Source organism: Chiloscyllium plagiosum, chromosome 24 (genome assembly GCF_004010195.1).
Source record: "Chiloscyllium plagiosum isolate BGI_BamShark_2017 chromosome 24, ASM401019v2, whole genome shotgun sequence".
Taxonomy (NCBI): domain Eukaryota; kingdom Metazoa; phylum Chordata; class Chondrichthyes; order Orectolobiformes; family Hemiscylliidae; genus Chiloscyllium; species Chiloscyllium plagiosum.
This window is the reverse complement of record NC_057733.1, coordinates 39,608,463-39,680,551: the sequence shown is the minus strand read 5'-3', so window position 1 is coordinate 39,680,551 and position 72,089 is coordinate 39,608,463. Positions and strand designations below refer to the sequence as shown.

Genomic DNA, 72,089 nt, shown 5'->3' with positions numbered 1-72,089 from the left:
TGGAGAGGGCAGTTTGGGAAAGACAGGGAACCCGGAGAGTAAAGGGCTCACCAGAATTAAAATTTGACTGAAGACACTGTACTGCCAATGAGACTCCTTCAAACAATTTTTTGCTGGAAATACCCAGTAGGTCAGACAACATTTGTGAAGGGATAAACAGTTAAAATGGTCAACATTCAATCAGAAATCAAAAGAAGAGCGGATGCTGTAAATCAGAAGCAAAAACAGAAGTTGCTGAGAAAGCTCAGCAGGTCTGGCAGAATCTGTGAAGAGATTGGATAAACTTGGTTTGTTTTCACTTGAACATTGGAGATTGATAGACGTCTGATAGACGTTTACAGAATTATGAGAGGCATGGATAGAATGGATGGTCAGAGTATTTTTCCTGGGTTGAAAAATCTTTCAACCTAGGTACATGTGACAATAATAAATCAAAACAACTCAAACATTTATAGCACTTGGTACTGTAAATAAACCTGTGAAATGGCATGCAACCCACCATAATAGTAAAAGGTTGTGGAATCAGTCATGTAATACTATTCCAGTAATGGTAGATCTCACACTATATCAGCAGAGTGAAACAGTAAGCAATAATTCCAGACAATGATTTTCTTTTCAAATATTTGAAGGGCAGGAGCTGATTGATCTTTTTGATAGTTTCTTTTGACACTTTTGACAGTTGCTTTTAACAGGGCTGTGGACATCTCATGGGTTTGCCAGTTAATGAGCTTGTGCAATAAAGCACACATTCATGTCTCGTCTTAATCATTGTAAAGGGCACCATATTTCTCCCAATGGTCAGCTGACATATCCCATAAGTGTCCCTGGAGTATATCCAAAGAATACCTTAAGTATCCAAAAGGGTATTCTGGCTATTCAAACAACGTTGTAAAATTCAGTTCTGCTCCTACCAGCTCTAATCTCTATAAATCAGGTTTCAGACACTGTGACAACAGGTCACGAGTGAAGGCAGCTACTAATTAATAAGGGCAGCTACCTTGTGTGTGGAAAACACACACACAAATGAAAATGGTAGGTGCTATGTACAGGTTATGACTCCTCATTTCTAGCCTTGTCCATCATTTTCACAACAATGAAAAGGCTTTCTGTTATTGCAAACATACAAGTCATGATAATTTGAGGCAAATTCAGTTGATAATAAGGCCAACATATAAACGAAGAAAATAGGAGCAGGCCATTCGGCCTACTGAGCCTCTCTGCCATTTAATATAATCATGGCTGATTATCCAACTCAGCAGCCTGTTCCCATTTTCCCCATATGCCTTTAGCTATAACCACTATATCTAACTTCTTTTTGAAGACATTTAACGTTCTGGCATCAAATGCTTTATGTGGTAGAGAATTCCACAAGCTCCCCATTCTCTGGATGAAATCATTTCTACTCACCTCGTGATCTACCTTATATCCCTACACTGTGATGCCTGGTTCTGGACTCCCGAGTCATCAGGAATATCCTTCCTGCATCTACCCTGTCTAGCCCTGCAAACATTCTATTGATTTCGAAGAGGTTGCGTCCACCTCTCATTCTTCTAAACTCTGGTGTATAGGCAGAGCTGATCTAATCTCTCCACAAGTATCCTGCTATCCCAGGAATACGTCTGGTAAACTTTGTTGCACTCCCTCTATAGCCAAAATATTTTTTTCAAATAAGGTGACTAAAACTGCACACAATACTCCAGGTGTAATTGCACCAAGGTCCTGTATAATTGCAGAAAGATATCCCGGCTCCTGTATTTGAATCCTCTCACTGTGAAAGCCAACATATCATTTGAATTCTTCATTGTCTGCTGCACCTGCATACTTACTTTCAGCGACTGATTTACAGGATTCCCAGATCTCATTGCACTTCCTATTTCCCAATCCAATGCCATTCATATAATAATCTGCCCTCCTGTTTTTGCTATCAAGTGAATAACCTCACATTTATCCACATTACATTTCATTTGTCATGCATTTGCCTACTTACTCAACCTGTCTAAATGACACTGAAACATCTCTGCAACCCCTTCATCAAACACCCTCCCAGCCAACTTTGTATGATCTGCAAACTTGGATGTTATACATTTACTTCCTTCATCCAAATCATATATATCTATATATTATGAGTAACTGGGGTCTGTGAACTGATCCCATTTTTATGCCATTTGTCACTAACTGCCACTCCAAAAAAGATCCTCCTCTTTGCTTTCTGTCTGTCAACCAGTTCTCTGTTTGTCAAGATTAGAGTGGTGCTGGAAAAGCACTGCAGGTCAGGCAGCATCCAGGAAGCAAGAAAATCGACATTTCAAGCAAATGCCCTCCTGATGAAGGGCCTTTGCCTGAAACGTTGATTTTCCTGCTCCTCACATGCTACCTGACCTGCTGTGCTTTTCCAGCACCACTCTAATCTTGACTTTAATCTCCAGCATCTGAAGTACTCACTTCCACTTCGTCCTCTATCTGTGTCAGGACATTATCCCCAATTCCTTGCACTTCAATCTTACACACTAATCTCTTATGTGGGACTTTATCGAAAGCCTTCTGAAAGTCTAAGTAAACCACATTCACAGGTTCCACTATAGCAACTCTACTGGTTACACCCTGATTTGTCAAGCATGATTTCCCTTTTGAAAATCCATGCTCACTCTGGCAAGAATATTAATTACAAAGTTGCAATCCTGAGGATCTGTAGAGTCACAGTACAATAGCAGTGGAGAGCAATATGGAAGGTACTGGCAAAGAGAAGACTTTCATGGTGCTGGAATATGACAATTGAATGGCAGATACACCCCACAGTTGAGTATCACCTGGTTAATCATATGCCAATCAACAATGTCACCTCAATTACCAGCTCCTTAAAGCATATCACATTGCTATAGGGTGAAGAGCTAGGGAAACTGGCAGTGGTGGCAAAAGTGAGGACTGTAGATGCTGGAAACCAGAGTTTAGATCAGAGTGGTGCTGGAAAAGCACAGCAGGTCAGGCAGCATCCGAGGAGCAGGAAAATTGATGTTTCGGGCAAAAGCCCTTCATCAGGAATAGAGGCAGGAAGCCTCCAAGGTGGAGAGATAAATGTGGGGGGAGGGGGGTGTGGTGGTTGCTGGGGAGAAGGCAGCAAATAGTACAATAGGTGAATGGGGGGGGATGGAGGTGGTAGGTCATGGGGAGGGTGGTCAATGGCCACAGTGGGGTGCATAGTGGCTCAGTGGTTAGCACTGCTGCCTCACAGCACCAGAGACCTAGGTTCGATTCCCACCTCAAGCAACTGTCTGTGTGGAGTTTGCACATTCTCCCTGTGTCAGTATGGGTTTCCTCCGGGTGTTCCGTTTTCCTCCCACAATCCAAAGATGTGCAGGTCAGGTGAATTGGCCATACTAAATTGCCCATAGTGACAGGGGTAAAATATAGGATAGGGGTATGGGTGGGCTACTCTTTAGAGGGTTGGTGTGGACTTGTTGGGCTGAAGGGTCTGTTTCCATACTGTAGGAAATCTAATCTAACAAGTGAATCTGACCCCAGCTATATTTTCTGGACAATACACAAAGAATCTACCTGTGGAACACCTCTGTCGCCCAAAATGCAAATAAGTTGCTTTCTTCCACAGTGAGCTTCTTCATTGATGAGGTAAGTACTCCAAGAAATAAGGGAGAAATTAAAACAGGCACAGAGCAAATAACGCATGAAATAAGGTATAGGCTGAAAGTTTAACAAATAATGGGACAAAGTGGCTGTGTAATGCAAGTGAATTAGTTGTATTTGGATGTAGTTAAACTTTTGATCAGAATGTGTCTCAAAACCCAGTGTTGTTCCCCTACAAAACGTGAAACCTCATGACACATCTGAAAGTAGCTCAATTTTCTCTGAACTACAAATGACTTGGGAATTCTCGTATATGGAAAATAACATATTAATGAGTTACAACCCACATACATATATTTTACCAGAGAACTGTACTCTTTGCCAGGAAAGTAAATTTAATTATTTTGGTCACTGAGCACACAAGGAAATTGCTTGCACAATTACAGTCTTTTTTTTAAAACTCACCTGTATATTTTCCAAGCTGCATTCTAATTGTGATAACGCCCATTATTCACATGACAAAGTGTGTATTATTCCATAAATTAAGAAGTACTGGCAATTTCAATGCTTGGAACTGCAGAATGGGTAACTCTCAGTATCGGTTCCACTTTTTAAACGATTTGTCAGGAATCTATATATAATGTATATAATTATAAAAGTCGTCACAGAGTTACAAGATGCATGCATTTTGATCTAAATAATACTCTATCTTTATTAAGAGAATTAAAGCTATAGAGAATTGAGCTGCTTTTATTTCTCCAGCGTTCCTTAAAAGTATTAAGGCACCAAAGCAAACCTTCAGTAGCTTACCACAAATCAGCTACAAAGGATTTGAGCTTGTGTAAATCTCCTTTGAGTGGTTGTTTAAAGTTACCAGAAACAAGTTTATTTTAAAAGCAAATTTATGTAAATTCAGAAGAAATTAAACCCTTAGGATTCAAATACTTTTGCCTTAAATAAGAACCGCAATATGGTTTAGACCAGCGTAGCAATAGTGATAAACGAGTAGAAGAGAAAATCAGAAGAGGAAAGAAAATTTGCTTCGGGGGCCATGATGGCTCATGTGTTTAAGGTTTATTTCACTAGAATATTACAATGTATTTGTATGGGTGACCATAAGAAATTTACATTATCCACTCAAGTTTCGTTTGTGGGATATGAATTTTACTTTAACTTTCACGACTTAAGCAGTGTACTTCATACTCTGTCTTTTATTTCATTTGCCACAATTAATTGCCCCATAATCTCCATTGCATTTGAGACACCACATTTCAATTAGAATTAACTGGAAAAGTAGATATGCACAGCTGATTTCAGTCAGCCCTAATCCTTGGGGAACAGATTTTTTTTTCCCCTGCAAAGTTTAAAACGTTTTCCGTCTTAAATGTTAATATGAAGCATTCACGGAGTCAGTGACAAACAGTACAAAAGCCTTTACTCTGTATTATGCCCCATCACCATTCACCTATAATTGTCTATAAACCTGTCACATCTCAAGTTGCACCTTTATTTTCAATGCTGTTCTATAAATGATATTGGTGTAAAATTACATCAATATTCACAAATCCCCAATCCATTCTATTTTTAAAGAGAGACAAACACACAATCATAGCTCAGTTTTTAAAATTCAGACATGCAGAAGCTTCTTATGAAAGATGAAATAACTAGTTATCTTTCTACCCTTTTGGGTTCCTCCACAGTACACAATTATCCAATTGACAGGGGACCTGCTCTCAGACCTCTGCTCCGATTGCTATAAGTTGAAGACTTGGAGTTGTGCAAGAATGGTCCATTTTGATTCTCTGATTTCTCTTTGCCTCTGGGAAATAGCCTGACCCCCACATGATTACTTGCCGACAACTTGGCTCAGATCCAAAGAGCACTGTGTGGGGAAATCAGCATCTCAAACATGTATCTGCTACTCCATTCTGCGGTACACCCGTTATGTCAATGAAGTACCACACAGTAACACATCATTTGCACTGTTGCTGTTCAGCACTTCCACATTATATCAAGGAAATGTCAATTAATTTCTTTGAAGTTAACAAGCACAGAATTAAATTAAAACACATTTCGTAGCAGTGAGTTTTTTTTAATGCAGTGGATTCAGGATTTCAAAATCTAAGATACTCCATTAAGCAGCTGATACAAAAGAGTAATGAGCAGGTAGAGGCTAATTCACGAATACTTTTACAGAGACGGTAATTGTTTCAGTAATTCAGCATGATTTGAACACAGACTCTTACTGCTGAAGTGCATTTTTTTTCCCAGACACTTAATTATCCACAAAGCACAATAGAAAATAATGCACAATATGATAGGCTGATACTCTTTTGCTTTAGGAATTGTTTGGCTGGCTTTGACAAAATCATATCAAAACTGCAAACATATTTTAAATACACTCCAACAATTCATTGGCTGTGAGTACATCAATACCCGCTGAAACGTGACAAGCGCATATTTGCTATGGTTTTATATAAATTCTAAACGTATAACCAAAGCAGAAAAAGATTATGCAACAGTTGACATTTCTCGTGTCCTCCTGCTGCTGTGCGTACATATCCTCCAAAGTTATAATGTCCTCATGTTCATTTTACTCTTGTTTCTTACTTTTCAGTTTAAATATTAAGAAGTTGCAGAAAAGGTGAACTCAGACAAAAAGGTCTTACGGCTCATATCCCGGGTTCAGGAGACAGCCTCAGACTAGTCATTTTGTTTTCGCAAAGCAATCTTACACCAAGAGTTGCATTTTGGTGATGAGTAATGCTGGTATTTAGCACTAAACTTGAGCCATCAAGAAGACCAAAGCGGCTAGCAAATGGTCACCTACCCGTATAGATTTCCCTGCCATGCTGAAGCCTGGCATCTTTCATAGAGCATCAGAAGTTTGAGGCGAAAGTTTTTGTAAGGATAATCATAGAAATGCATTCCAACAAAGAAAATGTGCACAGTTCATGTTAGGCAGAGGAAACTCTACTTACATGGACTTTACGACAGGGTCGTTTAGAGATTCTCAACCATGACAACACGGTCGGTAAATGTCAGGATGGTGAAAAAAATGTACAAAGTGATTCTGTAATGCTGGTTTTATTGATTTTCATCATGTTTAATATGAGTTAACATGCAACTTACAACAATAATGGTGGCATTATTTCCTCCACTAAATATGTTTACTATTATCTCAAAGTAAAATGAATAATACTGAAAGTGAAAATCTGATGAAGAATTTCAAATTTTATTCTGCCCCTGTAATGTGTAAAGCACAATGATCTGAGATACTCAAATACAAATAATCAAAATTTCCTCCATTCTGGACAGATCACAATGAATGGATTCATGGCAAAGACAGTTCTGATAATACATATTTGGTCACGTAAATCAGCATGGGGAAAGAAGCATAGGCACAATGGTCAATTTGTGACGGTGTAAAAATCAATACTTGTTAATTTTGACAGTATATTTCAGAACTTACACTTAGCATGTTTAAGGCTGCAATTTAATATGAAGAGATTATTGTGTGTATTTTCATTAGTCAATTTAAGCCATTGAGCGGGACACCATGCTGTCAACAAAGGGGAAAGTAACAGTTGTAATTTTACATTCATTCACAGAAAATCATTTAATTGTGTGTGTAATTACTATGGCTTTGAAGTAAAATTGTCTCATATGTTTCATCATGACTCAGCAATAACTCACTGGCCTGCCACAAAATGAAATTGCATGGTGAGTGAATATTTTATCTCTTTGAGTCATTGCCAAAAAGTTTATTTTCAAATCTTACTAAAACTTTTTCCAGAAATACAATACAATCATATATGATACCGTAAGTCATACAATGTGAATCCTGTAGGGTTTTTATTCTTTTTCCAGACTTGGACAACATATTTTAAATGGTACATTTCAAATCCTTTGATTCCAGTAGATGTTTTAACAGCATGTGACTCAACTATTTTGCAAAATCAAAGTGTTTCTCCTAAAATAAATGGATCTCTTTCAACCCAAAGATCCCTGTAAATCAAAGTAATTTTCAGATCTATTGAAAATGAAATAATTAGTACATTTTATGAATTTAAAAAATAATCTGGTCATGGTTTTGCAAAAAAAAAAGTACCCTTTCATTTAAAATATTTCATCCCAAGTGATCCTATTTTCAGCAAATACGTTTGGACTGCATAAAGCAAATACTCATTTGGGAATTATACTATATATCTTCATAATGGTTTTGAGGGGTCCAAAAGAGGGTTTGTCCTGTGTCAACAAAAACTATTCAGCTGGATTTCAAAAATATAAGCTCAATGATTTAATGGGGAAGAAAACGTCATCTTTTATCACTATGAAAACAAATATGCTTTATTTTATATTTCTTTCCGTATTTTCGTAGCTTTTCTTGTTCCCCATTCCGGCTCCACAATATATTCTCCTAAAATTTAACAACCTTTCAAAATATATATACAACAGAAATAATTACAGAGGTATCAAATTATTAGCAGCTTTGCACATTCTTTCAAAACTCCCTCAGATGTTATAGCCAGATTCAAAAAAGACATATAGATGTTTCTCAGCCTTCATCAACAGTAACTCAGCTCTAAAAGTAGCATTCTACATTCAAAAACCTAGATGCTTCATTTTGAATTTATGAAGACAGAGAACATCTTCAGGAGATAACACAGCACAATAAAACATTATGATTTCTATTTACTGCTGTACAGCTTGTGTGTGGCTCAGTGTCAAATTCTGTGGACAAATATGGTTAAAACAGATTACAACTATCACAAAAAACTAATACTTAGAAACAGAATATTTATGCTGAATGCCTTTAGTATTGTAAACTTTTGAGTAGCTGACATCTCTCAATTAAATAGTATATTTAGTCCTGTGAAAATGGCATCCTATATTATTCATTCATAGTAACACTGACGTTTATAGTGATCTTTTTGGTATTTTGTATGAGATACCACATTTTTAAAATATTAATCTAATTATAATGTAACTTCTAAAATTTCCAGTGGGAAATAATTTTGCCTACTGCAGTTGTATAAACATGCTTGACAATGCAATTACTTAATATCAGGACTTAGTCATCTCACAATAGGATATATTTAATAGTTGGCAAGAACAATTTAGTTATTAAATTTGGCTGATGCAACCTTGAAGGAATGAACAAAGAGAAAGTGCTCATCCATTTGTGCCTTTCTTCCACAGTACTGGCTGTTGTTTGTATTATAATTTTATTTGTATGGCTTTTAGAAACATTCTTACAATTAATATGCAACATTTAAGGTTTGTCGCCTGCATACTATATCTGTTCAATTTTATTTTAAGAAATTCTTAAAATCAAATGTCAACCTACTGTTTTCAAAATTAACTTTAAATCACTGCACTACTGTTGAAATTTGCAATGTATCCCATTAAGTCGTGAATAATTTGCTTAAAATAAGTTAATAAAGTAAACATAATGGCAGGTTTATGGCTGAAGTAACCGGTAACCATAAATTCCAAAGTTATGTACAGTCGTCTCCAACTGATTTACAAGCAGTACTGTCAGAAGGGAAAACAAGGTCAAAAAGAGAATGAGAGGTAACACAAATTTTACAGTAGGTAATCTTTGATAATAAGTAAGTTCAGCCAAAAAGGATGTTTTCTTCTCAAACAAAATTGAAATTCTGGAATTTAAAATGCTACAAGGCCTTTTTTTTTATTTCTGACTTGTAAATACAACTTCATCTGCATGGTACAACACAGCAAGAAGGAGATCACAGTTTGTGAGATCACAAATTGTGGAATATTGCAGTAGGGCCTCCTGGTTCCCACTCTCAGAAATTTTTGATCCTGCAAAGCTTTTAACAAACCAGCTTCCAATTACACAGTGCAGGTATACCATAGAAATGCAAATGAATCAAGAATGTAACATCAGATGCCAGGGTTATAGAGCTAAGTAAGGAGTCATATTAACTTTCATGCGGTAGCTGTCATATTCTTGACAAAATATATCACATTGTTATCAAGTTTCTTTCTCATCATTTTGGTTGACAGTAATGTGGCAACAAATTAAATGCTGACATTTAAGTGGAAATGCATGATGAGTAATCTTAACAAAATATTGCAGCAAACAAGATATTTGTTTAGCATAAACTACTATGAGTATTTTAGAGTATAAAACAATTTCCATTTTCCAGAATGTGCTGTTCAATTGCAGTGCATTTCTTTTTTTAAAAATACATCATTTCCTCTTACCATTGCTGTACTATGTAGATCATTCAGCAGACCACCACCCATTGCGAAGGTATAATATTCCTAATGGAGTTTCCTATGGGCACAGTAGAGACTACATAAACGTTAAGAGCAACATAGTTGATAAAAACTAAATTGTTCTTGTATAAAGTAGCTGTACTTTAGACAATGAAGCTGAATTTTCCATTCCTGGTGAATAACTCATTAAGTTGCCACTGTGTTAAACAGGGTAGAAGCCAGTACAACAGGTGTTTGCACAGGCTGAGAAGCCTGCCTATGCACGCAGGTGAATGCTGGAACACCACACAATGTGCCTGTACTGCTTTGAAAATTGTCTACATCTCCCTATATGAAGCTAATCCTGAAGCCAGAAGAAGATGTACACTATTAACAGAAGTCCAAGGACACCTTCTCTTAGGCTCCATTCATAACGGCAAAGCAGGCAAACAACATAGCAATTGTTCTCTCAAATGTCACCTTTCTTGGAGGTCGTTTTCCCTACAAAACCCTTGCTTTTTCATATAAAGCATCACACTACCTCAAATCTCTCTACTGAAACAATTTACATAAAATATTCTTGTCTGGCCGAAACAATTTGACTCTGTTCTAAGACATTCCAAAAACCTGTTCTTATCCGCTATCAGTAGATTCAGTAACAGACTGGTCACACAATGCCCATATTCAGCAAGATGCATGGAAGGGCCACTTTTTGACTGCCTTGTTATCTAGAGCATCTGAAGGAAACAAAGAAGTCAAAGACAAGTTCATACTGTCAGACTCTAGCCGAGTTTACATTATTAGAATAGCCCTCAATATATGTTTTAATGCTTTGATTCAGTTACATTGCTTCACAAAAAAATTCAATTTTCCATCTTAGTACAAATCTGGAGGATTCTGGTTATTTCTAATCATTTCTCCTTTAAGACTCTTTTGGTGACCTGAAGGCTGAAAACAATTATTCTTCAGGATTTAGTATGAAAGATGCAGAACACAAGACCCATGAGAGTAATGCTTAGAAGGTGGGAACTGTGTTCAGGACTGCAATAGGTGACCCAGGAATAAGTGTTATTTACATTGGTTGTAAATTTAAGGAACTTACAGATTGTCTTTCTGATTGAAAGTCAATGGCTGTTGCAGATTTAGATTTTAATAAGACATTTGGTAAAGCAAGGGATGTTATAAAAGTGAAGAAATCTAATGGACAGCCAAAAGCAGTCAAAAGCTGGGGCAGTTATAACTGGGAACAAAGAGATTACAGACCAATTAAATACATACTTTGGTTTTGGCTTTACAAAGGAGGACACAAATAACGTATCTAAAATTTTGGGGAACAACAGGATCCAGTGTGAAAGAGGAACTGAAGGAAATCAGTATTAATACACAAATACTGTTGTGGAAATTAATTGAATTAAAAGCCAATAAAATTATACAGCCTGATAATCTACATCACAGAGTACTTACAGAAGTGGCCCAAGAAATAGTGGATACATTGGCAGTCATCTTTAAGGATTGAATAGACTCAGGAACAGTTCCTATGGATTGAAGAGTAGATGATGTAACCCCACAATTTAAAAAAGGAGTTGAGAGAATGATATAACAGGGAATTATAGACCAGTTAACCTGGCACTCGTAGTAGGGAAAATACTAGGGTCCATTATAAAAGATTTAATAGCAGAGCACTTAGAAAACAATGATAGGATTGGATAGAGTCAGTATGGATTTAGAAAGAGAATATCAAACTTGACAAATCTACTAGAACTTTTCAAGGATGTAACTGGTAGAATTGATAAAGGGAGCCAATGGATGTGGTTTACTTGGACCTTCAGTAGGCTGTTGATAAGATCCCACATAAGAGATTAGCTTGAAAAATTAAAGCACATGGAATTAGGGTAGAATACTGACATGGACAGAATTTTGGCCTTCTTATCTAAAGGATGATGTTCTCGTTATGGACAGAATGCAACAAAGGTTTGCTAGAATGATTCCTGGGATGTTGGGACTGACATGTGAAGGATCAGTTAGGACTATATCCACTGGAGTTTAGGATGGAATCTCATTGAAACCTAGAAAATTCTGACAGGACTAGACAGAGTAAATGCATTAAGCATGGTCCTCTTGACCGAGGGATCCAGAATCAGTTTAAAGATATAGGGCAAATAATTTAGAACTAAAATGAGGAGAAATATGGTCACCGGAAGACCAGTAAGTCCGTAGAATTCTCTGCCAAAGAAAGCAGTTGAAGCATTTGTTTTTAAGAAGGAATTAGATACAGGTTTTAGAGCTAAATGGATCAAAAGATATAGGGAGATAATGGGAACAGGATGCTGAGTTGGATGATCAGCCATGATCATATTGAAAGGTGGAGCTGGTACAAAGGGCCAAATGGCCTACTTCTACTCCTACATTCTATGTTTCTCTGAATAGATGATGACCAGGAAATGAAGGTAGAGGGACAGGTGGTATTGAGGAAGTGGGGACCCTCTTTCCCACCTCTCCACTGCTGATTACACAAATCCTTCAGATCGCTTTCCAGCTCCCAACTGCCTTTGCAAGACAGAAAAGCACTGACAAGACCTCAGACCGCAAGTATAAATTTGCAAAAGTACGCATATTGTGAAATAGTTGAACGCCAGTGCATGTGGCAAGAACAATCTATCTTCTTTGCTGTGAAATCCACTGAATAATTCTTGCAACACCTCCCTTGTGCAGATAACGAGCTAAAAGCACAAGATAACACACGATGGTATTGGCAGATGTGACATTGTCCAACTTTCTCAACACTATGCATTAATTTTAAACTTCAAATTTATACCCATTATTACTGATTCTCAGACTGATATCAGTTTTAACTGTCTCAACAGTGTGTAAGCCAATGCATTTCACTCCCGCAGTTAGCAATGCATGGTCTGAATTTGGTCTCCAAAACAGGAACATTTAGTCACTGGCCTGTAGAGGAACTTTTTCCAAATTCTAAGAGAAAGGTTTGGTTTCCCAACAGGTTGATAAAGGGTGCTTCATCACAGACTGGCATGATGCAGCTACACATGCTATTTCTCGTGTATTCCTTAGTTAGGTAATGACAGAGACATCAACAGGGCAGGAGGAAGTAAGGTGAAAAAAAACTCCAAAGATGGTTAGTGAAACTATGCAATATTCTGTGAACTTTCCTGGAACTGCTTGTATGAGTGTTCTATAAAATACTTGCCAGGAAATTACCAACCTCTTCTTTTTGACAGGATGTTGCAAGAGGGGAAAGATTTTCCAGATGAACCAATACAATCAAACTAGCTTGCAATGTATCACTTCGTAAAGTAATGCATTAATCCTGCAGACAAAGTGAAACATTGATGGAGTAGGCAAACTTTAAAACTCTCATTTGAATGAAAACTTTATAAAAACATGCAAAGTTGGACGGCAATAGCAACGGATGAGAGATAAAGATAAATGGTCCCACTACACCTCTGTGTCTAAAGTGTTCCCTGCAATAGAAAATAGTGAACACGAAGCTAAGGTTAAAACAACTACAGAAGACTACATTGCAAATGGAAACCTAGAGATATTTCTTTGTGATTATTGTTCAGAACTGCAGTGCATTCTGCTTTAACATGACAGTTAAAAACCTGTCCCTCTGCAAACACTATAGAAAATCACGCTATGGAAAACTGCTCTCGAAAATCGCACTGTAGAAAATTGCTATACCTGTTCAGAAGAAAGTTTGCATTATCCAAACACAGTCCACAATTCATCAATCACATTATAGCCAATTTGCTTTGATGAAATGCACGTCATAGCAGAGCAGCCTGTATAATAAAACATCTAAGTGAAAAATTGTTAATATATGGACAGAATCATTATAATATACAAAAATTGGAAATAGATGCCAAAGTAGGCTATTCGGCCCTTCAAGCCTGATCATGGCTTATCATGTACTTTAAGTATCCCACTCCCACTTTCTCTCCATATCCCTTAATCCCTTTAGCTACAAGGGCCATGTCTAGCACCATCTTGAATACAGCTTCGTGTGGGAGAGAATTCCACAGGTTCACAACTCTCTGAGTGAAGAAATTCTTCCTCATCTCAGTCCTGAATGACTTACCCCTTATTCTTAGACTGTGACCCCTAGTTCAGGGCTTTCCCCTCATCGGAAAAATTCTCCTTGCATCTAGCCTTCCAGTCCCATCAGGATTTTATATGTTTCTACGAGATTCCCCCTCATTCTTCCAAATTCCAGTGAGTACAAGCCGAGTCAATCCAGTCTTTCCTCGTATGTCAGTCCTATCCCAGGAACCCGTTTGGTGAACCTTCACTGAACTCTCTGAGTTGGAATAATGTCATTCCTCACACTAGGAGACCAAAACTGCACACAATATTCAAGGTGTGGCCTCATCAAGGTCCTGTATAACTGTAGCAAGACATTCTTACTCCTATACTCAAATCCTCTCACTATGAAATTCAGAATGCCATGAGCTTTTTTTATGGACCAGGCCCAATGCCTCAAAAACATTCTTAAGCAGGTAGCCCAGACCATAACATTGCTATTTGTTTAGGTAAATGTGTATAGTGGATATTCCCAGAGTGGATTAGTTGCTTTGACTGCCAAGTTTTAAACAAACAATTTATTTACAAAATTACAGAATGAAACACAAAGAACAGAAAATAGAATACCAGATGACTTATCCAATGCAAAACCTGACAGACTATCCCGGCTTAATGATGCTGTTCTGAAAATACTAGCAACAGTCCAAATAAACACATCCTTTAGCACAAAAAATAAAAATGAAACAAACCAGGGCTCACAGGCTTGAAAAAGAGAGAGAATATCAAGCTGGACTTGCCCCAGCAGCCCTTCTTCACACACACTGCTGCTGAACTGAATCAAAAACTCCAACCTAAACGAAGGCTAGCTACACAGGGACATTCCCCTTTGATTATCCCTTTCTATTAAGACATGAAAGCCTTAGGCCGGAGGCATTATCTGTTAGGGGTAAACAAAAATGGCCCCAATAAACCTTTCAAACTGAGCCTAGTTGGAGCCTGACCAATTACTCCCTCTCTGAAAAAAAACTCAAGGGCATAGTAATCTTGTGGGAAGACCAACATTGTGACACTTTCCTCACTGCCTGCTGCACCTGTGTGCCAACCTTCAGTAATTGTTCCACCATGACACCCTGGTCTCATTGCACCTCACCTTTTCCTAAACTGCCACCATTCAGATAATAATCTGCCTTCCTGTTTTTGCCACCAAAGTGGATAATTTCACATTTATCCACATGATATTGCATTTGCCAAGTAATTGCCACTCAGCCAGCCTGTCCAAGTCACCATACAGCCTCTCAGCAACCTCTTCATAGCACACAGTGCCACCCAGCTTGTGTCGTATGCAAATTTGGATATATTGCATTCAATTCCTTCATCCAAATCATTGATATGTACTGTGAATAGTCAAGGTCCCAGCGCTGAACCCTGAGGTACCCCATTCGTCACTGCCTGCCACTCTGAAAAAGACCCATTTACTCTAACGTTCTGCTTCTTGGCTGCCAACCAGTTATCTATCCATGTCAATACATTATCTCCAATACCATGAGCTTTAATCTTGCTGACTAATCGCTTGTGTGGAACCTTGTCAAAAGCCTTTTGAAAGTCTGGTATACAACATCCACTGATCCACTCTCGTTAACTCTACTGGTCACTTGCTTTAAAAAATTCCCTTTTGTGAATCCACGCTGACTAGAGCCGATTCTGTCACCACTTTCCAAATGTTCAGTTATTACATCCTTAGTAATTGACTCCAGCATTTTCCCCACCAACAATGTCAGGTTAATTGGTCTAAATTCCTTATTTTTCTCTCTCCCTCTTTTTTTTTAAACATGGGGCTACATTCGCAACCTTTCAGTCCATTGTATATTTTAGAATATCATATCAACAAAGCCAAATAAAACAGGCACAATCCTTTTCATACTTACATTCCCACAGTACCTTTTTCATCCTTCCACCTTTAAAATTATCAACTCCCCAAATACTCTTTTACAGCATTCTCTGATTCTCTAATTGCAAGAAGATGCCACAGAATGACCTGCTAAACAACTGGCCTTCCCTTCCATTTCATTTCACTAGTGAACTGCAATGTCTCAGGAATATATTCTTCTCCTGAAAGTGCAGCCAAGCTTTGGATCTGCTTAAGCAAAGACAGTGTCCTGCAGATTGCAACCAACACTTAATCGACAACACTATGTACAGAGAATAATAGATAGCCATGAGTAATTACAAGACAGTAGCCTCATTGATGGGCACAGATTCACACAAACCATGACAACAAAGCTAAAGTGGTTCATAATTGTCATTTAAGCTTTGAAGTGAGGTTACAGTCTTAATATTATTTCATATATACCTAGTTTAAATTAATACCATTGGTTGTTTATTGATGTAGTATCAGGCAACTATGGTTCACAATTGATGCTTTTATTTTACAACAGTCCACTGGGAATACAATCAATACAGTTAAACCATTCTTCATAATAGCATCCTTAGCAAATTGTTCAATAAATTAAATATTCTCTTTTTTTTTGCTAATCCTCTTCCGGTGAAGTTATTATTGTGAACAAAAGGTTTGTTGAAGGCAAATTTTCTGCAGCCAATAGTCACAAGATTACAAAACATGTGGATATGAACAGGTAATACAAGGAGTAAACTTTACAAGCTCCAAGATTTTAGACTTACAAACCCATACACATGTAGACTTACAAACCCATACACTTCAAAAAAAAGTATATTCCATATTGCTGAAAATCGCTGTCAGAATGGCATGACCTGGCTTATATTAAACTGTTAAAGAATACCATTCACTGACATTTAAAGTCACAGAGTTGTAGAGATGTACAACACAGAAACTGACCCTTCGATCCAACTCGTCCATGCCGATCAGATATTCCAACCTATTCTAGTCCCGTTTGCCAGCAAATGGCCCAAATTGCTCCAAACCCTTCCTGTTCATATACCCATCCAGATGCCTTTTAAATGCTGTAATTGTACCAGCCTCCACCACTTCCTCTGGCAGCTTATTTCATACACGTACCATCCTCTGCATGATAAGTTGCCTCTTAGTCCCTTTTAAATCTGTCTCCTCTCACCCTAAACCTATCCCTTCTAGTTGGACTCCACTAACCCAGGAAAATACCTTATTATTTATCCTATTCATGCCCTTCATGATTTTATAAACTTCTGTATGGTCACCCCTCAGCCTCCGATACTCCAGGGCAAACAGCCCCAGCCTATTCAGCCTCTCCCGATAGCTCAAACCCTCAAATCCTGGCAACATCCTTGTAATTTTTTTCTGAAATCTTTCAAGTTTCACAACATCCTTCCTATAGCAGGGAAACCAGAATTGCACACAATATTCCAAAAGTGAAAGTCATACACAGAACATAAATAATATTGACAAAAGGTTGTTGGAATCTATCACACAGAGGGTGGCACACGTATGGAATGAGTTGCCAGAGGAAGTGGCGGAGGCTGGTACAATTGCAACATTTAAAACATATTTGGATGGGTATATGAATAGGAAGGGTTTGGAGGGATATGGGCCAGGTGCTGGCAGGTGGGACTAGATTGATTTGGGATATCTGGTCAGCATGGATGGGTTGGACCGAAGGATCTGTTTCCATACTGTACATATCTATGACTATATGTTTTATACCATAAATGTGGCATCTAAATTAGAAACATGAGCCTTCTTCAGATCACTAGTAAGAATTTCTGAATATTTGCATCTCATTTTACAGACAAGCGAAATTAAGGGATATATGACATTACAGGGCAAAATAAAACTGCTAAAATGACATTTGCTTCTGCCAGTCTTGATGTGATTTCAATGTTCACATTCCCAAAAGAATACCCAAAACATAGTTAAAGTTTTCTCCTGTTATCATAATGACATGAACAATGCAAGCAACAGCAGGTCAGTGGAATAGCTCAACATGTGATAAGAAAAGATTAATGTTTTCACTAGCCTCCTCTAATAAACACTAATTGCTCTTTTTCACTGTCTCACTGCCAACAAGTTACTGAATTAGGTTTACTGAACAAGGAACAAATGTTTCAATGTCACCTCAGGTGTTAATTTAAAGAATCTGCTGCATAAGTATGTCAGAGCTAATGAAGATGTCAGTGTTGTGATAAGCATAGTGCAAACTTTACTTGTACCCAAACAGTGTATGTCAACCATATGCCGTGCCCAAACTCTCTGATCAAGGTAGGCAAACAATGATACAAATAAACTATCTTGCTTCACACTGGCTAAACTCATTGCTGACACAAATGATGATAATTGAGCTTGCTAAAAGCCAATCACTAAAGCCTTGGCAGTTACTGTCAGAGTTCCTAAGGAAACATCCTCAGTTCATCTTCTTCCACTGTTTATCACTGGCCTTTCTTCCATGACAAGGTCAGAACTGGGGGCTGTTCAATCACAATTGCAGTGTTTAATCTTATTCATGATCCCTTTAATGCAGTCCACAACAATCCACAGCAGCATCAGAACAATTCCCAGGTTTGGGCTATCACTTGGTAGATGATATTCACATCATATAAATGGTAACCTGAGCAACTTAAATAGGAAAACGTGAGGACTGCAGAGATCAGAGTTGAGAGTGTGATGCTGGAAAAGTACAGCAGGTCAGGCAGCATCCGAGGAGCAAGTGAATCAATGTTTTGGGCATGAGCCCTTCATCAGGAATGAGGCTTATGGGCCAGGAGGCTGAGAGCAAAATGGGAAGGGGGTGGGGCTGGGGCGAAGGTTGCTGAGAATGCAATAGCTGGATGGAGGTGGGGAAAGGTGATAGATCGGAGAAGAGGGTGGAGCAGATAGATTGGAAAGATGATTGACAGGTCAAGAGAGCGGTGCTAAGTTGGAGTCTTGGGACTGGGATAAGATGGGGGGAGGATAGGTGAAAGTGGGGGAGAAGGTGATAGTCAGAGAGGAGGGTGGAGCGGATAGATGGGAAAAATGATGGACAGGTCAAGAGGGCAGTGCTGAGTTGGAGGCTTGGGACTGGGATAAATGGGGGAAGGTAGATGAAGGAGGCGGAGAAGGTAATAGGTTGGAGAGGAGGGTGGAATAGATGAAGGTGCGGAGTATACTTCTACTGTATCCATTGCACCCGATGTGGCCACCTCTACATTGGGGAGACAGGAAACCAACTTGTGAGTCATTTCAGAGAACATCTCTGGGATACCCGCACCAACCAACCCCACCGTCCCATGGCTGAACACTTCAACTCCCCCTCCCATTCCACCAAGGACATGCAAGTCCAGGGCCTCCTCCATCACCAAACCCCAACCACACGACGCCTGAAAGAAGAATGCTCCATCTTCTGCCTGGGGACCCTGCAACCACATGGGATTAATGTGGATTTTACCAGTTTCCTCATTTCCCCTCCCAACACCTTATCCCAGTCCCAAGCCTCTGATTTGGGACCGCCCTCTTAACCTGTTCATTGTCTTTCCCATCTATCCACTCCACCCTCCTCTCCAACCTATCACCTTTCCCCCCCACCTCCATCTACCTATTGCATTCTCAGCTACCTTGCCCCCAGACCCACCCGCCTTCCATTTGTCTCTCAGCTCCCCCGACCCACAAGCCTCGTTCCTGATGAAGGGATGCTGCTCGAATAATCGATTCTCCTGCTCCTCAGATGCTGTCTGACCTGCTATGCTTTTCCAGCACCACACTCTTAACTCTGAGCAACTTAAATAAAAGGCAACCCAGCCGTTTCTCCCTGACTTTGAATAGCATCACCATGTCATTATCATCAATAATTTAGAAATTGTTACTCAGTAGAAACTAGCATAAAACAGACAACAATTTCATGATGTCTGGTAATCATGAAGAACAAGACAAGTACAACCACAAGAAGTTCATTCCAACCAGCTCTGAGACTTTTGCTTGATTGGCAACTCTGTTGCAAGCTCAGCACACACAACTTCCATCACTAGCAGTACATATGGTCTATCGGACGCACTTCATCAACTCATCAATGTTCCGTAATCAAAGTCACCCTCCCATGACCTTCACTATGAAGAAGAAGGACAGCAATCAGCTAAATCATAAGCTCTAAGTTTTCCTCCAACCCTCGCTATTCTGAAGTGATGGCATTATTCCTTCATTGTCTTTCTTTGTTAATTAGACTAAGTTTGTCATGTGTATATCAATCTCTCCAACAGTCCTCCCAGAGATGTGCTTCCTGTGGAGAGGAACAGGTTGGCATGCTGTACATTTCATTGCCATCCAATCATCACTACCTTGATATCCTTGCAGCTAATGCAGAGACCAACCTTGAGGCCACTGCTCGCTAGACTAGTGGTCATGCATTACAACGAGTAATGCTTGATTGTTAATTGACAGTCCAGCCCATTTTATCTGCAAAGTCCAGATCCATCAACTGCTGGTGTTGCCATAAGGATACCAAAATCAGCACACACCATCATGTTCCTCAATGAAATCAATAGTCAAGTGGAAAAGGATTGGCGAGTGCACATAGCCTGACTATACCTCTGTGATGATGCTGAAGGTATCCGTTATACCTGGGTTTTCATGCAGCAACTGATGTTATGCCAGAAGGTTTAGAAGATGGAATGCTGTAGTCTCCTGTGATATACCAGAGTGACATTGAATAGATGTTACTGAACATCTTCTTGAAATCAATCAGGTTGATAACAAAGGGATCCTGAGTATAAAATTCTGCTGGCAGCATGATCTTCACAAAGGGTACTGTGTACGTACTGTGTACCTCCGCCTTCAATCTGTTAAGGTGTACCATGCTGAAGATATTACCACGTACTGACAGAATTGTTATGGCTCTCCAATTGTTGGAGCTACTGAAGATCCCTTTTGCTGGTAGCTTGGCAATTACTCAATTATTCCTTCTTGTCAATAGTTTTCTATAGTTGAGAGTATGTTGCTGGAAAAGCGCAGTAGGTCAGGCAGCATCCAAGGAGCAGAAAATTCGACGTTTTGGGCCGGACTGCTTCATCAGGAATGAAGCTGAGAGCCTCAGGGGTGGAGAGATAAATGGGAGGGGGATGGGGCTTGGGAGAAGGTAGCTGAGAGTGCAATAGGTGGATGAAGGTGGGGGTAAAGGTGGTAGGTAAGAGAGAAGGGTGGAGTGGATAGGTGTGAAGGACGATGGACAGGTGCGACAGTACATTAGGGTGGTGCTGAGGTGGAAGGTTGTAACTCGGGTAAGGTGGGGGAAGGGGAAATGAGGAAACTGGTGAAGTCCACATTGATGCCCTGGGGTTGAAGGGTCCCGAGGTGGAAGATAAGGCGTTCTTCCTCCAGGTGTCGGGTGGCTTGGGAATGGCGATGGAGGAGGCCCAGGTCCTGCATGTACTCAGCAGAGTGGATGGGGAACTTGAAATGTTCGGCCATAAGGTTTTGGGGTTGATTGGTGTGGGTGTCTCAGAGATGTTCTCTAAAGCACTCTTCAAGAAGGCGTCCACTCTCCCCAGTGTAGAGGAGACTGCATCGGGAGCAATGGATACAACAAATGACATGCGTGGAAGTGCAAGTGAAACTTGGATGAATGTGGAAGGGTCCTTTGGGTCCTTGGATGGAGGTAATGGGGGAGGTGTGGGTGCAAGTTTTGCAGTTCCTGCGGTGGTAGGGGAAAGTGCTAGGAGGGGATGGTGGCTTGTTAGGGGGTGTGAACCTGACCAGGTAGTCACAGAGAGAATGGTCTTTACGGAAAGCAGATATGGGTGGGGAGAGAAACATATCCCTGGTGGTGGGGTCCATTTGTATGTTCCAGAAATGTCAGCAGATGATGCAATTTATGCGGAGATTGGTGGGGTGGAATGTGAGGTTCAGGGGCGTTCTGTCCTTGTTGCGGTTAGAGGGGTGGGGTTCGAGGGAGGGGGTGTGGCACATGGATGAGATGCGTTGGAGGGCATCTTCAACCACGTGGGTGGGGGGGAGTTTCAGTCTTTAAAAATGGCCTTGATCATGTCAGCATGAATTACATGCAGGACTCAAGTTTTTCAAAATGCTCAGAAGTAGAAACATAACCTTCTCTGCTTCGACCATGACAAAAGCAAGAATCAGAAGTAGCATAAGAGTCAGCTTGGCTCAGTGGTAACACGACTGACACCTCCAAGTTAGAAATCATAGGTTGAAGACCCCTCCAGGGAGTTCAGTGCACTCCTGAGGAGGTGCTGACAATGTCACCCAATCACAGGAGATATAAAGCAGGGATCCAAATTGTCATCTCAAGTGCACATAAAAAGATTCGAAAGCATTTTTTGGAGAATGAGAAGAGTTCTCCTGAGCCTGGACTACATTTATCTCTTAAGCAATTAAAAACAAATTATCAGGTGGTTGTTGTCTATGGCATCTTGTTATGTGAAAATTGACTATCACATTTACCTGCAGCAAAGCAAGTACATTTCGAAATGACCATCATTCAAATATACTTCATCAACTGTGAAGCGCTTTAAAACATCATGAACACACTACAATGAATGCAACATTGTTTTTCTTCTTTAAACTTTTGTTTAATCCTTCTTGTTATAAGTCATATTCATGAAAATATCCCAAAGTTAACACTCTACCAGCAATAAATATAATTTCAATGCCATCTAGTTTTTGTTCAGTATAAGTTCATGTAAGATAAAAGACAACATTTTACCTCATTTTTAACTACCCAAATATTACACTGACATCAATTTGCTGCACAACAGAAATTATCTGAGATGTTACAATCCAAATTTTGCAAGTTATTGTAATGTATACTGGAGTAAATTCTGTTAACAATTCAAGACTCCTCAAATAGATTAATTTTATATATTCTTAAAGATAGGATAAATATTTCATTCATCTTTGTTGTATAATTCTTATAAAGCCTACTTAATTTGAGCTGAGTTAATTTCAATTCCTGATATTGATGAATGGGTGATTTTAAAATTACTTAGTGACACTAGATTTGGATATGATGCAATATTTATTACTGCTCAGCTGTAACTTTATGCATTTAAATATACAGTTGGATTGAATTCAATAGTAATTTATACTTGTTCAGATTTAATTTAGCTGAAGTTTCTCATTGAATTATTGTGAAGCTGGTTTGGATAGTACATTATCAATTCACTTCCTCTCACATGCAACCCTGAATTGTTCAGCTATTCCAAGGTTCCTTTGAGGCTCTTTACACATTGACTTCCGATGTTGAGCACAGACCTTGAAGGTCCATGCACTGAAAAAATCAAATTGGTCATCGTATTGTTCATAAGCCTCCATCTGAACTAGATATAAACATCTGAGCCAAATGCATCTGTCCCTGTCTTGCACTTTACCCAGGGAATGGTGCCAAGGAACAAGTAACAGTAATCCCTTTATCCTACCCACAAGAATGCTGTGTTAGTGGTAAAGACCTGAAATACTGATACTTCTATAAATTCCTCTACGTTGTTAATTTTCTGATTTTTAGCAACAGAATGGTACTTGCAATTCTAATCCCAACAAGTTCTGGCTCTGCTGCTTTAAATAAATGTAAGTTTCATGGTTTGTGTTTATCATCTAACTATCTGAAACAGGTCTAGCAACTTTGGTATTACTTACAAAGGGAAGGGCAGTTTAAAAATGTACAACCTGCTGATGTATTTATGGTAAACCAAAGGTTTAATATGAATTCACCCACTAATTACCGATAAAGTGAAATCCCAACCTAATCGCCCACTAAAGCTCTGACAGCTCAAGACTTATTAAATAAACAAATGTCAGCCACTTAAAGCTTTTTCACATCCAATATGTCACATCTTTTTTTCCACACAAATTATTCCATGGTATGATGTCATTCACTGCGCACATGTTGGCCATGATTCAATTGATGACATAACACGCAAACCAATTGTGTAGCAAAGATGAAACAAAATAAGAAAATCTATTGAACATTTTGACACTCATTTCATGCCACAACATTTAGCTAAGATTATACATTCTGTAGTAGCCCTCAGTTTCTTTTTTAAATATGCTGCACAATTAATGTAATAATATATACAATAATGTTATTCAATTGTCTCTCATTTTGCCTCTTTTCTGTAGACTGTCACTTTGTTGTGGTGGAGAGGCTTGGCGATGCTGCCTGGAGTTCTCAATTGCTGGGCAGGGCCACCCATGATGGCAAGGTCGAAGGGGGGGAACCAGACAAAGCACAATCCAAAACAAGTCCTTAATGGTGGCCCAGGTGGAAGATATTTGTGTGGTATCAACAGCTATTGATGGTGGATCAAGGCTGCAGCAGGAGATCAAGGAGATCCCCAGGCATTAAGGTTTACTTGACACAGGAAATGGAACCACCTTCTGTCAAGGAGTATGTGTCTCCTGGTGTGTTTTGGCACTCTTCGTGTGCATTGGCACTCCTGGTGTGCCTGTACATGTGGAACTAAAGAAGGCTTGGTCATGACAAGGTTCCAGTTTCAGAGCATGTACGCATTTTGCAAATAAAACAATTAGTCAAAGTGAATGATACAAAGAAAGTTAATCTTTCTTACTAAATTACTGGTTAAATCAACTTACTACCTCTGCACAAGCATCTGCTTAGAGGAATTCAACTAGCGCACACACATAATCCAAGTTCTGCAGCAATCACCGAGAGGTGATGTGGATAGGACTGTGAGATCTGGACATCCCCAGCATCAGACCTGCATGTGGAGTTTGACTCAGTTGTTTCACTCTTAGAATAGGAACAGGTGAGTGTTTCAGCAGCTTCCTTCACAGCTGGGCAGCCCTCTTCCAGATTCAGTCTGCTCACCCTGCCTGGGGAAAGGACTAGATAAAGTACCCTCAAAATAGTCTGTTCCATGATCAAACATATCCAGTGGGTTCATATAGCTGCGGTCCGAAAACCAAAGTCAAACTCAATCTCAGAACCTGGACCGTGCGAACTCTCGTGGGTAATGAGCAAAACAATTATCCCAAATGATGAACAGCTTGTTTCTCCTGAACTCAGGCACTTCAACATTAATATCCCTGCTCTGCAGGAGACTGTTCATTCTACAAAAACAATGATAGCATAAATCAGGTATCAAAGATTACTAAAGAGCATTTAACACACAAGGGGCAAAGTTACCAGGCATTTATTTCTTAGGGTATTTGCAGCTCTAGTCTCTAATTGAAAATATAAAGTTGCTGCTCCAGTTTTACACTTCTCCATTTTTAGCACTCTACTCATTATAACTCACAATCAATACATTCCAGCATTAACAAGGCCACTTAGATTCATAATAGCAGCTTGGGACTATATTTACTGGAGTTTAGAAGAATGAGAGGGGATCTTGTTGAAACCTATAAAATGCTAACAGGACTGAACAGGATAAACATAAGAAGAATGTTCCTGATGACCAGGGAGTCTAGAACCAGGTGTCACAGTTTAAGGGTACGGAGTAGGCCACTTAGAGCTGAGATCAGGAGAAATTTCTTCACCTGGAGAATGGTGAGTCTGTAGAATACTCTTCCACATTAAGTTGTAGAGGGAAAGACCCTTGAAACCTTTTCAAGAAGTTAGATTTAGTTCTTAGGACAAAGAGAATCAAAGGGTACAGACAGAAAGCAGAAATAATGTACTGAACTGGATGATCAACTGTGAACATACTTAATGGCAGAGCAGGTTTGAAGGAACAAATAGCCTACTCTGCTCTGATTTTCTATGTTTCTTAGCTTATATTAATACACAGAGCGTTGTAACAATCCTCTGAGTACCATCAGATGGGACCAGGATCATTCACAATAGAAAAGGAGTGAATGGAGAATGATTTGCCCACCATGATGATAGTGAATTATGACAGTGATAAAATAATAGTGATGTTTACCAAAAGTCACAGCTGCCTATACTCGAATCACTAGAATGAGAATATATAACATGTTTATGTAATATTTGAGATGAGAGATTTTTTCTGTTCTGGATTATTTAAAGTTGAATGTGATCTATGAGGTTGTAATTCTCACCAGTAAAAGAACTCAACTGTCATCAAGAGATGGTTGGGTGTCTTCAAGCAAGTTAGTTTATGCTTTCAATAAATGTGGCATTCAGTAAGAAATACAGGGCTGCCCAATGAATTGTTGCTAATGCACAACATAGAGTTTGTATACAGTTCAGAAAGGTCTTCAATAGATAAGTGACAAACACAATAGCTATTGAAATTGAGATGCTACAATAATCTCAATTTTTCTAGGATAATGAATGGAAGAAGGGATGTGGGATGCTAGGATGAGAAAGTAACATTTATTCCTGACAGGTACTGGAAAGTGCAAATGTGTTGATGCTCGCATTCATATAAGAATGGTGGCATCCTTAGTTGGATAGTTCATCAGTCTAAGAAAGCTCACATCTTAATAACTAATGGTCATTTGGGGAGTTAACCAGAGGTTAACCAGTATGTCTACACTTGTATCACGCAGCTCAGTGCATTCAGGCAGAAGTGAAAAAAATTAGAATGAAAACTCTTTGCAAGTTCAACATTGAGAACAAGTAATGATTTCAAAATTTCACGCATACAAATATATTGATCAATATGTAAAACAGCTGTAATTAGCAGAAGGAATTCCAAGTATCTACTGCTTTGAAAGAAGGATAAATGGTATCAGGAGAAAACTTGCATTCAGGTGTAAAACTTGGTCTCACTCATCAACTGCCTCTGCCATTTAGCACTTGTCTGTGGACTATAAAGGATTCCGTTCATTCTTCACAGGATATTCAGGGTTGAAATTCTAAAAGTTATCAAAAGTTCCCACAGCTCTCCTGGTATCAAACTATGCCTTGTGTTAATGTTTTTCTGCACCAAGTCATCTATGCTGAACTTTGTCAGGATTCTCAATATGTCTTGCAATAGTTAGCCTGAGTTATACCTATAATGAATCAAATAAGTATTTTAAAATTGCAGCAAGTACAACAAATCCAGAACACTATCTTATATTTTGTGACTATGTTTCAGATTAAATTATCCAAAATTTACAGTGATTTGTCAACTAAAAAGCACTAATCAGTATTCTTTAAATTTTACACAAAGTTAAGTTATATTTATGATTCTAAATACTTAGATTGTGAACTTTATTTTCATCAGAGAAATTCCATTACATGGAATTAGTCTGAAATAGTTTCACAAACGTAATCTCTTCAACATGAGAGACTGGTTGGCAAGGTTAGATCTCATGGAATACAGGGAGAACTAGCCATTTGGATACAGAACTGACTCAAAGTTTGAAGACAGAAGGTGATGAAGGAGGGTTGTTTTTCAGACTGGAGGCCTGTGACCAGTGGAGTGCCACAAGGATCAGTGCTGGGTCCACTACTTTTCACCATTTATATAAATGATCTGGATGTGAGCATAAGTGATATAGTTCGTAAGCTTGCAGATGACACCAAAATTGGAGGTGTCGTGGACAGCGAAGAAGATTACCTCAGATTACAACGAGATCTTGATCAGATGGTCCAACTGGGCTGAGAAGTGGCAGATGGATTTTAATTTAGATAAATGCGAGGTGCTGCATTTTGGGAAAGCAAATCTTAGCAGGACTTATACACTTAATGGTAAGGCCCTAGGGAGTGTTGCTGAACAAAGAGAACTTGGATTGTAGGTTTATAGCGCCTTGAAAGTAGAGTTGCAGGTCGGTAGGAAAGTGAAAAATGCGTTTTGTATGCTTTCCTTTATTGGTCAGATATTGAGTACAGGAGTTGGGAGATCATGTTGCGGCTGTACAGGACTTTGGTTAGACCACTGTTAGAATATTGCATGTAATTCTGGTCTCCTTCCTATCAGAAAGATATTGTGAAACTTGAAAGTGTTCAGAAAAGATTAACAAGGATGTTGCCAGGGTCAGAAGATCTGAGCGAGAGGGAGAGGTTGAATAGGCTAGGGCTGTTTTCCCTGGAGTGTCGGAGGCTGAGGGTTTGTGTAGAGGTTTATAAAATCATGAGGGGTATGGATAGGATAAATAGACAAAGTCTTTTCCCGAGGATGGGAGAGTCCAAAGCTCGAGGGTATCGGTTTAGGGTGAGAGGGCAAAGATATAAAAGAGACCTAAAGGGCATCGTTTTCACGCAGATGGTGGTACGTTTATGGTATGAGCTGCCAGAGGAAGTGGTAGAGGCTGGTACAATTGCAACATTTAAAAGGCATCTGGATGGGTATATGAATAGGAAGGGTTCAGAGTTGTATGGGCCAGGTGCTGGCTGGTGTGACTCTATTGGGTTGGAATATTTGGTCAGCATGGACGAATTGGACCGAAGGATCTGTTTCAGTGTTGTACATCTCTATGGCTCTATGACTCTAAGAGGATCATTTGAGTTAATCTCAATGTTTTAGACATGTTTTCATTAAGTCCTAAACTTGCCATTTTCTCTGATTGGCTAACATTACACTTCATTAAGTATTAATTACACTCCATTAATTCTCCACTATTGCTTGAAAGTGGGTGCTTTGAAAGGTAAACTGAGATAACTTGCATAAGTAATTGAGGACTGGCCTATACATGTGGAACTAAAGAAGGCTTGATCATGACAAGGTCACAGTTTCAGAGCATGAATGCATTTGCAATGAAAACAATTATTCAAATTGATGATACAAAGAAAGTTAATCTTTCTTACTAAATAATTGGTTAAATCAACTTATTAAATAAAACTGCCTATCTTGTAGAGGAAAATTGTGGCACAGCAATCATGTCCCTCCTTCTGAGCCCAAGGTTCATATCATGGGTCAGAGCAGGAGAAATTTGGTTCCTGGATTCTATTACATGCATGTTTCCACAGCAGCTCAGAATCCTGAGAGTTCTGTTGGCTGGATATCCATGTGATCAGATTGGTGCCAACAGCATGGGGTTTGATCCCTGTTTTGTCTGGCATGGATTTGGGACCTGCCTCCTTTCCCTTACTCATGGTGGAGATTGCGGTGCTGTTGGTCAGACCTGTCTTCAGGCTGAGAACAAATGAAGTTGGAGACCTTTCAAAGCAGAGCAACAAGAGAAACATACTGTCTAGCTAATCATGCTACATAATCATATGAAGCCAATGTGGATGTCCATATCTGAGAGATAAAAGAGATACATCACAATGAGGAGTATCTCAAAAAATGAGAGCTTTATATACAATCTGGGCAGACAAACAATACAATCCAATAAATTTCATGTACTTTTGCCACTTTAATGCCATTTATTTTCTTGCACATCAAAGATAAAATCAGGGAATTACTTATAAGATATAAACTTGAGAGTTACCAATAAGATCCTAATAAGCAGCCAACAAGATTGTGACCATCCAAAGACCCTTCCTTACATTTTAGGAAAGGGGTATTCCAAGTGAATCGTGAAAGGTGGTAGAAAAATGATGTGAGTGGATTTCTAAAAGGTACTTGACAAATTTCGGTTGAAACTTTATTGCTGGAACAGCACAGCAGGTCAGGCAGCATCCAGGGAACAGGAGATTCGACGTTTCGGGCACAGGCCCTTCTTCAGGAAACTTGACAAATTTCAACATGAAAGATTCTTAGTTTTAAGCTAAAGCAACAGAGAAGTTAATTGGGATAGTGGGGAAAGAAAATGTGAATCACAGTTTGGGGCTGGGGAAAGAACTTAAGAATGATACACAAAATAAAAGGGAGTAAGTAGGGAAATATTGAATGAAATATTCCAAAAATATAGTTTTGGGTCCTCCCACTTGTAATCCCACTTGGATTCAAACTGGCCAGAATTCAAGACATTGAAGACACATCAGAGTGAATGCTTGATGCTGAGGAGGTGGCTCAAGAACCACAAAAGCGAGCTGGAACAAGTATGTCATTAGTCTTAAAAACAGATTATATTTTATATAGATTAGTATAAAGCTAGGTGCACCAATTACTGCTGCTTGCAATGTTGCTAGACTATTAAGGGAAATCAGTTTAGCTCAGTTAGATGGATTGTCAGTTTGCAGAGCAGTGTGATGCCAACAGTGTGGGTTCAATTCCCATCACCTGTCTGTGGTTACCATGAAGGACTCTCTTTCTCAACCTCTTCCCTTGCCTGAGTCTGGTAGCCCTCAGATTAAACCACCACCAGCTGACTCTCTCTATAATTAGAGAGCAGCCCCTATGGTCTGGCAAGACTATGGCAAACTACTAAGATACTCTTTGACAAGAGGAATATTAGATTCCCTACAGTGCGGAAGCAGGCCCTTCGGCCCAACCAGTCCACACCGACCCTCCGAAGAGTAACCCACTCAGATCGATTTCCCTCTGACTAATGCACCTGGCACTATGGGCAATTTAACATGGCCAATTCACCTAACCTGCACATCTTTGGAATATGGGAAGAAACCGGAGCACCCGGAGGAAACCCACGCAGACACGGGGAGAATGTGCAAACTCCCCACAGACTGTTGCCCAAGGTTGGAATTGAACCAGGGACCCTGGTGCTGTGAGGCAGCAGTGCTAACCACTGAGCCACCATGCACCCAATTCAAGGCATGTATGAATAATTTAAAAGAAAGTCCATCAGCAAAGAAAATAATTCTGCTGAAAATAAAGAGAGTGACATCAAAAGCAACTGTATCCAATAGTTGGAAAGATGGGTAGAACTCAAGATCTTAAGTTGTATTCCAGGGTAAACAGTATCACTAAGTAGATACCACAGTATCTACACACCATAGAAAGTCTGCCTGCTATGGCACAGCTGGATGTTGAACCCAAAATGGAACTGAGAAAGACTATTTATGCTTGCCACAATCCTCATCAAACAGCTTCCACATTCAAACCCTTCACCACCAACCTGATAGCAGCAGGGAGTATCATCAGGAGTAACTCATCACGGTTCAAACAACAGCACCATCCAAATTCTAACCTTTGCCATCTAGAAGGACGAGAGCAGCAGATGCATGTGGATATTATTACCTAGAAGTTTCCCTCTAAGTCATTCACCATCTATATTTAGAACTATATTGCCATTCCTTTGCTGTCACTGGGCCACATTTCTGGGATTCTCTCCCTAACAGCTCTGTGGGTGCCCCTACACCACAAGGACTGAAGTGGTTTCAGAAGGCACCTCCACCTTCTCCAATGTAATTTGTATTTGGCAATTAATGACCATTAGGGATGGCCTAGCCAATGTTGCCTGCATTTCATGATTGAATTTTAAAAAGCAGCAGGAAAGTGTGGAGGAACAACAACCTAACTGAGAACACCAAACACTATGTGTGCCAAGCCTCCCTCTTCAGCACATCCCTCTATAATAGAGGGACCTACAATACAAATGCTAGGAAGGACAAAAAGCTGCCCAGTTCATATACATCCTCAATATTGCTTGGCCAGACAAGGGCACCAACCATGATGTCCTGAAACTTGCTAATTCCTAATTGTTAAGCGAATGTTGCATGTATTGGTTGACCACATTTATTGAATGGATGATGGTATCTACCCAAAAACCCTCTGTCTGGTGAATGGCCACTGGGTCACAACCTCCTGTGCATCCATACCTGTGCTACAAGGACACACAGTGAGGTATGAATGTGGTAGTTATTGATACTGACAACTGGGAGACTGTCACTGATGGCAATGACCTCTGGGGGTTGTTTGCTTGTTTGGAAAGGTATTCAATGAGGTGAGCCAAGAAGACGGTTCAAAAAAACAGAGGCAAGTAAATCCTGCACCTTCTCAGCCCCACGGTGGAAAAATAGCTGTAGGTGCCCCACAAAGAGGAAGCAGGTTCTCAGATGCAGCATTTGGAATGCACTAAGAGATCCTGTTTTCACCAAGGAATAAACATCCTGTATCCCTATATCTATACTACCCTATATCACGAACCCCAAAGGAAGAAATAATTCAGAGAACCAGGGGCTTGATTTGGAAGATTTGGCTTCAATCTTTTGAAAAGTTTAATGACCACAACAAAGTTGTCAATTTAACAACTCTTCATATACACAGCAACTTAAACAATGCTGAAAAAACTGATATTTAGGGAAATTAAATTCTGTTTGATACTGGGTTCACTTTTGCCATTTAAGTATCAACTTACATTCATTTAGAACTCTTTGAATGTGTTTTCCTTCAAAGGTAACATAAATAATTTTTCAGTGCACATGCATTAAAGTTAGGTTTAAGCATTTTACTTTTTAAAAATACTGCCCTGTTAGCATTCTGTGAAAATAACACAATGATGTCTAAAGTGTGGAAAGCACGCAACTTATATCCTTGACATTTCATGTCTTTTCTTGGTTAAAGCAGACATTATTGAAAAGCAGGATTGCTACCTTAAGGATATAGCTCCTTCATTTTCTTGACCAACTCTAATCTGTAGTTTTTAAGTACACGAGTATCAAGCATGTTACAATCTGCATCCAATCTACATGCCTTCAACCACATATAGTTTCATTTTCTAAACTACATATATCATGGTTTCAAGGATTCGTTCTATCACCTTATTCATCACGTTAAACTGTAAGTGCACCAGATTGCTTTCCATGTACAGTTCTACGAATCAAGGTGCAGCACCAGTTAAAATTGTAGCCTTTTTTTGTTGCTTCACACAAGTTGTAAATCTCTGGCTAACATAACTCAACATCCACACAAATGTTTCAGTCTTTCTAAAATTAAATTTTTTTCAAAGTCATTTTTTACTGTCTCCAAGGAAAATATGGCAGTCAATAGGGTTCTGCTCTTTTCTCCCTTTCAGAGAATTTTCTTCCACTTTTACAAAAAAAAGACTTTGAGGACTAGACAGATTTTTACCTATAATCTCAAAATTTGAAACAAGGCCTAACAGATATAGTCTTCAAATGACAGATTATAGGACTGATAGAATTTATTAATACAATGATATTCCTTATAAAACATTTTTTTTATTTAAAAGAGTGTAAAAATTGTATTTTTGTGATGATCTTTGGGGATACAAACTCATGGTGGTGGCAGAAAACAGGCATTGTTGGATCAGCCATTCACATTCCAAGCTATATATAACAGACTGTTGATCTGATACCTCTCACTTTGCTCACCAAAATGAACTTCTACCTCAAGGCCTTTCAAATGAGAAGTCATTGAACACAATTGAAACTTCAATTTTTAGCTTACATAATCAATGTCGTGACGAGAAAAGCCATATACCGGTAACAAAGGATCAGAAACAAAACTTCCAATGTTCCCCCAGTGTCTTCCAAAACTGCAACAATTCTCCTTTAATATAAAACTGAGTTCACTCATGTCACAATGCAGTGTCAATAAGGAAATAACATGTAAATTGGTTATCAGCATTCTTTTTTCACCCTTGCCAAAAGCTTCAAAGCTTTACTCAGTTCGATACATGCAGAATCCAAGGTGGAAAGATCAAAGCTCAAGATCAAAATGAGGAAACAAATAGGCCAGCTGATTTGTTTCACAGGAAGCAAATAGATCCTCACCATACATTTGCATATTCTCCAGACTCCTGGAATCTTTTGGAATTATTTAGTTTTAATCTAATGCCAATAGATTAATCTCAGACTCTGTTATTTTGTGGTTTATTGGTGACAGCAGCGGAAAATGCAAGAGAATTGATAAGTCCTTGGAAAAGGGTGAAAAAATACTGAAAAGGAAATTCCACAAGAACAATTTAAAACATAAAACACAGTAGATAATTTGTGCCTTTACACTGCAAATCCAGGATTGCAATTTATCCACTGGTTGGATGTTTTGTAAACTCCAAAATTAAATAAGTAGCATATTATCACCTTTTATTTCCTGCCTTCTGAAATCCATGTTTTCATTGGGAAGAACCATTGTTTTTGCTAATTAACCCATGACATCCTTAATCATTCCACAACAGAAGCTGGGATCAGTTAGTGGTAGCACTAACATAGCTCATTTACATTATCCCATTATCCCATTAATGCTGGCAGCAAAAACTAAAGAAATGAAGGTGCAAACAAAACACACAGATATGATTCATGATAGAAAGAATGCAGGTAATTGTTTAACTGAACCAAAATCCCAATTCCCTTAATTACAGATGTTTGAAACTTAAGAGAGAAATTTTGATGGCTGCTTCAGGTGGTAAAAAGCCTTTGGTCCCAAAATCAGGTCTTAAGTTGAAATGCCACACATTATCGAGGTAAAGCTTACAAGTAGAAATATGGGGCTTATCACATGTTGACGGTCAACAATTTGGCTTGCACAATATCTAGGTTGATAACAGCATTCACCCAACTGTGACAATCTAGAGAGGGAATAGACCAGAGGTTTACCTGATTTCTGGGATAGTGGGACTGATATATGAGGATTGAATCAGTTCGGATTATATTCATTGGAATTCAGAGGAATGAGGGATTCTCATTTAAACCCATAAAATTCCAACAGTACTAGACAGGGAAAATGCAGGAAGGCCATTCCTGGTGACAGGGGGAGTCCAGAACCAATGGTCATTGTTAGGGATACAGGGTAAATCGTGTAGAGCTGAGATGAGGAGAAATTTCTTGAACCAGAGATTGGTAAGCCTGTAGGAAATCATTGAGATCAAAACATTGGGAAATTTCAAGAAGGATTTGGATATAAACTTGGGGCTAAAGGATCAAAGGATATGGGGGGGAAGCAGGAACAGGCTATTGAGTTGGATGATCAGCCAATGATCATAATGAATGGTGGAGCAAACTCAAAGGGCTGAATGGCCAACTCCTGCTCCTATTTTCAATGCTTCTTTGAATGGTCATAAACAAATTGTTACTGAAGACTTTGAGCACTGCTGAGAAGTTCATCACTGCTTATTATTCTCCTGCTGCAGCAGCACTGAAATTGACTTTCAAAGCACATCAGGAAACCTTCTCGGGCTCTTTGTCTAGGCATCACCAGCAGCAACATTTTTTGCAAAAATTCCCTGAGAAAAGAGCAAGTGCAATGCTACTGATAGTATTGGATATCTTTTGGGGTCAGCTGAAGAAAAGGATTTGTTACAGGCATTTTACTAGACACCCCTCGGTCTTCAATTGAAATGGGATGAGTGCAGGAAGCCAGGACCACCATATGCTCCACCCACCTCAACCATATCCTTTTAGCCCCAAGTGCTATATCCAAATTCTTCTTGAAATTGCACAATGTTTTGATCTCAACCACTTTCTACGGCAAGGTATTCCACAGGCTTACCACTCTCTGGTTCTAGAAATTTCTCCTCATCTCAGTCCAACACAGTTTACCTCGTCTCATTAGATGAATTGGAGGGCAAGGTTGACTCCTTACCTCAGAGGTCATCTCTTTCTCTCTAGATTTCTGCCTGTCCTCACTCTGAACCATCCTGTAACCTGTTGTTGTGTATTAACCCGTGTTAATACCTCCACATCTTCAGTGAAAGAGGGTGCAAGGAGTCTACATATATTCCTGCAAGAAAATTGCTTCCATTCAATGCATGTGTGTCCAGCTCATAGCTGTCTGTTTTGGGTTCTGGTGGTGCACTGATCATGAGCACAGGCTGAACTGTTTAAGAATTATATTGCTACTAAAATGTAGTCACATCTATAAATTGCCAATGTAAATCTAATTATTTACTTGTATAACATTTCATACAAAGAATAAGAATTTTACACCACAGGATGTATGAGACTCATGCTGAAGGTGGGCTACAATAGATGGAAGATAAACTGTAAAATTACAAAGCAGTTAATCGTTTGATGAAGTAATTAATTCCAAAGAATACATTGACTCCTTTTTATAAGTCTTCTCAATTACTTTTTTACAGAGGAAAAACTGTCCCTCCTCATGTGACAAGGTAAATAATCAATAATTTGCAATACTGCTTATCGCTAATGAGTGCATCCTGCTATCAGAAATACATCCCATTACTAGGTTGTTTTTGGAATAGTATTGGACAAAAATCTTTCAACATTGCATCTATTTGGTTACATTTCTGTTGATTGGTATCATCCATGCATATTAATAGCACTCCATAAGCACTGCAGAACACTTCTCATTTACAATGTTTAGCTTTCTTCTTCCACCAAGCGAGCTATTTCTCCCATGTTTTGCATTCTATTGAAGCACTTATTTCAGCTTGTGAGTGGATGTGATAGTGTCCAAGTCTTCGTGGATAATGCTATCAAAATTCCTGCTGCACAATATGTCAGAGTGTTACTGATTGACTCATTCTCTGATTTTTCTCTCAGTGTAAGTATTTTCATATATTCATTCAATGCTTTCTCTAAGTCCACAGCTGAGATTGAAGGCTTAATATGTGAAGAATCACTGGGAAATTGTGCTCCAGAACACTACATACCAATAGTGATGAAAAAGTTTTTTAAACATAAGATTGTAGCTTGATCTTCGAGTGCAAGTCCATAAATGTGTTTACACTTCGTTATCAGAATATCTTGATAGTTACTCTTAAGTATTGTTGTTATATTTAACACAAGATTGTTTAGTTTTAATAAGTGAAAGGTGACCTTGAGATATCACAATTTAACTGTTACATTCTTTTAGCATTGTCTTTAATAGATAGCCATTCACTTAATTTCTGAAAAAGTTCGAGTTTCCAAGGTCTTTCAAGTTCTACAGAAATGTTTCCAGAAATTTATAGGGGCGTAGGTGTTGAGCAATACCAGAAGGTTTTGTCTGTGACATTATGAGTGATCATGACCTGCATAATTCTGGTTAGTGCCTGAACAAGATACCCAATTACAGAAGTGTAACAACAGTCTTAGCAGCATTTTGAGGACAGAAAACTATCTAGACATTATGTCAGAAAGTGATAGTTGTAAGAGATAATTAGACCTCCCAGCCGTCCATGTTGTAATCAAGGTCAACACTTGGAGCATAGGAGTTGGGAGGTCATTTTGTGGCTGTATGGGATATTGGTTCAGCCACTTTTGGAATCTTGCATTCAATTTTGATCTCCCTTTCATGGGAAAGTTGCTGTTAAAATTGAAAAAGTTCAGAAAAGATTTACAAGGATCTTGTCAGAGTTGGAGTGTTTGAACTATAGGAAGAGGCTGAATAGACTGGGGCTATTTTTCCGGCAGCGTTGGATGCTGAGGTCTGACCTTCTAGATGTTTCTAATATTATGAGGGGATTCATAGGGTAAATAGACAAGATATTTTCCCCAGCTGAGAGGAATCCAAAACTAGGAGGCATAGGTTTAAAGTGGGAAGGAGTGATTTAAAAGGGATGTAAGGGGCAACTTTTTCACACATTGGGTGGTGTGTGTATGGAATGAACTGCCAGAAGTGTTGGAGGCTGGTACCATTGCAATATTTAAAAGGCATCTGGATGGATATATGAATAGGAAGGGTTTGGAGGGAAATATGGGCTAAATGCTGGCAAATGGGACTAGATTAATTTAGGATATCTGGTTGGCATGGATAAATTGGACCGAAGGGTCATTTTCTGTGCTGTACATCTATATAACTCTATGATTCTATGACAAAAGTCACCAAATAAAAAAGCTGGTTAGTTCAGCCTGTAGAAAGCTATGATCCCAATCCAAGGGCAAGTTATATTTCACCTTATAAAAACATTGCTGATTGAAAGATGGAAGGACAGTTAGTATGCTACATCTTTCTGTACTGAACAGCAGATCAGAGAATCCTCTTAAGCTATTACATTTCAGATAGTGTCTCAAACTTGTATCTGTGTAGAACAACATACAGACTAAAGATGTCTGCCAACTGCTTCTTACTGCGATTTCACTAAGTTGAAACAAAAAGGATTGTTGCATATAGTGATTGCAATTGCAGTGCCCTGCTCCGCACGAGTTAATCTTTAATATTATGAGAGCACATGCAGAAATATCACTTTACTCATGAAATTAAAAATAGTCAAAACATTGTATAGCTCAGAGTCTGTTAGACTGCATGGGTACCTTTAAAATGTGACTTCTGACAGGAATGAAATTTAACTATATCCAGGGCAAAGCTCAAGGAATGCAAAAACAAACAGCAGAGGTAGTGCCTCAACTGTTGCTCTCTCTTACTCAGAAATCAGTTCACCAACCTATCTTTTGAGCTTTTCATTCACCAAGGTCAAATTTTAAACCATTATATGGGCACAAATGGTAGTTAATAGGAACCGATGATTATCATGAAATCTTATCACAGTCTTGGTATTGTTTTCAATACTTAAAATACATTTAGCTTCCAACATTTCTTTGTCTTTCTATCTAAACTATGAGATATTCAGAAATTGGACCAATTTTAAAGATAATCATAAATCATCTGTATGTGATGGCTTTTCTCATAGGAAAATCCACCCTCTAAAATGATGAACAGATACCTCTCCTTTCGTAACCATTAACCAATTAGCTGGTAATTACAGTAAAGGAATGCTAAAAAAAATAACAAATACTAATAGATTATATTTCTTTGTTTGAATTTGTTTGTTATTATTGTAAATATATTTTTGCTACCATAGAATTAACAATACAGACATGTGATTGTCTACTAACTGTGAACATGACAATCTAAACCAAACCAAAATATTTCAAACTTCTGAAGTGAAGATCTCGGCCAACTAAATCCAGTCTCACTAAATAAACTTTCAGACTTCCATTTTCAACATCCCACACTATCTGAGATTATTCCAGACTAGTTATTTCAGCCTTAACGGTATTTAGGACTAATTTAAGACATTGTGTGTACCTAATAAAGGGCTCAGGCCAAACATTTCTGAGTGGAATGGCGGCACCATGGACGTGATTTAGCAGTTTGCTCACAGTGTTTGCTCTGAAATTTTACAAAGTGGCTTGAAATCAAGCTGAGAAATTTCCCAAGACCTCTGCCAACTTACAGGTCCAACAAGTAAACACCAACAGTAGTCGTTATCCTCCTCAAAATTCTGAGACTTTACCATCATGAGAGACACTTTTTCATAGTTAAGTGCAAAAAAAATGCAATCAACGCTGCAGTGGCTGCAGTAGAAACAATTCAAAAGAAAAAAAAGTGAATAGCTTCCAGGTAATACTGTCTTTGGTTAATTTGTGGTAGCTTTCCTTATCTCCTTACTTTTTTTTTTGTCCACAACAAAGTTTCAAAATACGGCCAAACTTTATACATTGTTAATAATCTTATTTCCACATTTCAAAAAAGATCGTGACTGATTCACAAAGTTGTGGGTTTATGGCCGAACTAGAAATGATGACCGTGATAAGAGAAGAATTTTTTTAAAGAGATGCAGATTCGTAGAGTATGTCTCAAAGTGAATTTAAAATAAATCATTTTTAAGGTTTTTACTTCGGTGACCAAAACCTACTCCAATTCCTTCAAAGCCAAAACTTGAGTTATTGAGTAAAAGTTTGAAGATGTTTTTCAGTTTGGTACAAAAATCCATAACAATAGCTAATTTAGTAAAAAGTAGAAATGAGAATTGTGGTATCATTTTACAATGCTTTCATTCTAAAGTGAACTATTAAATGAAAGTTTTTTGCAGCCTTAAGTATTGGATGCAATCCATTTTAAATTTCGTTTTAAGATCTGTACTGATGTATCATGTCAGTGCACAAACATTTTTAATCCATGGAATAAGATTGAATATATTTTTCTGCTGTGTGCTACAATGCAATTCTTCAATGGACCAAAAGAAGTTGAAGTTATGTTAATTGTTACTACACCTGCTGGCTTCCTTCTCCCTGGCTTTCTCTCAAAATAAAGTGCTTTATCCAGTAACCAAATACTCAAATCTGAATGACAGCTGACAGAATGGTTTGAACCCAAGTACTCTAAAGGTCCAGTATATTTACCATCTATAAAATTGCAAAGGCTGTAGTTATTCTGGCTTTAAACTTCCCTACAACTACAGCATATGCCATTTCACAAGTAGCTCACAGCAGATCCATCTGCCAAAGAAAAGTAACAGATTTTTCTCCTTTTTTTCCAAACTCAGAGAACTCCACTGAGAACATTTGGTTCAACAGACACACAATCCAAAAAATGATAGAGTCTAAACTGTTCCATTTAGGTAGATTCCCTATAGTGTGGAAACAGGCCCTTCGGCCCAATAAGTCCACACTGACCCTCCGAAGAGTAACCCACCCAGTCCCATTTCCCTCTGATTAACTAACGCACCTGACACTTTGGGCAATTTAGCATGGCCAACTCACTTGACCTGCACATCTTTGGACTGTGGGAGGAAACCAGAGTACCCAGAGAAAACCCACGCAGACACGGGGAGAATGTGCAAACTCCACACAGGCAGTCACCAAAGCTGGAATCGAACCTGGTGCTGTGAGGCAGCAGTGCTAACCACTGAGCCACCGGGCAGCCATAGAATGCAGCCCTGTCAGTATGCAATTGCACAGTTGGGACTGCAACAATTATGCTTCTAAGCAGCCAATCAAAGCTAATGATATTGAATACAAAATTTATTTCCCATTTCATTTTTAATAGGAGTTAAGCCTAATTCTCAAGGTTTATTAATTATATATTTCAGAAATGTTTTCAGGTAGTGAGCTGAAACATTTCTGAAGAGCTAAGGTAAGTGGAAAAATGTATATGTTCAGAGACAGATTGCAAAATGTAAATGGTCAGAAACAGATTACAGAAGATATGCACTCTAAATTATCTGATCTCCAATTCCTCTTAAATCGTCACCTGTGCAGAAGTCCTGCTAGATTGTATATGAAGAATTTTGACAGTATGAAATCATTTGTTTCTATTTTTATTGCTCTTTTTGAATATAGTGTATATTCTAAATAGAAAATGCATTTTGAAAAGTGTTAAAGATACTTAGAACAACGAAGAGTTTGTTAAGTTTTGGTTCTGGCATGCCCAAGTGATACTAAAAATAATTTCTATTCAAGAGTTTGTTCTGGATATCATATACATAAATTGAATATTCTTTCAAATAAAACAGGAATTCTGCAACAATAATGATTTAAGGGAAATTAGGGATAAGTCCATTTCGACCCAGCAGCTTAAGTGATCTAACCAAGGACAACACCAGGCCCTCTTCAACTTTGAGCTTGGTTTGCTCATGATCCTTGTCAATGGCAGGAGTTTGCCTGACAGCCCAATAAATAGGTCTTGCATCTCATGTGCATGCTCAACAACATTCTCCTGTACACTGCCCCATGAAGATTCTGCAGAAGATGATTGGCACCTCACCACCTCTACTGAGCTGGCAACTGAACAATTCCTTATCATTGGGCTGTCTGTAGCCCACTCATGCCACATGCTGATCCCAAAAACCATATCTGTCACGAAAGTTAAATGCAGTGCCAGTAACTGAGCTGGTTGCAGCTAGTGTCAGGTCAAGTGACAAGGCCTTCACAAACTCTCTGTTGCTGTGCTCTCTCCTTTTCCTAGGAACTGTTGCATTTGGGTAAGCAGCATTTCGCAGGTGTCTCAAAGCAGAAAAATGGTGCTACGTAGGATGAGAATCAAAAGGTCCAAGGTCACATCGTCAGAAGCTTGCTCTCCAAGCTGATTGTTGGATGAAGGGGCACTGACAGCTCTGAAGCAGTATAAGGCACATAGTACATCCACAATGTTCTCAGCAATTGACATGCTGTGTGCCTTGTCATAACCAGCCCCATTAGACAGAGAACAATCTTTGCTGGTGAGCTCACAATTTGATCCTGCCAATACTGCTCTGCTTCTTATTATGTGTTGCCTTGTCCTAAAGATAAGAATATTAGCAGTCATGCAGCACTGGGTTTGAGTAATGTGCCTGCATTAGCTGAAAGCAGAAGGTCCATGGAGGCAGGGGAGATGTGAGGCTGCCAGTATTGGCAGGTGGCGAGGATGTGGTGAAATAGGCATGGATCCGGAAGTGGGAGAGTACTGCTTTGGGAGTGATAGCAGTGTAGTGTTCTGTGCGATGTGAGTGGCTGGGATTGTTATAGGTTGATGACTTTGACCATCCACATGAGATCTTTAGAGCTCATGGTACCACTGTCTGGTCCAGACTCCTGGAATTAATCTTCCTGACCATCTGCTGTCATTCCATTCTGAGAGAAGCCCTTAAGGATCTCCTGCCCCCTACAAGACCAATGGCATTTCTCCTCCTTACTAACTGCTACCATATTCCAGTATCATATCTGTCAGCATGGACCCCTCTGTCTGTACTGCTATTCACTTTGTAATAATTTATATTGCAGCAATACTGTTGATTACAGCTTATCTTTAAGGTACAGTACATCAGCAAACAACACTGCCTTTCCTGGTTCCTCCTCCAAACTGCAGAGATCGAGAGCAATAATCTGCATAAGACAGGGTGAGAGCTATTCATCCAACAGTACAATCATTCAGCTAAGAAGGATTCATAAATTTTGTGAGGTGCCCATCTCAATCTGAACAAATACAGGTAGGTCAGGAATCCTGACACTCTGCACCCAAAACAAACACCGTCATCATCAAATGTGACAACCATTCAATCATAAGCATAAGATTCAATTGAAGGTAAAGCATGAATCATGAGTATCAGGTAGCAGTGTGCAGAAATGATACCAAATTAAATTCTTGTAAATTACTCAACATGCAAGAATTGACATTCCCATATTTAAATAGAGAGCAACAAAATCTCTGATGCACTTTTCCATAAGGAAAATTAACAATACCTTGAATGCCCATTTGTCCTTTATTATGAGAAAGGACCAAATAAAGAGATTACAAAAATCATACATATTTACAAGTAATCCATCATCCCAAGAGCTTCTTTCTCTTGAATTGATGCATGTAGCATTTCTATTCCTAGAAAATAATTGCCAATTCAATGGTTATTTACTTTAAAAAAATCTTTCAAGGACTGAGAAACAAATTGAAAAATCTGTTCTATTTTAAAAATCACTTCTGCAGACTGATGCTCAGACAGCAGTTACAGATTGTGTCCTGATCTCCAGGAAGAGAATTCAACGCAATGAGGGAGGTCATAGAGGCAGAAAGTAAGCAGGAAAATATTCAAGTGTGTCAATAGAGAAAAATCAAGGTAAAGCCTGTTGTATAAAAAAACAACAAATTAACATTTCAAATATGTTAAAACTTGAAATGTTAATTACCTCTAAGTTTCATTCTTAATGTGCATAGTGTATGCAAGGGTTTAAGGACTAATTTTAACACAGAATCTTTCCAGCACTTTAGGAATTTAGGAGAAATTCAAGACTGTGTCTATGTAGATGAATAGCAAAAATCACAAACTCACTGAGAGTTTTGCAAAGCAGGGAGCTCTATAAACACAAGCAGAGTAAGACACTCCAGCCTGAGCTCCACTGCTCGCCAGTTCCTTTTCCTTTATCTTTCTTTTTTCCCTCTTTGCTGCAGTTGTTCTTCCCCCCAACACACACCAACTTTTAACTTCTTATAACTATCCGACCTGGGGGGAATGAAGAATGGAGTCAGGGAGATGTGTCAAAGACCAAGCCAGCACCAGGAAGCGAGTTGCAGCCGGAGCGCAGAGCAGGAGCACAGCAAGCTCAGACCGGTCAGAGGGGCAGAGGACAGTACTTGGAGGCAGTGAGGCCTTGTGTTCTGAAGCCTTGAGGAGCACGCACTTCATGAAAAAAGGACCATAACGCAAGTACTTTAAAAATATTTTTTATTATCATTTTGGACTTTTAAACTCTGTATTCTCATGCTGGTCTTTTTTACTATTTCAATTCTGTAACAACACTTAAAATATCTGTACTTAGGTACCCTGTACCTAAGATAATGCTGAGTACCTAAGAGTAGTCACTCTAGATATTTGGATGTTGGTGTGCTGGCAGAACAGGGGGCAGGCACTGACAAGGCCAATATTGGACCTAAGTATAAGGCAATAACGAGGCAAAAGTGTAGATCACTGCAAACACCACATCCACTCTTGGTGAGTGGATCTGAGAGCAGAGATCAGATCCAGGCCCTCTTGGTAGGACCCCCTTGTGGTGCAGTGGTAGTGTCCTTATCCTTGGACTGTGAGGTCCGGATTCAAGTCCCACTTGCTCCAGAGTTGCGTAATAACATCCTTGAACAAGTTGATTAGAAAAATAGGTTAACATAAAAAATCAGGACTGAGGTTTTAGGGCAAAAATCAGTGTTGGATCAGAGAATTGTAAGGCTATGGGCTGAGGTCTGAGGATGGCTGTGAGGCTGGTGAGACACAATGAGAAATGGAGGAGAATCAGGATGCAGGAGAGGAGACCACAGGAGAATGACCAGCATGTTGCATTAGGAAGCCAGAAGTGGGAAAATGGGAGGATCAGGATAGGATGGGCAGCTAGTCAAGAGCAGAAGATGAAATGCAATGACGAGAGGCTGGTGTAGTGAAGGATTGGTGATTGGAGGAGTGGATTAGGAGACAGATTGGAGACCATCATTTGAATACTTCTGCTCTTCCAAGCTAGACATTCAGGTGAATAAGTGCCAAAAACATACATTGAGGGTTGTAAATGATTGCAAGTTCTGTTTTACTGTGTGTAGCAGAGATAACTGTTTTGGATGTTAGACACAGACAGCAAGGACAAATAGGGCAGAGTAGACACAGTCACAGGAGAGACCACCTTGAGAGAGGAAAGATTAGAAACAAAGCTGTAATAGTAGAGAGCAGTAGAATATTGCTTTTGGAGAATGGATTAATATAAGAAATCTTAAAAAGTAAAAAGCAAAGCCTGAATGATGAAGCCAAATGACACCATCAAAATACAATGGGCCAAGAGTGGTCTCTTCGAGAATATGAGATTGGAGAGGCGCTAAAAGGAGATTGGCAATATTCTGTGGAAATACAGAATGGTTACAACACAAAGGAGGCCAAATGGCCTGCTATGCCTATGATGGCTCTCTTCAGGAACAACTCAGCTAGTTCCCCCACTCTTTTCCCAAAGCCATCTAAACTTTCACTCCTTAGCTTCTTCACCAATTCCCTTTGAAAGCCCATTAATATCCTTTACATTCTTAGGCAGTGCACTTTAAACCCTAAACACTTGCTGCATAGAAAAAATTCCTCATGCTGCCATTGATTCTTATGCTATTTGCCTTCAATCAACACCTTCTGGATCACAGTTCTTCCACCATTGGGAACAGTGAGTGGACACTTTCCCAGGTCTTGAATGATGAGACAGTTGTGAAAATATAGCTCATTGTTTGCTTGTCTGGGACTCCATTGTAACCAGCAGTACCCAACACTGCAGGGCAAGCTCCATGGGCATTCACCGCCCACACTCCATGGGCATTGACCATTTGCACCATCCATCCATGGAGGTTGACATTACACAACGACCAGCCTCACCATGGCATATCTATGAGTCACTCATAACACAGTTCACCACCTTAATATTGTGCTTTGGAGTTAACTGATACCTTTCAATCCAATGTTGCAATCAGGCTGCTGTGTGTGCACAGAAAGGAACCCATTTCTGCATCAGAACAGAGTGCATCTCAAGATCCTCAGCTTGCATTCGTGCAGCTCACTCACTTGGCACTAATTTGGATGCTCACAACATCTCTGACTTACTTTGTCTTGCCTTTATATGCATTGACACCTCATTCAGAACTTAGAGGGTAACAGTAAAATAGAAGGCCACAGAATCCTTACATTGCAGAAAGAGGCTATGCTATCATATCACATTCTGCATTGACCTCCAAACAGCATCCCAACCAGATCTTACAATATAGAACATGGCCAATCCAGCCAACCTGCACAGCTTTGGACAGTGGGAGGAAATCAGAGTACCCAGCACGAAGTCACACAGACCTGGGGAGAATGCAAAACATTCCACACAGACAGTGACCCAAGGCTAGGATTGAACCCAGGTCCATGGTACTGTGAGACAGCAGTGCTAACCATTGTACCACCCAGTGTACTTAGGTCCTGTGCTGCCTTTAGTGTAGATAAGGTCAGGCAGCCTGTCACATTTGCTAGCAATGATCAGTCAAGAGATGGATAATTTGGTGCCTGGTACTATGCCATGGTAATGTCACACCCTCAGAATTTGTCAGGATCTACTGCTGCAAACACACAGAATGGGCTTCAACTAAACAGGTATGTCTCAAAATCTAATGGGAGTCATTTTGAATAAAATCAAGGGGACAATTATCAGTCAGGGTGTTCTGTCACAATCAGTTAAGGGATTGTTTGCTATTAGGCCAGGGACTTGGACACAGTCAGCCACTCTGAGTGTTCAGAGTTGGAGGTTCTGTTCCATTACGGGGATGGGCCATGGTCATTGAATGGTTCAGTGGAACCAGGAATTAGCAGTAAGTCAGTTGGAGTGCAACACAGTCAGGGATGTAGTTAGTCATCACATGGGGGTAGGCGGAGGTGGTTACTCAGATGCTGGAGATTAGAGTCAAGATTAGAGTGGTGCTGGAAAAGCACGGCAGGTCAGACAGCATCCGAGGAGCAGGAAAATCGACGTTTCAGGCAAAAGCCCTTCATCAGGAATCTAGTTGATTTTAACCTTACTGCGAATCCTCTGCCAAGCTTGCCTGTCTTGAAGAAGTTCTCCTCCTCTCTCCACAAAGATCTCAGTGAGTCTCTCTCTCACTGCAAGTTGATTTTAACATCACATGGGGCTGGCATTCAAGTCATAACTATAACTATATTGGTATGACTAGGGAAAACTGGGAGATGAACTGTTAAATAAAAGAGTTGGTTGGTTATATGGGGAAGATCAGACATGACAGGATTGACAGGGAGAGCAAAGCAGAAAGTAACAAGAAGGCTTTTATTGGAGGTGGAGGGGCCACCAGAATTGACAGATTGAGTCTGCAGCTCACTCTGTACTGTGTCACTCACACCACCTTCCATCCTCATCCAAACCACAAGTGCACAATGGAAATAAAAATGGCTGCTACCACATCCACATTCATGGAGTAAATGCTTTTCATTAAATCTCCCAGGGAAGGGGTCTACCTGCAAGGGATGTGAGACTTTTCAAAGGACAATTGCATTAATCAAACACACATATATTATAGGTTAAAGACATCAGTTATCACAGAATTGAGGATATACATCTCATGCATTGACAAGCTGTGTCAACTACAAGTTCTGGCCACAAGCAATCTCCACCATATCATTGAACAGAACAAGTTAATCCTGTCACTGAGGCGGAAGTAATTTAAGACTAGCGATAAAGTTTAATCTAAGTTACACAATTCACAAACTCATTTCAAGCTCCAGGAGCAGCTCACCTGATACCTTGGACTGTAAAATGTGCACAATATTACCTTAAATGCAACACTGCCTTTCTTGGGAAATGTGATGGGGGAGGGGAGAGAAAGTCTCCTTATTTCTGCCACATATACATCATACCACACGTGTGCCAAATGGGTTTGTGCCACAAACATCTGAGTTTATAAGTCTTGCAATGTTAAAAGTCTATGCAGAGGCATCCCATTGCCCTTCTTGTCATAGGCTTCCATGTCCCAGGATGACGTTTAAATAATATTTGTGCCAACTGGGACAGTTGTTTGATCACATTTCTGGAGCCTCCTTCATTTCTGATCTTGCTCACAAAGACTCATTGGAATCATCCCCACTGAGCCCAGGCTCGAAAGATGTTGTCTCTGTGCTCACTGCACTACAAGCACCCACAGACATGTTCTGGAAGCCCAGGATCAGCAGCAACCTGTGAAGGATATAAAGCAGCCTCCTAATGCAGAATTTATAGCCAAATGTGCCATTTTGTCATTTGTCTTCCATAGGATTTTGTGGACATGAAAGATGGGCAGTGGTGCTAGATTCTGCACAAAGGCAGAGTTTGGAGTGCCATGTATTTACTGCCCAGACGGTCTGCAGTGCAACACCGTCTTCCACTGTGGCCAAAGAGAGTCATAAGATATTTCCTCAAAATGAGGCACTCATGCTTGTCAGCCCTCAGGGTTCATTGTGGTAGAATACAAAGGACATTGATTAATCCTTGGGCTCTTTGCTCAAGACAACTGAACAATGAGGTTATGTCAGGCTAAAGCTCTGTGAGAGCCACAGCATTGCACCAATTAGGAGGTTGAAGGCACTCATCAGAAGGAACATCACGTTCACCAACCTACTGTTCAGCAACCCAGACAGGGCTTGTTTAGCAACTGTTTTCGATGGAACTGAGTTATGTGAAGTCATTTTTAACTGATTTTAGGTGTCTTTATGTTACTGAGGCCATTCAATACCAATTCAGTTTATTCCATCCCATTTTTGTGGAGTCTGATAGAAGTTATGTTTACAAACTGATGGAAGCCTTCCAACATTCAATGCTCCCTCATTCAATCATTGCAAATGCTCATGCTAGTACGCGCGTGCGCGCGCGCTATCAAAAAAATGCTATTCTTTGGACAGAATTGGAACATGGTGTGAATCTAAGGTGTTCTAAGCCCTCACGCTGCATTCTTGTAGCTGCAGTTCAAATGACATTTATTCAAATGACTGTTGATGAAAAGTAAACATATATTTACAAATGTGATCATTTACCTACAATGGAGTTTTGCCCATTTCATCTCTGCCTCAAAAGACTTTCTTTTTCCCTTCCTACCCCGACATTTAGGTGAGGTCTGAAAGTCTGCACTGAGGGTAGAGCAATCCTGCCATAATACTGGAATTTGTTGACTTTTGAGCAGGCAACCCTCATGGCATTGTTAACTAGAGGAATCAGACATACTCAATGCATCTGCAGGCTCACCATCTTTGGTTTAAACATCCACAGGATTGTGGGTCACAGGTAAGGTAGAGGCAAGGGGGCATCAGGTACTTCTGGAGTGTGCTCAGAGGAGACTTCTACAGGACCTATTTGTAGATCCACCTCTGATTGGGTACCGACCAGAATCTCTCTCTCTCCCCCTCTCTCTTTGTAAGGAAGGAGCATCTGGAGTGAAGTCAAGCCCTCATCCTTCTGTCACCTTTCTCTTCGGAGGAGACCAAGCTCAGCATCTAAACCTAGCAATATAACTCAAGACCCTCACACCTGGAACCATTCTGATATAGTTTTTTTTCTGCAACTTCTCTAATGTTTCCCATTCATTCTAAAATGCAGAATTCAGAATTGGACACAAATATCCAGTTGAAACCTGGACAGGGTTTTTGTGGTGATTCATCATAACTTCCTTTCTTCTGTGCTCTATTTCAACCTTGTTCAGTGACCTGTAACTATTCTACACATAAAGCCCCAGGTTAGGGTTTGGTGCCTCTGTTCTTGAAAACCTTTTAGAATTGCTGCTTTGTTGTATGTTGCATCAAGCCAGTCTTCCTATTTTCACACTTGAGTCTTACCTGTCACATCCATATCCCCTCCATCATGTCCTTGTCTTCTTGAGATTCGTGTCCTCAATTGTTTGATAACAGATGTCCTTAACCTGTAATATGTGAGAGTCTGATAAATGCAATTGTTCTTTGTCTTCAACTAACCTCATCCTCGTTTATAATACTTGCAAGGTATTTGTAATCTGCAAATTTTGAAATGTCATACAATGTCAGAACAAGGTTATAGGCATGCTAGAAGAATACAGAATGAAGAATGAGTGGGCAGGTGCAAAAGCTAAGGTGACTACCTGAAGAGTTTCATCCTTTGACATAAAAATATACAAATCTTCCTCACCTCTGGCATCAAAAGTCAGAAGGTGAAGTGGAAACTAACACTAATCTTTTACTTAACTCTGGATTTATTTATAGAAGCAATATTTCAAATGTTTATCGCCTCCTTTAGCAAAACCCTGGGTCCTAAAAGCTCCTCTTTATACTCTTTTGAAAAGAACAAAAGACAAATAGACATCACCTTAAAGTGGCAGGCCATTGGAATAAAAACGAACAAAGTAATTTTACCAAATTAAAATAAGTAACAATGTGAAGCCTCTCTTTATGTGTGCTCAAAGTACTTAATCAACTCATGCCCTTCACATGTCCATTCTTTCCTTAATAAAATAAGTAAAATAAAATACAATAAATTTACAGAGCTTGGTCCTAATTCCATGTAAGTGTATGGTTATTGAATGATTTACAATCTTGCCCTTGATATCAAAGTCGTGGGAACAGATTGAAGAGACCAAAGAAGACAAATACATAGAAGGAAGATGCTGCACTAAAACGGGCAGAGCTCTTCCATTATTCTACTCTGTCTCATAAAAACCAAATAACAAACCATTTCAAACTTACTATATTAAAGCTGATTTGGTCTTCTCTTTACATTAAAGCAAGGAATATAACCTACCTAACTAACATTAGGAAAACATTACACGTGCCGGAAACCAAACTTTATTTTTGTGAATTTTTAAAGTAACAGAGTTTTTTGTTTTTTAATCATTTACAAAATTACTGCCAGAAAAGTGCTGACAATTATAATAGAGAGCTCTTTAAAATATAGTGTCACCAAAAATATATTGCATTGTTTTTAAAAACAATCTATTGTAGCCTATAACAGAATAAGTTTAACACATAACCAGGGAAATAACAATTTGTAGAAGTGGAATTGCATGCCACTAACTGCTGAAGGTCACTTTCTTACAAAGACTGTACAATTGACTCTTTCTACTACTTTCACCTATAATACAAAATCAATTAATTAATTATGTTCATGTTTTGTTCATGAAATAAGTAGATACACTCAGCAAGTCGTAAGTTCATGGAATGCCCTGCCAGTAGCAGTGGTGGACTCTCCCTCTTTATGGGCATTTAAGCGGGCATTGGATAGGTATATGGAGGATAGTGGGTTAGTATAGGTTAGGTGGGCTTGGATCGGCGCAACATCGAGGGCCAAAGGGCCTGTACTGCGCTGTATTCTTCTATGTTCTATGTTCTAATTAAACATTCAATAAGGCAAACAAAATGGCAAAAACTTGATATTTTGCAACCCAGTTACATTTTCTAATCAGAAAATGAATTTGAAATTAACAACTTGCATTTATAAAGAAAACAAGGAAAAGATTTGCATTTATACAATACGTTTACATACCCACTGGACTTTTCAAACAATGTATATTCACTTCTGAATAGTAGTCATTTATAATATTGAAAATGCAACAGCTAATTTGCGCCCGGACTCCCACAAAGGGCAATGTGATGTTGATCATGTGGTGTTGATTGAGGCATTCACTTCTTTGGCCATGGATCTATTTGTTGCTCTTCTTTGAATAGTGCCATAGCATCACCTGAGAGGTCAGATGGGCTTTTGGTTTAATGTCTCATCTAAAACAGAACACCATTAACTGTGCAGTACTCCTTTGACCCTGCACAAGAGCATCAGAGCTGATTTTTGCAAACAAGTCCTGAAGTGGGATGTGAACCCAGAACCTGTGACTTGAGGAGAATGTTGCCAACTGGTAAACCAGCTGATGCATATAAGCATTTACATAGCATCCTTAATTATGCATGTTAAGGTGCTTCACAGATCCTTCAAAGTTTACTTCACCAGGAGGGCATTGAAAGGGCTGTCAAATCATCAGTTATCCCGCTTTCTCATCCCCATTCTGTTATATTCAGAGAACAAAAAAAATAAATTCAGTTGCCAGGAGATGCTGTAAATCCTAGGAATAAACAAGAATAACATAATTGGAGTATTCAACATGCACCAAGACCTAATGTCTGTGGTGACTTGATTGTACATAAGGCTTTGAATGACAGGACCCTTGCATTTGCAACTGATTTTAATAGCAATCTGGAATAAAACACCAACCTAATGGTGACAAAGCCAATTATCATAAAACATCCACCTGGTTCACTAATGTCCTTCCTGGAAGGAAATCTGTCATTCTTACCCAGTCTGGCCTACACATGACCGCAGCAATGTATTTAACTCTCAACCCTCCCCCGGGCAATTAGTGATGGCAATACGTGCCAACCTGGCCAGCAATGCCCATTACCCATGAATGAACTTTTTGAAACACTTGCAAATGAACAGAGGACAGTGGACATCTTCCTTCTCACTGATGGCATCAACTTGAGTACTTTAACACAATGAAATAGACTGTGGACTCCTGACAACTATGAAAAACTGTCTGTGCTAAATTGCAAGGCAGTACAACTGTACTGTAACACTGGTAACTCTGGCTGAAGGGCAAATTGCAAAAGAGCAAAGCAAGGCTGCTGTGAAGATCAGATAGGCATAGAGTGAGTGACTACTAGAAGAGCAGGCAAACAGATGAGGAATGCAATCAAGTGGAGGCCATGAATGGGTGTGTATCCCTGAATGCAAAGTGTCCTGGCTGCATCATTATAATGATAGATGTAGATGTAGCATCTAGTAGGTGGATCAAATATGTGCCATGAGGGTTTTTAGAAGCCTGCACACGTTGCATGTCAACATATGTGGACATCGTGGGGTGCACATGGCTGGTACCCATGGAGCATGCTCGAGATGTTGGTGCCCAGTGTCCAACATGGAGGCCCTTTAGAGCAAGCTGTGAGCCAAAGTTGCCACTCTGACTTCTGTGTTGAGAACTCTCAGTGTCCAGTTTGTTCACAATGGGTGGTATATTAGAAAGTTGCACATTAATGAGGCAAGTAGTGCACTCGCTAAATTCATTAACAAGTTATAATTCCTCTAATAGACAACTCACCATTCCCATATTGGAACTCACCTTGATACCTAAAACTTTAGTAAAAGATATAGCAAATCGTTCACAACAGCAAGGTAGACCTGCCCAAATGTCTTGAGAGACTCTGGTACATTTCTCACCAAAGCCTACATCATTCAAGACCCTGTATGATTCCATCCCTGTTACCTCACAGTTATTATTGTTGAACATCACTTGCAAAGGCAGTTATTAATGTTGGAGTTTCAAACATTTGAATTATACAAAGCTTTGACAAAGGGTCAGTTAGACTCAAAACATCAGCTCTTTTCTCTCCTCACAGATGTTGCCAGACCTGCTGAGATTTTCCAGCACTTTCTCTTTTGGTTTCAGGCCATTCCAGATATAGCTCAGGAAACCTACTCCCGGAAAGGTAATTGGGATAGAATTGTAAAAACAATTAGACTTGTGCCATGAGGACTGCAAAGAGGATTCTTTTCTTGTGGAATCTAAATCCCATCTGTATTTTTTATGGGACTTTTTTTTGATGAAGGATTCAGACTTAAGAATATTAAGACTGTGATGTCAGATTAGCCTTTCATGTCTACCCTGAGGACTTCTCAATTTCTAAATTTATGAACAAGACATGGAAAATTCAGCCATCCATAAAATCTATAGCTTTGACTCAAGACTTTAATCCAATTCTGCAGGAATTCATCCTCCTTCAATTGAGCTTTAAGTTGCTCAGTTGAAAACAATGTTCCTTAACATTTCAGTGTTTTAGCTTTGAGAGCATAGCCAAAATCATATGAGTTTCGGCTTCTAAAGGGAAAGGGTCTTTTGATTTAATTTGTGATGGAAATTATTTTCATAGAAAACACAACAATTGAAAGAGACTAATCTTCATCTCAGAAATTGTTCTATTAAAAAAAATATAAAAACAATTATTGTAGGGCATATTTGAAACTCCTGTTACTTGTTTTCCCAGATGCATAAGTCAAGAAATTTCACTCAGGCAAACTCCCAAAGATGGACTTGGCGCAATGTCAGGAAACAGACAGACCCTGCAAATTATCATCATAATGCCAAGCTTTTGGCATTAGTGTGCTAGACATTGGGAATTTGGTGTGGACAAGTAGAATTAGTGTCCTCAAAAGGGTAACTACACAAAAAATGTTTTTGGCAACATAACTTATTTCTTTGGAATATCAATCTGGTCTATTGAATAGCCCAAAGCATTTAGGGTCAGACATAGAACTATGCAAGTGTTTTTTTCAGGAAGTCTATCAATGGAGGGAGGTTTTGTTGGGCATAAGGAAACAACCCCTCAAGGGGAGTAACACAGCTATGGTGGCAAGAGTCAGATAGCCAGGGTAATGACAGCCAAACTTGACCATTGAATGAACCACAACTTAGAGATAAAAATGTTTAATTACTTTATTAGGGTCTACCAAGATAAGAAATTGCCACACCATTCAACAATTCATGGTACCAAGCATATGTATTGTTTATAATATTTTGCCAATTCCAAATCAAGGGAGACAGTCTTCAGTTAGGAGGCTCCAATACATCAGGAGCAGTCTCCAATACCTGTCCAGGGGCTTGGTTCCTCTCCTCATATAGGGAGGAAGCAGTCAAATGCAGGCCACCATTCCACTTGACTCTGTCGGCTTTACTGTAGGCTGATTTCCTCTGCAATAAGTATCATAGAATTCCTATGGTGTGGAAACAGGCTATTCAGCCAATCAAGTCCACACCAATCCTTCAAAGAACATCCCACCCAGATCCACCCCACTGCATTATCCCTGCGTATCCCATGGCTAATCCACTTCGCCTGCACATCCCTGGATGGAATGGACAATTTAACACGTCTAATCTATCTAACCTGAACACTTTTGAACTGTGGGAGGAAACCAGAGCACCTGGAGGAAACCCACACAGACACAGGGAGAATGTGCAAACCCCACAGAGATGGCCACCCAGGGCTAGGATCAAACCCAGATCCCTGGTGCTTTGAGGGAGCAGTGCTAACCATTGGGCCTCTGTGCCTCCCCATCCCTCTGTAGACTTTGAATGTCCACTGCACACTTTGCTCTACCACTCATTTTAATGTCACCTATGAACTTTAAAACACTACATTTGGTCCCCAACTCTAAATCACTTGCGTAAATAGTGAACAATTGCGGTCCTAACACTGATCCCTGAGGCACACCAGTGGCCACTGATCACCAACTAGAAAAACACCCATTTATCCCCACTCTTTGCTTTCTGTTAGTTAGCTAATCTTCTATCCATGATAATGCATTATCTGTAACACCACACACCTTTTTCTTATGCAGCAAGCTTTTATGTGGTACCTTGTTGAATGCCTTCTGGAAATCCACTGGTTCCCTGTTGTTCATTGTGCTCATAATGTCCTCAAATAATACCAGTAAATTAGTCAAACATGACCTGCCTTTCATGAACCCATGCTGTGTCTGCCTGATGGGATCATTTCTATCTGGATGTTCTCGAAGGTAGAACACAAAGGGTGGCAGTGGAGGGTTGCCTTTCAGACTGTGGGCCTGTGACCAGTAGTATGCCACAAGGATCGGCGCTGGGTGCACTGCTTTTCATGATTTATGTAAATGATTTGGGTGTGAACATAAGAGGTATAGTTAGCATAAGAGGTATAAGTTTGCAGTTGATACCAACATTGGAGATGTAGTGCACAGTGAAGAAGGTTACCTCGGGTACAACGGGATCATGATCAAATGAGCCAATGGGCCGAGGAGTGACAGATGGAGTTAATTTAGATAAATGTGAGGTGCTGCATTTTGGAAAGGCAAATCAGGGCAGGACTTATACACTTAATCGTAAGGTCCTCGTGTGAATTGCTGAACAAAGAGATCTGGGAGTGCAGGTTCATAGTTCCTTGAAAGTGGAGTCACAGATAGACAGGATAGTGAAGGATTTGGTGTGCTTTCCTTTATTGGTCAGAGCATCGATTATAGGAGTTGGGAGGTCATGTTGCAGCTATACAGGACAATTGTAAGACTTTGGAATATTGTGTACAATTCTGGTCTCCCTCCTTTGGGAAGGATGTTGTGAAACTTGAAAGAATTCAAAAAAGATTTACAAGGATGTTGCCAAGTTTGGAGAGTCTGAGCTGTAGGAAGAGGCTGAATATGCTGGGGCTGGGAGGTTTATAAAATGATGAGGGGCATGGATAGGGTGTATAGACAAGGTCTTTTCCCAGGGGTGGGGAATCCAGAACTAGAGGACATTGGTTTAGGGTGAGAGGGGAAAAACTTCAAAGGGACCTAACAGGCAACTTTTTCATGCAGAGTGTGGTCAATGCATGGAATGAGCTGCCAGAGGAAATGGTGGAGGCTGGTACAATTCCAACATTCAAAATACATCTGTATGGGTATGTGAATAGGAAGGATTTAGAAGGATTTGGACCAAGTGCTGGCAAATGGGACTAGATTAGTTTAGGATATCCGCTTGGCAAGGATGAGTTGGACCAAAGGATCTGTTTCTGTGCGAGACATCTCTATGACTCTACGTCCCACTATTTCTTGCTTGATTACATATTCAAGCATTTTCTCCACTGCAGAAGTTAAGCTAACAGGCCTATAGTTACCCATCTTTTGTCTACTTCCTTTCGCAAACAGTGGAGTCACATTTGCTGCTCTCCAGTCTATGTTGCAGAGAAGATTAAATAATGTTCGCAAAAACATATAGATATACATGTCAGGAAAGGATTAGCTAACTGGGTCTATTTTCCCTTGAAGAAAGGTTGAGGGGTGACCTAAAAGAGGCATTTGGAACTTAAAATGATGATTGTAGTGTGGATAGACAGAGATTATTTCCTATTACAGGACAATATAATGATTAGAGGCCTTGGAAAAAGTGAGCACTGCAGATGCTGGAGATCAGAATCGAGAGTGTGGTGCTGGAAAAACACAGCAGGTCAGGCAGCATCCGAGGAGTTGGAGAATTGACGTTTCGGGCATAAGCCCTTCCAGAATCAGACTCTTGACTATGAATAGAGGTCACCGATATAAGAAATCCAATATTAAATTCAGAAGAGACATTTTTACCCAAAGAGTACTCAGAATGTGGAATTTAGTGCCACAAGCAGGAGTCTAAGAGAATAGTATAGATGCAGTTAAGGGGGAACTAGACAAGCATGTGCAGGAGAAGGGAATACAGAATGATAGCTGTTGGTGAGAGAACCTGGGAGGAGTTTCATGTGGAGAATAAACATTAGCATGGTTGGGTCCAATTGCCTACTTCTGTACTGTCTTTGCAATCATATGTATGTATATCATTGTAACATGGAAGATAAAGGCAGGATATATAGCTGCTCTGAAACTTACTAATCAAATACCTCCCATGATCTCCAATATTTGAATCACAGTAATTTTGCTCTTGCACAATAGGATCTGCTTACCTCATTATGGAAAATATCAAGAGACACTTTGGACATACTGAACATAAACAAAACTACCATGTGAACAGTGATGGGAAGAGAAATGAAAGGGTTTAATTTCAAAAAGTTGCCATGGCTTTATTTTTAACTTGTTATCTCCTTTCTCACTAAACTGGCCTACAATATTGAAAAGAAAGACTAATACAAGTATCTTATCATGTCCTTAATGCACCTCATATATGTGTAATCATGCAGGATTATTTACTGCGGCGAGGCAAAAGCCCTATGAGTATAGAACTACTTCTGGAAGTAACTCTGCAATATAATGGGGAACCAGCAAACAATTCTGCTCCATAGTTCATAAATGGAAATCATATTTTTGCACAATTAGAATTACGCTGCCACATTACTCCCCCTTCCATAACCCACCTATCTATTGTAAACTTCTGCCCTGCTGATAGACATATTTAACATCAACTATGATGAAACTTCACGCCCAACATTTCTACTGGAGATGACAATTAAAACATAAGAATGCTTGCACCAATTGTACCTCAGAAATAGAAACATCCATACCTTGGAGCTCATGCTCTGCTGGGAACATTTCAAGTTGCTAACTCAAAAGTTCGTTTGCACACTTCAAAGGAAGAAAGAGAATCGTATTAGGATGTTAATTATTTTTCCTAATTTCCTCTGCACACCACCACCAACAGGAGCCATGAGAAAATGCTTTCCTCATTGCCCTGTCATTGTGAGAAATGCTTGCCCTTCAATTTGAACTCAGGTCCTTCCTTCCAAATCATTCACAAGTTCCCATGGATCAGAGTAAAGAGAAACAGTAAACACCAATTCCCAGCCCTCAAACTAACCAAAAAAAATCAATTCACACACAGCCCAACTGTAGAAATGTAGGCTAAAGCAAACAAAGGGGGTCGCAAGAGATAGAAACCTGCAGCTGGTATAACAAAGAAGAAGATTAGTACAATATAAAGTACGTAACTTCTCCGCGCACAAGCTGGGGGGTCAAAAATCATGAACATACACTCCATTAATTAACATGAACATTCCTGATAGAGCACATTTACTGATCTAATCAAAGCAATGGAATATTTGATCCTTGTCAACTATTCAAAGAGGCACCTTTAAAAACCATGATTGTGATTCCAACACTGGAAGCTCTCAGAAGTAGGTTTTCAAAAGAGTAATTAATTTAGAAAACCAACTTCGATAAGTATTTCTAAAAACTTATAATGTTGGTATTGCTGTTGCTAGATCTCTTTCAATTGTACCAATTGAATAAAACTTCACCAGTTATGAAGTTTCACTCAAGCCATCCCAAGTGCTGATTAGAAGCACTCCTCACCAATAACTGGGCACTTAATTTTAAAATGACTGCTTGAAATGTTATATTCAACATACTTTCTACTTCAGGTGCATCATTACTTTTTCTAATATTTTTCAGTGTGTTCCTGTGAGTCTATGAGTGACTGGATGAATAAGTAGGTTTGTGAGTGGGTGAGATAAATGGATAAGGGTTTAGCATGCACGTGTAAAGGGGTGAGACGAGTGAAGTAGTTGGATAGGATGGCAGGTGCACAGGTAATAATGTCAGCTCAGGTTGTCAAGGGGACTGCTGGGGTAGGGGGGAGGGGAAGAGCTGGGTGGAGGTTTGGTGCTGGTGGGTACTCATAGGATCAGGGGAGCCTAGGTGGTCAGGTTAGGAGTTGAGGAGGGAGTTCAGTGATAAGAGGATGCCTTCCATTTCCTGGGTAACTACCCAGATAAGTAACTCAGGACTGTTTGAAGTCACTGAATCTAACTCAGAGCCAAATAACTTCTCAGCCGCTCCAAGGGAGCACAGGAATTACCCATTATAGCTTCCCAGGTGTCTCCCACCAAGTCTATATGGTCGTAATTTGGAGTGTGCGCGATGTTCAAATATCTATAAACCAGAAAATCAGTGCTAATGTTAATATTGATTTTCTATGATGCTCCTATAATGATACATAAAAGCTACGCAGATAGAATTCAGGAAATGATCCAAGTCCACCCAAAAAAAATTAGCAAGTGGAAACTGAAGCAAAATTTAGCTTTGGACATAGGCCAATGTTGTAATGAAGGAATATGTCAGTGATTTTGTCTCAGGTTCCTTACACATGAAAGAATGCTATGGATTCTTAATTGTGAACAGTATGAAATTAATCCCTTAGTTTGCATATCAAACATTTTCTTGAAGTAATTATTAAAAGCCATCTGGTATCTTCCAATCAATGTTACATATTCCTCTGACCTTTTCTCACTACGTTATACTTTCAGGAAAGATGCAGACAAAGACAATTGAAATAAATATCTTCTTAATTACTGAACAGGACAGATTTCAGTCTCCGGTCGGAAACCAATCTCAGAACATTTCGGTTTTCCAGGCATTTCCTTTGAATCACCAACTAGTGCAAAAAAAGCAGCTTTTGGAAGAAGGTTGAGGTGTTTTTGTGATTGTCAGACAAATAGAATTCATTGTATAATTACAATAATAGTTGATTGTGACATATAAGTATACAGTATATATTATGTATATATATATAGACTTAGTTCACAAATGTGAAAACTGCAAACTTCTCTGGCATGTATTCCGATATAATGCTTGGAAAAATATGGTGGATTGTATCTGAGAGAAGTCTTTTTTTAAAAAAAAAAGCCTGGAAACTTGCAACTCCATCAATTGCTAATTCTGACACTTTAAGAGCTGATCATTCCCCAATGGCCTAGGATCTGGTTTACAGCCTAACTGTTGATTTAAAATCAGAATTAAACTGTTTTGCTACAATAAAAGGAAGTTTATTTCTGGATTCAATTGGAGGCTTTTATTTTTTGGCCCTGGGATAGATTTTTCCCACTGAAATCTAAAGCGAGTGGCAGCAAATATTGCTCCAGAGTTCACAGGTGGAGTAATTTGCCGCCATCAGACTTCGACTATTTTTCCAGGTCCTCAGAGGTATAAGTACAGTTTCCAAACATCAACGAGAAAGAAAATACTGGAAAGACTCAGGTGGTCATTCAATCAGGGACATGCTTTTAATTGAGTAACCAGCTGTGCATTTCTAGTATTTTCTATTTATTTCACCTTTTCAACATTTCTGCTTTCCTATTTTGTTACCAAATCAAAGCACCATATTGTTACACAGATGTGAGGTGTGTTGAAATTTTTTTTGTAATATAACAGTGTTGTTTTATCAAGAAAGAAATGTATCCAGACCAGTATCATTTAATGGCTACTATTATGAAAGTGCAGCGTGTCCTGATTCAACATTGTTTTACCTTGGAAATGAATTTGTATAAAATAATATGCTAACATAAAATGCAGAATCTGAAATGTATTGTTTGCTAAATGTAAATGCATAGAAACCTCAAGTTATCTTTCAAATTTGACTTGATTGGAAATGTAATTATATTACAGTGGTAATACTTACACTCGAGAAAAGAAACACACAGTTTTACAGTTCTCAATGAACTCAGATAACCATGATTGCTATTTTATCATTTCAACAAAAAGAGTTGCATAACTGATGTTTATTGCTGTCGTGTTGTAATATCCTTTGTAGATTAACTTATTCAAGAGAATCATTTTGAAACTATTGTCTGTCTTACTATCAAAATGTTTACATTTACAAGTTTCACTATCTATATATAGTGACTTGGAAATCATTAGGTGCACGCTTAATATCTCTTGTGACACTAACTCACATTATACTCACATTATTCATTTCAACCAAAAGCACATAAAAGTATGCCTTTAAATTTCTATCACATTTAATAAAATATAATAAATTACACAGCATCTAAGCACACTGTTCCTTTACTCCTAATTCCAGAATCCTGGGAGAGGTAAAAATTGATAGAGAAAATAGAACAGATTCAAAACAACACTGAAAAATTAAACTTTGACCTCCTCAGGTGAGGTAAAACAATCTAATAGAATGCACAGATCAAGTGTTATCTATAACACCTGAATGATCTTATCCATGTCTCAGTAGAATAATAATCTATAGTGTGGATACATTGCAAACATTTGTATTTGTAAATTTGAAAGATTCCATTGGAGGAGATAGTGATTGAGTTCAAAAGGACATAAGCAGGCTGGTGAAATGGGTGAACTTATGGCAGATAAAATTCAATGCAGAGATCTGTGAAGCGATACACTGTGGTAAGAAGAATAAGGAAAGGCAAAACAGATAAAAAGGATCCAATCCTAAACTGGGTTCAGGAGCAGAGGGATTTAGTAGTATATGTACATAAATTTTGGAGCTGATGGAACAGATCAAGAAACTTGTTAAAATGCATATGGGATCCTGGACTTTATAAACAGGTGCATAAAAGGTTATGATGAACATTTATAAATCACTGATTCAACTTCAACTGGAGTATTGTGCTCTATTCTGTGTATGGATGAGATTGCTCTCTTTCGTGAAAGTTGAGAGGTGTTTCAATGGAGGTGTTCAAAATCATGACAGATCAAGTTAGAGAGAAACTGGTCCCACTGGTGTAGCAGTAAATGGATACAGATCTCTGGTGACTGGAAAATAACCAATGGTGAAATAAGAAAACACCTTTTTTATGCAGTGAGTGGTTAGAATCAGGAATGTGCTGCACAAGAGACTGGTGAAAGCATATTAAATTACAGATTTCAATTGGTTATGCTGCTGAATACAAAGTATTGCAGGGCAGATGGGGATTCATGAAATTACACTTGCAAAATTCCAGGACAAAACTGACAGGTCAATTGGTCTCCTTAGGTGCAGTATCCATTTGGTGGTCCTAAATTCTAGATCCTATTAAAATGAAGTCAGATATCACAGGTTGTCAGATATTAACATATAAATTCTACAATGTTTAGCCGGTAACTTCGAAACATCTCTGCTTCACAACACCTGAGGCATAAGCATTCGGCTACTCCCTCTCCTTAATTAGGATATCATACTGCAGAAATTCAATCCTCTCATCTTTGTTGGGCTCAAATGCAATCCCCTGTGTATGCAGCTCTTCAAAGTACAGTTCAAATAAAGTTTGAAATACAGAAGGCACTGCTTGCATTTAAATAAGTTATTGGATCCAACCGTTTCTAACTTTACAAAAAAGCAGCTGTTTTGACAGTCAGAAACTGACATTTTAAATATTTTTCTTTCAGACTCTCATTATCAAAGGTTCAGTTGCAAGATATATGAAGTCACAATAAAAACTGGACTTCCTGATCATCTCACAGACTGGATATATAAAGGCACATGTGGTTATGCATCAGATGACTCCAATTCAGAAAAAGAATAGCAAAGGCTGTTTGGCAAAATGGATCAACATTTGCTCTGCTCTGGAGTCACATGCAATAATTGAGCAACATTACTTTCATAATGTGAGTTCCATGTGGAATTCAGTATTCCATAAGCTTTTTGTTTCTTTTTTTTTTGGCTTTTACAGCAGTCAATCTAATGGGTTTTCATGTTATCAGAAAGCTGCACCAGTGTTTGGAAATGTGATTTCAAAATAATCAACATACATGATTGAACTCTAACTTTAATTTTCTCATATTTGCAATCAAAAGCTGTCATTTTCAAGTTACAAATTCAGTTCGTATTCTAACGAAATTCACAATTGTATAATGGGAAATATTTTTAATTTTAAAATATCAAATAGAATTTATTAAAAAGTGATGGTTACATATGAAATCATGGTATAGATTATCAAGTTCAATATTTTCTTCCAATTGATAAAGTTAGGCAATCCCTTTCACCAATCTGTAGATCCAGTGATGAAAATAAAAATCTGATCTACTGTTATAATGTTATGGACGAATTTTGCGTACACTGGTGAAGATTTCTTTTAGCTTCCTTGAATCAATTTCTGGCAAAACATTGGTTACTGAAACATGGGTCCCAATTTTCTCCAAAACATGTGTCTTCAGTTCAAAATCAAAAGTACATATGCTTTAGAAGTAACATTCCCAATTCCTATAAATGAAGTCGTTTATGTCCCAATGATAACAAGATACTGGCACTAACCATCCAAATTCAAAAATAATTTCCAACCCTCATAATCATTGTTAGGAATTAATTATAAGAAATCTAAAATGAAACTAAAATGGATGAGATTTTAAAGCAGTTGTTTGTTGTAAAATTCGGAATGACAATTGTCTATTGGGGATCCAAGGAGCGAAAATCATCATGGTCACTGGGGCAAAAGGATCACGAACGGCAATCCCCATCAGCCAATGTGAAATGTTATTGCTTGCAGTGATACTGAACATCAGATGATGTGTTAACTTAGAAACCAATCAGTTCTTGCACATTTTGCATCAGTACCTAACACCCGGTTCTCCTTCACAACGTCGAGTACGGGTAAATTAAACGTAAGTGCTGCAATTCTCGAATAAGTCATGAAAATTTCAATGGAAGTCGTGACACAGGTCGCAGCTCCATTGCGTTTATTTTAAGACTTTATTTTCTTCTGAAATCTAAACAGTACAACCAACAGTGGTCAGTCTGCTACCTCTTCGACAAAGATGGTTTTCGTCTCTGGCCTATAGATCCTTGACTGATTGGCAGTTCAAGACGATGTTCACCCAGGATGGGAGCTGATGCATTGAAGGACAGACCAATATTGCCAGCAGCGAGAATTGCAGCCCAGAAAACACGCCTGAATAAGGAGGTAGCAAGTCCCCTCAAACTCTTGCTAGTCTTTCTGTTTTTTTTTAATTTAATGGTCATGCCTTTTGAACCAGTTACAATTCCCACCTTTCCACCTGCCTCACATGGGGGTGTGGTCAGGATCCTCACCTGTAGAAGGCATGATTCAATTTCTCTCTTGCTTTTATTCGTTCTCCCAAATACATTGCCAAATAATAGCCAACGTAAGGTTAAATTCCTGACAATGATACAATAAAGTAGACACACACAATGCACGGCAGGCTTAAGATTCTTATTCCCCTTTCTGTTCCTAATTATTCGATTTTATAGGGGTCCATTCTTTTATTTAGAAATCCAAGACCAGTCAATGTAACTTTCTTCTCAGGTTTGGTTTTGGCGGGACTTTCTGGTCAGGTTTGAAATTTCCAGGCCTGATTTATGATTCAAACGCAAACCAAGGAACGCGTTTGAAAGCACCTGGCAGCTTCTATTGCACACTTTGTTGTCCTGGTTTGTAAGGGATCTATGTCTTTCTTTTTAGCTTGTTCGAAATGTTGTTAGATCCTGGCGAGGAGTTTAACATTGGATAATGGTGGAGGAGAGAAATGTGCAGCTGTCTCGGTCGCTTAGTTAAAGTCCGCTGTGCATCTCACGCTAAGTGGAAATGATCGCCACTCATCGATGAGAGGTAGGTTTCAGTACAAACCGCACAATTGCACAGTGGGGTGAAATTTCCAAACTCTGCTCTGAATATGTTAGTTCTGCTTTGCTCGTCACTTGCAAGTTTCTCAACTTTGCGTCGGCAATGATTTTCAGTCTGGGGCCCCCGAGATCGTAAAATGAAACGACAGACGTCAAAAGTAGAGCACATTTTATTGAGATATTTTATTTTGCCCTCTGCTTTATGTGCCCTCTGCTTCCCCTACATTTGCAGTGGCTTCGTGGTCGCTGCAGGACAGCACTGAACCTCACTAACACGTTATATTGAAGTGGGAAACAAAGACATAAAATGCCAATGGAAGAGTAAAATGTATCCAGTTCCGGGGATGTTGAATACCAACAGTTCGTCCGTTCTTTGTACATATAGAATATGAAAAATAATAAATTCTGTTATCAAATGACATAAAATAACTCACTATCCCCCACACATACACACCCGTGTTTTCGAAGATTTTATTTAATCGTTGACCCCAGTCCCATTGGCCAAAGAGATCAGGGAGGAAGAGGGAGTCACTGTTTCAGTTTACACATTCATTCATGGCGCAACAAATGAAGATTATGAATAAACAGCAAAACAAAATGTAAATAAACTTGCGGCTCAGGGGCACCGAAATAATAACGAAAATGGTTTGTATGTATTTTGAAAAGTCCCTGTTTCGTTTTAAGCTGGTGTTGGCATATAGTATTTCAGGCTCATTTCAGCAGGAGCGCTGACAAACGTAAATAAACGATGTTACAAGCAGCAAAGGACAGAATTTCCCCTGCAAAACACAGGACGCGTGCTTTGAAATGAATTCGCCCTGAAACATCTGAAAACGATTACAATTTAGAAGCCTTCAATTAGCTCAGGTACCTGCAGCCACACGCGCTGCCCATATTACACTCAGCAATTATATTTCCACAACTTTAGAAAGCTAAATAAATAACCAGACGACATCCCAGATTGGGGATAGCTTCACGAAAACGACTTTGAGTGAAGTCTGATAAAACGTCATTAGAGTATTTTAAAGTGGGTGAACCATATTCAAATACTGGAAATCTGAATTCGTATTTTGTTGGCATTAATTATGCCATGGAATGTAGTCCGGTTAACATGACAGAGGGGGACCGGTATCATTCTCCGGCTCACACCGTCTCTCATTTTGTCCCCACACGTGTTCCGGGGACTCGGCGGGGCGTTCAAATGACTGTATTGACCAGGAAGGCTGACAGCAAATCACCCAAACATTTTGAGGGGATGAGCCTGTAGCATTCGTAGCCAGCACTCAGTTAAAACAAATCAAAACTTGGGCGGCGTGAAGTGCCACCAACTGTAACGAGTGCCCTTTCTCTCTGAACGGTAAAGGGTTTTTTTTTCCCTGACATTACTTTATTGATGATAAGGTCGGAAGATATAAATAAAACAAAGTCCAGAGACGTACAGTTCGCGCTCTGCTTATTCTGCGCTTTTTCTTCCCTGTGTGTGATTCCACGGTGTGGATATGAAAAAGTAAACACTGCACATTGTTACTTTGATGGGTTGGCTTGGTTAACATTGCACCTTCCAACACACGGTAAAAACCCGGTAAGACACCGGGCATACACAGGTCTTTATTGCAATTTTATGAAGTGCCGTTACAAACTGCACTTGCAAGTCAACGCCAAAATCCCCCAATAACAAAATGTCCATCTTATTTCTGCCTGCCATGTTGCATGGTATGTCCTGCGGGGATTAAAATGAGAAATTGATTTAGTTCTAGTTGTTTTCCTAAAGGACGAATTTTCCCTATTTTAATTTCCAATGTTCTCTCTCTCTCTTATTATGTGACCTTTGGACTGACATTAAGCTGAAACCGAATTTCAGTTTGGTTCTCTCTCAGCTTAATACAATATTACTGATTGAAACTTACCTAACAACAATGCATCCATTGTGAGAGTGTTAATAGTGACTGGACACATTTCAGAGCCTACAAGGTGATACTGCCATGACGTTTAAGGTGGCTCTGTTCTGTGTGCAAGCTTTTACCTTTTTGCTTAAAACTGTTTCCCAAGTGAAGTAGCCGATTTTTTCAAACAATATTTTAATGACAGTATTTCAAGAGAACTTCTCACCTTGCTTAAAATACATTTCACTGACATAAGATAAAACTACTGTTTTGAAATTTCTGGACTAAATGTTATCCTGTCAAGAATTCAAAGTGCAGCCAAATTAAATAAAATGCTAGCATTTAATCTTGTCCTGTTATTAATTATATAATTTGTTATATTTTAAATTGACGTTCTGAAAGTTTGATTGAAGCGAGTGCCACTAAACAGAAAAAAGATGCACACTACGGAGAGGGGGCTGAAACAAAAATCTTCCCAATACATCTGCAACTTTGCAAAAGATGAAAACGTGACTGGGGAAGAAGAAGGCTGTGAACATGTCCTGAGCGACAACACACGCATAAAACTGTGTAGTGGGCAAACGATTTTAACTGAGGTTTTCGAGACTGAAAAGTCGCTCTTGACTACCTTAAGAAAAAACTTTAATCTACAATCAAAGAGTACCGAAACAAATTGGGAAGATATTCCTCCTCCTACACACAGTATGCAAGTATTGCGCAGTTTACGGCTCTGCATCAAAGCACAGGTCTAAAGTTTGTGTTGTGTCTGACTCATAAAACATACACACAAACTCGTCAAATCTCCGGCCGCTATTGAAGACAAACAGTCTGCTTCCAAGATGCCCAGTCACCAGGAAAGACCAGGCTCAGGCATGCGCACGGAGGAGCTCAGCCTCTGTCGCAATGAACAGGAGAAGACTGGACGCTTAGTTTACTGTTTGCAAATGCACTGCATTCCCTTCCCTGCTTCACGGCGTTTCTATTTTGGTCCAGTCACTATTTGCGAGAGGGCAGAAAGCTATGGGCGCTATCCCATTGCTGTGCCACCTTCTTGTCCCCACCCTTTTCATTGCATCCATCTTCAACAAACCTGACCCTTCGGGAGGAAGTCAAAAGTTGGCCTGTTGGTCAAGAACAGAGGAGTGAAAAATGATGTCCAGAATTCCTCGCCTTGCCTTTTTCCACGCCACTGCACTGTAGTCAACTCCTTCGTGATCTGTCTCGGCTGATCGCGAATTCTCTGCGCCACAAAATTCGCACACTTGGTTTCAAACGTGTGGAATGCTGCACTGTCGGTTTTTTTTAGAAAGCTAAACAGTTAGGTGAACCTTAACCTTTTCGGTATCAATCGCCAAGCAGCCGCGCATTCGGAGGCAGGACAGAATCATACCTGCAGCGCAGTGTATATTTCCAGCGATTTTTGTAAAGTTGGCGTTAAAAGTGATTGTCTGCGCAGAACATACATGCGCTGTCTATTTATGTCACATTAATATCGTTTATGTTAAATGATAGCAGAACGCCTGGAGATGGTGAACTATCTGTGTATATCAGAGGGCGTGTTGCCTGGGAATCGAGCAATGATAAACCAGCGCTTATCATTCAGTTCATGTCTTATCGCTCTCTCCTGTTAATTCAGGTTTATACTAAGAACGGGAGCGTGAATATTTTCCAACCTTGTGAGCTGACTTTTTTTTATGCAAAGCAGTGTACCAGCCAGGGATTTTTTTTTTCCATCCTGGATTGATATAAATTCTGCTCCTATCTAATTAAAAAGAAAACACGATTGCTGGCAGTATTTCAAAACAGACAGCATCCCGTTCGAAAGGGGGATGCCTCTCATCTTGGGGCGGGTGTGATCATTTCGATCCTACCTCAAAAACATGTGCAGTTCACGACAAAACAGAACTTCAACAGAAACGCTTCTGTATGCATGTTTTCAAAATATTCCTTGAATTCGCACTTCTGAAATTTGATAGGATTTTAAAAAATAATTTTTAAAATATCGGCATAAGTATTGCAGAAATAACAGAGTTGGAATACATCGTTGTAACTATAAAATAGTGAAAATATAGCCCGGCACTTAACTTTGTGGTCAATTTAATTTTGGATAAGCATCGTTTTGATCTCTTAACCCATGTCATCTCAGTTTTTTCCTCCTTAACACTCCAAAACATTATCTGTGATTATTTCACAAGTTTTCAGGCGGGTAAAATTGTATTTTAATAGGTGTGAGATTTATCAGGATTGCAAACCGTCATTTAACCAGATTTTAATGGAAGAAAACGTCGATTGACTTTGTCTGACTTAAAATGCAATAATTGCTTTTGTTTTGCGAAGCAGCGTGCATTTATCAAGAACAGTGTTTGCATGGTAACAACTGAATGTTATCTTTAGACTATTCAGTGTTTGAAAATGCCAGAATATGCTGGTGATGTTTATATTTAAAAATGTGCCAGGAGAAACAGAATTCAGAGTGTGGATTTTGTTTTATATCCTTCGATTCTTACCGATATTTTATCAGTTGTTTTCTCTGAACACTTATTTCGGGCGTTTGGATGTGAACTTAGAGATTTAACGAACTCTTAACAAAAAACGAATAGACTGCATTAAAATTATTCTTAATTCCGCAAACAGCGCACGGACACTTGGAGCCATTAACATTTTACTGGGTTCTATCAATTACATGGTCGTTTCTAATGCAGAACAGCCCTCGCAATGTAAATTCACCATGCAAGAGAAATTGCACTTTCTCACTGCCCCTTCTCTCTGAATTTATTTAGTTATATCTCCCCCAAGTCATGTTTCTTCTGGAGGTAAAACAACATTTTTTTTCAAATATTATTGACCGGGGGATGTTATTTCTGAAAAGGCAAATGTATTTGTGTTTCACTTCATTAAAAAGCCCCACGCCGAAATAAGAGGGGGCTCACTTTTAAAAAAAAAAGTTAAATAAAAATGTCTAGCAAACGAGCGAAGCATGCCTTGGAGTTCCTTAATTCCTCCTGTTGTGATTCCTGTATCGGCCAGTCGCTGACACACACACACACACACACACACATTTCCCACAAGGATGAGCCGGGAAAAAGTTGAACAACTTTTTTTAGGAAGATGGCGCCACCTCTGGTCGCAATGAAGTACTAACACCCTCCCGAAGTTCCTCCTGGATTCACGAGTTTGTTTACAAGCCGTTATCTTCGCCAAAAGATAAACAGCAGTCATTAACCAGATCATTAAGGATTTTTTTCACGGCCCGCCTATTTAAGGGGACGCAAGTCCCGCCGCACTCGCCAACTCCACAAACTCGTGCCGACAAAGGCGAGCGTTGCTCGGCATAAAACCATAAATGAGTCACAATGAACTAAGTATATTTCTCACGTCCTTAAAAATAAAAGCCATACGTTACGATTGCTTATGAAACCTTCCAGCTGTAAAACTGATCTTATCGGAACGAAACTAAATTCATTCTGTTTTTATTTTGCCTGCAAAGTGCATTTGCGGGATTTTATTTTGCAATTTTTGCCATCAATCAGAGCAGAATGATGTGTTCCTTTTAAAAAAAACTCGTTCACACCTATCCATTTTTGGATTCAAAGTGATCTCGAATCGAAAAGAGGAGTAATACGAAAAAAAAGTTAGGAGTTCGGTGGTTGTCAAACAAACCCAACAGGACAAGAGCTTCCGAAACTGTGTATTTCTTGAATCATTTAACATGCTATTTTTGTCACGAAAGAAAATGGAGCAAATGTGGCTTGAGAAACCGTTGAATCACAATGTCTAAAAGACCAATTAAAGTCATTATTAACGTGTCTTGAATATTAACAACTCTCATTATAGGGACTAATTTATTTTAGCTCCGTGAAAACTGCAATTAAAATCCCAAAGAGTAGCGTTCGAGCAGACATGTTAATCGGGATTTATTTTTTTTGTCTGTCTGCAATAACTATATATTTCAGTCAAAAACATACCTCCGTATGTTCCATTAAGGGTGGGACTCTTTGTAACGATGTTATTACCATCATTGCTATCAGATGCATTTATTCCTGATTGCAATTTACAGAACCCTGTATTAAGATTCCCAAAACCAAAAATGTGTTAGGGGAAAAGGCGGCAGAATCCTACTCACGCTCGGCGGGCAACTCATCGCTTAGAAAGTTATGAATATTGTTCAATTAACCCCTCAGGAAGGATTCCCCAAATGCCAAAGGACTGGTATTGTTCACAAGACCCAGCATCTCAGCAGCAGAACCTCTCAGGTTTCTACAAAGCATAATCTGCTCCCCACTCGAGAAAACTCGATCCCTGTGTGTTGTTCAAGGGCCTGACAGATATGCAACAGGGTTGACCACTTTGTTTATTTTTGTTGTTTCAAGCAACTTTTTTTTGTTCACAAACTCTGAGACTGCACACTCCGGCTTCATCACTGCAGCCAGTGTAAGACTTCACAATAAAACGTGTGGATCAGACAACTTGACCGAAATCCAAAACGTTCACTGGGAGTCGGGAGACTTTTAACAAATCCACACATTCCCCAAAACGACTCCAACTGCCCCTCTGCCTTCAGCGTTGGCATATGTACGGTTACATACCTAGCTCAGGACTTTCACACAGTGTCAACTGGACACGCGAATGCCTTCCAAATCTGAAATAATTGCACAGAAAAAGGCAGACATCATGTTTTCATCTAGTGCCTTCTTGGTATAAGCGCCTTGCTGCTGAAATTTTAATAAGCTTTATTGTATCTTTCATATGCCTTGACTATTATTAAGGTTCAGACATGCTTACTCAAAATTGTTTTTTTTCTGCTCTGAAATATGTACAGCAGTGTTTTATTAACTGGGAATTTACTCGTGGTAAACCCTGTCCTCTCCACGCTGTCCTTATCACGCTGCTGGCTCAGAGTCTTCACTGCAAACTCCTACCCAGGACAGGAGCGGCGCACCGTGTAACTACTGTACACCTTCTGACTGGCATTTCATGGTCACGCTGGTACTTTCCGAGCGAACTCAGCTCAATAAATGGCTATATTACCATAACGAGCAAGGGCATCCCCTGATTTATGGTGACTGGTGGAATTTCATCAGCTCGAGCCAGATGACATTCTCGCAATGAGAGTGCAGTGTTTACACACACGCACACCATCGTGGCTGCAAAATCGAGAAATCTGTCTCAACTGCAGCTGAAATGCACCTCCAGGAGAGGTGATTGAACACAATAGCTGCGCGGACTCGCGAAAAGTAAATCGCAACAACTACAAGCCTTCTGACGTTCGGAGAGTAAATCGTTCGAACTATTTCCTGTTTACAAAACACACGGCTTGCGAATTAAACAGGCGACATGTGCAGACATGGTATTGAGGCAAGAACAACAAAAACAGCCAAAATGAGACTGTTGCTAAATCTACCGGTATCTGTCGCTTTATCTAGTTACATCACGTTAAAAGAGGTGGTGGGGGGGGAGGTGGATGGAGCTGAGGTTTGATCAATCATCGGTTTCCCAGCTGAGCAGAGATTTCTTTTTTTCTGGGGAGGGGTACAGCTCCGCCCTTTAACCCCTCCCCTTAAACTTTGAACCAATTGCACGGATGGAAATCACTAGGCGGTTTATTGCGATTGGCGAATGCGAGTGTGTGCCCCTCTATTTAGCAAGTCAAATATACTCAGAAGACAGCCCTAGTTTCAGTAACAGACTTACTTGGTTACAACTCCGAGCGCAGTAGAAACTTTCTCCGCGCACACATAGAGAGAGAGAGAGACTGAGCAAGTTCTCCTCGACCATTTTATTTCCTTGCTAGCGCAGCCGCCCAACTCTTCTTGCATGAATCTCCTCAATCCCTTCCTGAAAATGACAGAAGAACACGAGAAGACTCTCTCCGACGTGCCCAGCCCGACCATGTCAGAGGAATCCTCCGATTCCCCGTGCGTATCCGGGGCTGGCTCGGACGCTGAGAACAGTAAACCTGGTGAGAAAAGCCCGGTCGATCTCTGCGCCCAGAGCCTAGATTCCAAGAAGGACGAGGACGACAAGTTCCCGGCGTGTATCCGGGAGGCGGTGACCCAGGTGTTGAAAGGATACGACTGGACCTTGGTGCCCATGCCCGTCCGTGTCAATGGCTCATCCAAGAACAAACCTCATGTCAAAAGACCCATGAACGCCTTCATGGTGTGGGCTCAAGCGGCGCGGAGGAAACTCGCCGACCAATACCCCCATCTGCACAACGCCGAGCTCAGCAAAACCCTCGGCAAACTCTGGAGG

At 39.5% G+C, this 72,089-nt stretch overlaps 1 protein-coding gene and 1 long non-coding RNA gene across 2 annotated transcripts in view; both read left to right on the top strand.

Moving 5' to 3' along the window:
* Positions 1 to 25,201: 25,201 nt before the first annotated feature.
* On the top strand, positions 25,202 to 58,996 carry LOC122562207. Its single transcript, XR_006315263.1, has 3 exons — positions 25,202 to 25,292; positions 43,024 to 43,279; positions 58,898 to 58,996. It is a non-coding gene; the product is annotated as an uncharacterized LOC122562207 (long non-coding RNA).
* Positions 58,997 to 71,493: 12,497 nt separating this feature from the next.
* sox9a (SRY-box transcription factor 9a) overlaps positions 71,494 to 72,089 on the top strand; it is a 4,149-nt gene continuing 3,553 nt past the window's right edge. Inside the window, exon 1 of the mRNA XM_043714888.1 lies at positions 71,494 to 72,088. Coding sequence (XP_043570823.1) covers positions 71,652 to 72,088 — 437 coding nt within the window. The 5' untranslated portion in view covers positions 71,494 to 71,651. The remainder of the gene's footprint in view (position 72,089) is intronic.